Raw genomic sequence first — 72,089 nt, 5'->3', positions numbered from 1 at the left:
GCAAAATACATTTTGCTGCCGCTAGGGTGCGTCTAGATTTCTAGGCTACCTCTTATCTGTTTTAATGTGTGTATGTCTTTAATCCATACTAGGTCTGTCTGTCATGTGACTGATCACATGACAGGAAACAGGAAATAGCCAGCATAAAGGAAGCAGCATGGCAAACAAACAGGGTCGGAGAGACATCCAAAATGGAGGAGAAGTTCAGAACTACTGTTTGCAGCGGCGGTTTGAGGAGAGAGACTGGACTGGTCGGTGGAGGAAAAATGGAGTCAGACGAGAGCGAGGGAAATGAAGAAGATACAAGAGGAGTTGAGAACAGGAAAAGGAAAAAGAACAGTGTTTCAAGTGATGGAAGCCAGACAAGAAGAACTGTTGAGAGATATCAAGTAGGAATGATAGCAGTAACAAGAAGTGACGGGATCTTCAAGGATTCGCATGAGGTTGGAAGATTCGTTGGAAAGAAACTCGGAGATGTTCGGTCCATTAAAATAACAAGGAGTGGGATGGTTATTATTGACTGCGTGTCAAGGCATCAGAGAGAACAAGCTCTAAAGATTAAGGTGTATACAGAGTACAGAACTGTGAAATGCTTCCCACTCGGGACAGAATACAAAAAGAAAGGAGTAGTAAGTGGCGTACCGCTGTCAGTGGAAGACGAGGAGTTTCGGGCCGTTGAAGGAGTTTGTGAGGCCAGAAGACTGACAAGATTCCGTCAAGGAGAAAGGGAAGAAAGTACTTCTGTGTGTCTGACTTTTGTGGGAGATTTGCCAGAGAGGATATATTTAGACTACATATGCTACAGGGTGAGGTCTTATGAAAGAGCTCCATTAAGGTGCTTTTGCTGTCAGGAGTATGGACATGTGGCTGCAGTGTGTAGAGGAGTCAGGAGATGTGGGAGATGTGGGAAAAATACTTGTGTAAGAGGGGAGTGTGAAGAGGAACAAGTAAAATGCATTCACTGTTTGGGAAATCACCATGTGGGGTCAATGCAATGTCCTGAAAAAATCAAACAGGTAAAAGTGAGTAAAATCAGAGCGGAAGAAGGGCTAACATATGCAGAAGCTACTAAGAGAATGGAACGAGTAGTAGTGCAAACAGAACAGGAGACGGGAAAGAAGGGAGATGATCAGAATAACGTTATTGGTGTGGACAAGAAGCGATTTCTAGGATTTATTGCTATGGTGGTCAATTGTGCTGTGGAAATTAAAGGGAAATCAGAGAGGATCAAGATGGTGTTGGATGCGGCGAGAAGATTTTTGGACATTGTGGACATATCAGGAGAAGAACTAGATGATACGCTGAGGAAAGAATTTATACCATCTCAGACCATAGAGTATGACATATAGAACGGGCAGTGAACTTTAGGGTGGTCACTGTAAATATACTGCACTGGGAAAACTATTTAATTCAGTAGGTGGCGGTAATGCAACACTTTGGATGCCAACTGCCATAAAACCCAAAAAGAAGAAGAAAAGAAGAAGAACAAACAGGGTCTCATCCAGCACAGTAGGTGGCGATAATGCTCCTTAGGAGTTAATCGCCATTAAACAAGAAGAAGAAGAAGAAGAAGAAGAAGAAGAAGAAGAAGAAGAAGAAGAAGAAGAAGAAGAAGAAGAAGAAACAGGGTCTCTGTCAAGATGACCAACGCTGAATTGAGGAGTTTTTTTTTAAGGACTTTCCATTCCAGCAAACCCCATCACTTTTTATTGGATTATCACTACAGTTGGATTGTATATACACCGGTGACACTTACACATTGGAACTTACAGCACTCTTAAGGACTGTTTTATGGTATGGGACCAATGGACTCTATGCTTTTAACAGCCTAAGGCTTCTATGTTGTATTGTATTGTTTTAAGTTCCTTGTAGAAATTGTAAATACACTTCATTTATTCACTTTATTTCTGTTGTCGTCTCATCTTTTAAAACACTTCAAAAACTCTCACAGTTTAATCTGACCCCATGTTTTCCATGTAACTAAACCGATTAGGCTGATTGTTACATATGGTGGCCCGTACGGGGACGTTTAAAGATTTTTAATGCTGTGTTGAGAAGAGTGTTTTAAGATCAAGATAGTGCTGCTTCTTTTAATACATCAGCTGCTTTTAATGATGAAGTTTTTACATCATTGTGAGTGTGTACAGCTTCGTGCTGAGGTGGTTGCTCTTAAAAACATTGTTTTAAAATTGGAGAAGGATTTTAAAGACTCTGTTGAAAGTAGTCTTAATCGTGAAGTGGATTTAAAATTGGATAAATGGGAGGAATCTATAAAGGATGCCGTGGGAACACTGGAGAGAGAGGTCATAGAGTGTTTCAAGAGGAGAGACAAGAAAGGGATGAAACAACTGGAGCAAAGGAAGGATCCAGAAGCCACTATCTTCTCTCCCACTGCGACGACCAGCCCGGTTTCTCCCTCGTCAACCCCTTGTTTTCTTCCGGCCAACAATCCCACCGCCTCAACCACTTCACGACCCATCAACAGAACAACAGATGAAGAATTCTGTGCCACAATACCAGCTGGGCCAGACTTGGACCCCATAATCTCCATCCTTCCCTTCTCCAGAGAGCAACTCGCCAGCGCACAGGGTGCTGATGACACTCTCCAGGGACTTACCATCTCTCCCACCACTCAACCAACCGGGTCGAACTGCGGGAACACCAGGGCTTGATGTATCGGCGGATCCAGAAGGGGGACGACAACATGAAGATCCAGCTCATCGTTCCCAAGGTCTTGATCCAGCAGACGTTACAGCACTTCCATCAGAAAGAGAGACATCATGGGCGGCTGAAGACCCTCCTGCTGATCCTGGAAGTTGCCTGGTGTCCCGCAATCCACAGTGACACCTGGAGGTTCATCAAGGACTGCAAGTCATGTGGTGTGGAGACGAAGGAGTGTGCTGTCTTCAATCCTGGCAAGAAACCACCTCACCATCAACTAGGGGTGTAACGATACACGTATTCGTATTGAACCGTTTGGTACGAGGCTTTCAGTTCGGTTTTCGGTTCGCATTTTCAAACCGAACGGTTCGTTGGACCATTTTCCTGCCGACCAAAATTTCGTTATTTCAAATGTAGGTGCGTTGCGCGTGGCAAGCGCGCTCATAATGTAAGAGATGCCGGCGCGACCACAACATTGCCCAGCATCAAATGGCAAACGTAATGCAAGCGGAACGAAACTGCTCGTTATTGTGTGGTTGAAGGACCGTTTATCAGTTTGGACCAGTGCAGCGCGAGCCGATCGTGATCATGCAACACTGTTACTACACAGCGCTAATAAGAGATCCAGTAAAGAAAGCATTTGAATTCGCCACAGAAGTAATAACATCGCTGTGAGATCTAGTGAGAAACATTCACATTTCTCCCTTATTAACGGATCAAACAGCGCTGACATGGAAACCAGGAAGAAACATTGTGCCATGAATGAACTATCCAGTGTCCACAGATCTGCAACATTCACCATGGATTTACTGTAGTAACACTAACTGTCTGCAACCATGGAAGTTTGGCAGGAATAGTAGGCTATAATGCCTTGAAGTAACATTACGTCGGTTTTATTTTGACATTATGAATACAATTGCTGCCCTCAAATGTTAATCTGAACTAAAATAAACCTTTGTTTATAACTACTACAATATTACATTTCATTTTTTTCCAAGGAGCTGTTTTGTTTTATATGCTCCTAAGAAGAGTCAATTATAGCTCCAGAATTGCTCAAGGTAAAAAAATATCATACTTTAAAAAATAATAAAAAAAATAATAAAAAAAATTAAATCAAGGAAATTTCTCTGGCATTTCTTTCTTTTTGCTGTATCGAAAACGTACCGAACCGAACCGAAACGTGACACAAGTGTATCGTATCGAACCGAACCGTGAATTTTGTGAACCGTTACACCCCTACCATCAACATCATCACCGTTCATCATCACCGAAAGAGACCCTTAAGCCGGATAGAAGGAATTGCTGGGGTGAGTGGCATGCCAGGAAAGCGGGGTATTTTAGGACTCTGGGAGGAATGGCGTCACCGACCCAAGGGCATCCAGGCTGGTATTTGTTTCCACCTCTCCCCAGTGTTCCCTTATATTCCTCCGGCAGACTAGTGCCTGTGTGGGAGGGCCTAGTTTTATCTAATTTATTACAAAGACATTTTAGGACACACATTCAAGAGGATACCCACTGTATGGACAATGGCTGACAGTACCTTCAAGCGACTAGTACCTTCCCTGGGGGGCCGTCTCTATCAAGACGACCAACGCTGAATTGAGGAGTTTCTTTTAAAGACTTTCCATTCCAGCAAACCCCATCACTTTTCATTGGATTATCACTACAGTTGGATTGTATACACCGGTGGACACTTACACATTGGGACTTACAGCACGCAAGGACTCTTTTATGGTATGGGACCAATGGACTCTATGCTTTTAACAGCCTAAGGCTTCTATGTTGTATTGTGTTGTTTTAAGTTCCTTGTAGAAATTGTAAATACACTTCATTTATTCACTTTATTTCTGTTGTCGTCTCATCTTTTAAAACACTTCAAAAACTCTCACAGTTTAATCTGACCCCATGTTTTGCTCATGTAACTAAACGGATTAGGCCAGTTGTTACAAGCTGTGTCATCAGCAAGTCGTTTCCCATCTTGCTATTGGCCCTGTTTACACCTGGTATTAAGATACATTTTGGTCAATCGCATCACAAGTGGTTAAATACTAAATACAGGTGTAAATGAGGTTTACAATGTTTTGAGCTTGTCCACTTTCGACCACTTCCAGAGGTAGTCGAAAACACATTAGACCTGATTGCTAACTGAGTGAAAACGCTGGTTGAACGCTTCCAAACTGCCACAAAAGACCATCTACTCTCTGCCCTCAAAGAAATCAAGACAGAAGTGGTTGAAAGTGGACAAAAGAGACGGATTAAAACACCAGGTTTAAATGGGAATGCTCCGCTACTTGATGGGCCAGCGTGACTAAGGCCAGGTTGTTACATCCTGTTCGAAGGCTTTTCAATGCTTGCTACCCACATGCAGTGCTGTCCGAGCTGGTGGAGCACAATTTTGAAATTCAGGATCCAATTTAGCCAGTTGATGCCGTCTCACCTCCAAGGACATTCAATTACAGGACATTGATCTATTAAAGCTGCTCTGAGTTGATCAATGCTTAAAGGGATAGTTCACTTTGAAATACATTTTTGGTATGTTTTAGCTTACCTCAAGGGCATCCAAGATGTAGGTGTCTTTTTTTCCGCAGTAGTTTCAATTTTGATATTTTTAGGTCAAACCGTTCTTGTCTGTCAGTCATATAATGCAGGTCTATGGTCATTATCTCAAAACACAAGCACAGAGTCCAAATTAAAACAATTCCCCGTCATCCAAATTAAACAATTCCCCATCGTAAGTACACATTGATGGCCTAAGACACGAAACGAGCGGTTTGTGTGAGAAAACGAACAGTATTTATATCGTTTTTACCACTTATACACAGCCATGTCCGAGTGATCTGATCTGACGTGTGCGCAGACTGGTGCATAGATATACACACTAGATGTCGCCTTGTCTACATCCTTGAATGCCCTTGAGGTAAGCTAAAACATACCAAAAATTAATTTCAAGTGAACTATCCCTTTAAGCAAGTGGGATATTGAATTAGGGCATCCATAAGATCCACTGGACCTGAGCAGAGAGAGCATGAAGCTGCAATTACTTCCCAAACCAGTAAATGAAAACCCCCTGGTAACCAATGGGATAATAATAGAATATTAGAGGCAGAGAAATGGCAGCGTTGAAGAATAAGGTGTTACAGCTGCTACGGTAACCCCTGTCAACTGAATATAGCTCTGGTTTACCAATGAGCGTTCATATAGTAGTCGTCTAAAGACTACAAGCAATACTACACACAGGTTGATAGAACTCTGATTAACCACTGAGTTCACATAAAATATTCACCTTAGCACTGCTACACTGTAAAAAATTTCTAACCCTCCCAAATAAAAAATTTCAAGTGACCGATAACATCTAAATTTTTCAATTGGCCCAAGTGAAATTCTTGTTGCAATAGTCTGTGAACATTGGGTCAATGAGAAATAATACGTCAGACTAATTGAAAAATTTTGATGTTATCGGTCACTTGAAATTTTTGACTTGGGGATGTAATTTTTTTTTACAGTGTAGTAGTTCACTTTTTATTCTAATGAAAGGCTGGATAACCAATGGGTATCTGATCCGATGAATAAGTTCAATGCACGTAACGACAATTGGATTTAATCCAATATGAATTCCCGAGACCCAGATGTAGCGGGGAGCAGTTGCTCATCAAAAAAGCCCTGCACGCTCGAGTGAGATCTCTTCTCAAGAATGACAAAGTGACCGACCGTGACGTGAGCAGTGTATATAGCTTCCGACAAGTCATTTGTCAGGGTCACGGGTGACAAATCAATAGGGGATTATCGATATGACACACAAGACTTCTGACACTCTCGATATGACACACTTCTTCCACTATGTTCGACAGTCGCTTACTGTCTTTAACAGTGATATAGACGTTCCAAGAAAAAAGAAAGAAAAAAAATGGGGACAATATGGGAACATAAGGGGAACGTTCTGGGTTTACTGGGTGGTTGGCCGTCAGGTAATGTTGGGCTGTTTTTGAGCATCTGGTTTTTGGGTGAATTCCGTACCGTTGGCTCAGTACCCATTGACTGATACTGCATGTCGAATTGGCGGCGGAGCTCGTTGATGAGAGATTAGCGAATCAGCGGACAAGAAAAAAAAAAACAGAACTGACGAAAGCATCCAAATGACGGAGTAAAAAGGGAACAAACTACAGACACTTGTCATTCTTGTCATTTCATCCCATTTGAACACTGGATTATTTTAATAATAACCAAGGGCTGACAATGCCAGTGGCAATTTATCAGACATAAATGAAAATGCTACACAAATCTGTTTGTTATGAGTGAGACTGGTATAAACAATGGTAAAAGCAAGCGCTGTTTGTGTTGTATATCCACAGTAGTGATGCTCTTCAAATTATGACACAAAATTAATTACAAAATAAATGTAACTGTAATCAGTTACTGTACAGTTACTGAGAAAAAAAAGTGTAATTAAAATACAGTTACTTATGAAAATGTTAACGATTACAAAGGGGGTTACATGTAATCTGTAACCTATTACATTTCCATAGTAACCTTCCCAACACTGGAACTACTACACTTGCAGGAAGAAAAGTTAACATCTTATTTCAAATTTCACACGTTTGGGTGTGACTGCATCAATCAAGCTAAACCATTCAACCCTGTTTCCAAACGTATTGTAAGAAAAATTATCACAAACATTTTCTTTACTTTATGTGAATTCTAATTGTATCAATAACCACAAAATAAGATCTGATCTCTTGCTAGTCCCTGAGGAATGACAGCAAAAAAGTTGCTATTAAAATTATTATTATTATTATTATTAGAAGAAGAAAAACTGTTCTTGACCACTGATCTGAATAATAGAGTAGTTAAATATTTTTATATATATTTATCATTAAATCATTACATGTTTTGAATTATCAGTTTATTAATAATTAATACCTGAAAGTTATTTCATATACACATGGGCATAGATTGTGAGATTACTTACAAACTAACCCCTTAAAGAGACAATTTTACTAACACATCTCAGAGTAAACTGTTAAAGTAAAGTGTAAATAGTTATAAACATTACAAATCATATGGCTAAAATGAAATAAGGTTAAGTTGAAATTTGATGTTAGCTATTCATTGTTAAAGGCCTTATTTACACATTTGTTAATGACTGACATTTTTATTGATACGTTTACTCATACGTACAAAATCTAGAAGACATATACTTACACTCTTCGTAAAAAAAATTTTTTTTTAACTGTTTGTCTGTAACCAACAATTTCCCAGTGTAAGCAAAAATATCATGCACCTGTATAGTTTGATTGTGAAATGTCTTCACCAATAATAAAACCAAAGCCATGCCTTTGCAACCACACCTGCACAACATACACACAGACATAAAATATTTTCCATCATACTACAAAATAATTTGTCTTTAATGTCCCTACCTTTATTTTTGTAGCTCTCCCTTTTGTAGAATCCCTGTGACAAAGAAAACCAATTGTGGTTTAAAAGCTTCCTATATCAAATCCAAAGCGTTGGCCCCTCTGTCTCAGAAATCCACAGACCAGGTAAAACCCTCTCTCCTTCAGCAAGCATTTTAAAACTCAGATTGCCCACTGGTACACCTGCCTCCAGATAACGTCATTCAGTGGCTTGCCTAATTTTTTCTCTCCCTCCCCAGTTTCACTCTCGTTTGGATTGCAAAGTGAGGAGAATGAGGAGGCACTTCCAGTCCATCTGAAATCCAGCTGATAGTTCAATTAGCCTGTGTAGATTACGGTTGGTGGATTAGAATGGAAAGAGACTTGTCACAGTCTATTAGTGTAAGTCTGCTGTGGGTCAGATCAGTTATCAAAAGGGCACTGCACAAGCAATAAACCCCTACTCAGGATGCATTAACTGTTGCCACTCTATCTTGTGAAGATGTCTTGCTCTCAGTCAGAAATCAGCTATTCGAATCAAAACTGCTGATCTTAATGCATATGCATCTTAATGCTTATGCTTCAAGTTGTGTAGACAAATACAAATTGTGCCTAGGCATGAAATTTATTAAATTATGAACTATACAATTCTAATTCACTATTTTATGGACATGTGAAAAAAAGCATCAAGTGTCTGTCATATAAGTGAAATTCTTTACTGCACTTGCACACAAGCAAGGATGCACCTCAAGAAGTTGGTTTTGGTAAAACTAAAGAACACAGGCGTTTTGTCTTTAAATCTACTTTATGCAAATCCTCTCAAACACTCAATGAAATTATTAAGCAAAAACATCCAAAGGTTGTTGTTTTCATTTGCATTAAGAGGATTGTATTAAATGCATTCTCTAGAACACAAATTTTTTAAAAAAATCTGACATTCCAGAACTTTCTAAATTAAGGTTCATGTCATTGTTTGAATAGTTAGCTATCTTATATTAAAAGAGAGTTTGGATGAATACCATTAGATTATATATGTTGGTCAAAATATATATATATATATATATATATATATATATATATATATATATATATATATATATATATATATATATATATATATATATATGTATATATATTTACATTTACTTTTAATAATTTAGCAGATACTTTTATCCAAAGCGATTTACAAATGAGGAGAGCAATTGAAGCAATCAAACTAACAATAGGGCAACAATATGCAAGTGTATGACCATTCCCAGTTTAGTCCAACGCAGAACATGTAGCAATTCAAAAATATATATGGTTACACTTTATTTCAATAGTCCACTTTAGACATTCTACTAAGTAACTTTGCAACTACATGTCAACTAACTCTCAATGGAGTATTAGTAGACTATAGTAGACTGTTAGGTTAGGGTTAGGTGTTAGGGTTCGGGTTAGGAGAATAAGTTGACTTGTAGTTGCCAAGTTACTTATAGTCAGTAGAATATCTGTTGGGGGACCATCAAAATGAAGTGTTAGCAGATATCAAGCATGCAGTCGACTAATAATCTAATGAGAGTTAGTTGACATGTAGTTGCAAAGTTACTTATAGTTAGTAGAATGTCTAAAGTAGACTATCAAAATAAAGTGTTACCAAAAATATAGATATAGAATAGAAAGTATTAATGGGTCAAGTGTTGCCGAAAAAGATGCGCCTTCAGCTGTTTCTTGAAAATGGCTACGGACTCAGCAGCTCGGTTTGAGTAAGGCAGGTCATTCCACCAGCAGGGCACAGTTCAGGTGAAGGTCCGTGAAAGTGATTTTGTGCCTCTTTGAGATGGCACCACAAGGCGTTATTCACTTGCAGAACGCAAGCTTCAGGAGGGTGCATAGGTCTGGAGTAATGAGTTTAGGTATAGGGGTGCAGAGCCAGTGGTTGTTCTGAAGGTAAGCATCAGTGCCTTGAATTTTATGTTTGGCAACCAGTGCAATTTTGTGAGGAGAAGTGTGACTTGTGTAAATAAACACAAATAATACAGGTTGTATATAATACATCTTGTCAGATAGCAGATGTGTTTCTCCATGGTGATATACAGTGACAGTTCCCCTAGAGCAACCTGAGGTTAAGGACATACACGCATTTCTGCATTTTTTACATAAAAAAAAAAAAAAAAAAAATCATTTAGTATGATTTTTAAGCTGTTTTATTCACGGGGAACAAACAATGTCTCCACGAGGTCAAAAATGACCATTTTGTACCTGAACCACACACACACACACACACACACACACATATACCACAGGCATATGTACCACAGGCTGCTATTTTATATACAGAAAACTATAATATAAACAGTGGGATGAGTTACAGTTTTTTTTTTTTTAGTTAGACATTCAGAACCAAATTTGTCATATGACTGAAATAATTGTTTAGAAAAAATAAAATATGTGCAGTAATAGTCAACACATTCTACAATATACATCGGGCACCAATACATTAGCAGCAGATAACTCATGTCCTTAAATTGCAAGGTTGAGTCACCATGATTTGGACTGAAAATTTTGGAGATCAGGACAACACCTTGATCTCTTCATGATGTTCTTCAAACCATTCCTGAACACTGTGACTACATACACTTAAGATATTACCCAGACCTTTACATGTGACCTGAGATGATCAAAAATATTCACTTCACCTGAGTGGTCATGATGTTTTGGCTCATGAGTGTAGTAATAATTTAGAGAATTCTAAAATACGTGCTTGTGAACATATTTCACCAGCTCAGTTTTGCTTGAGGTCCACCAGCTATAACAGCACTATACCAGCATAAACCAGCCTAGACCAACATGGAATTTGTGCTGGTTTATGATGGATTTTTTTCAGCAGATTAACTAGCCACATAACACATACATTGATTTGGTGACCTTCATTTTGGTTTCCTCTTCTATATTCCTTAGGAAGAATCGTTCAGGTCAAGCCAATTTTCAAGTTATCAGGTTAACCCAGTGAGTACCTCTAGAGGTTCAAGCAGGTAAGACCGGATTTAGCACATGTTCCTTAAGAGGTTCAGATGAGGGATATCTTAATGTGGAGATTGAGAGCATGGTGCTAAACGAGCGACATGGGGAGAGAGAGACAGGAGAAGATAAAGTGGGATAATTAGGCTAAGTGAGGTTTGACCCGTGACATGGATTCAAGAAAAAGTTTAGTGGAGAATTATTTTCTGTGCTGTAAAACCAGAATAATGACTTTACTGTCTGCATAGTGCATATTGTATATACACCAGTGTAGTGTCATCAGGAGCAGCTCACAATCTCAGAAAAATCTGAGTCTTTGGCCAGAGTGCAGGGTCTGTCTGTGAATGTATTGGCAGGCTGTTAAAGAACATTGTTTGGTGCAGAGTGTTTGATGTTTGGCCTTATAATCTGGCTAAAACTGATAGATCCAATAGATCAGATGGACTAACAAAGCACAGTTAGCTTCTTACTTGGATGTACACGCATGTACGCCTCCTACTGGTAAGCAGATAATGGTACTACTGTATTCTGCACAATCCAAAGGAACTGTCAAATAATTTTATTAAGTTGAATTAAAAAAGTGATGTTATGCGATACATACATTACATCATACAGGGTTTCCAGTGTCCTCAAATTCACTTTTCATCTCATCAATCTTTTGTAAAATCCCCTTAACTAACAAAAACCAGTTCCTAAATGAAATCGACCTCCAGGAAGTGACACAATTTTGGTTTCAAACAACAGCTCAAACATGAGTAAATAAAAGCAATGGATCTAATTAATTTTGTGATGTTTTAGTGGAATTAGTGGAATTTTTAGAATTGGATAAAAACATGACCTTGAAGCCATCATATATTTTCCCCATTTTAGGTTCTGCAATGCTCATTTACTAAGTCTTTTTGTCATTTAATAAGTTAGAGGGGCTCAAAGGGTACTGCATAAGTTACCCTGTTTCTGCAAATTATGTATGTATGTTTGTGAATGTGTGCATGGTAAAGATGGGTTGAAACTGAAAAGAAAGAGACGGCCACACTGCATGAAATGCCAGATTTTCGTCCCTGTTATGTTTTTATATTGACGAGAGGACTCGGAACTGTTGCTCAGATGCCAGTCACTTTTTATTATCCCCTTCAATCTCATTGCACGTGACTAATACGGATGCCCAATGGGCACACAATACATCCACATATATGACATCCCATCTTTATTTTATTATTTTTTTATTTTTTTTCATTTGCATATAACAACATTCAACAGAGTCATAAACATGTAGTCTGTTACAAAACCAATACATTTTTTACTATAACTACAAACTGATAAACTATGTAATCTGAACGTAATACATGCAAAATTCCAAAGACTCAGCACCATGTTTATTGAAACTCAGTCTCTGTATCTCGCAGGCATTCTCACTAATCTTCGAGATCTGGTACGGTATGATTGCCCTTGATCATCATGAGAGTTATCATCAGAGTGAGACATTTCCTTGTCATGAGTATCAGAAAAAAAATTTCCTCCTGCTGACCTTATTTCCATGACAATGCTCTTGTCAAATACTGACTTATCTGTCTCTTTTATTTTCCTTAGATGTTTGTGATTCTTCCTGAACACGTTCCCATCTGGTGTTCTGACCATAAAGGATCTTGGATGCTCATGTTTTCTTTGGACTACAGCAGGTTGCCAAGACTCTCCTTTCTGCATTCTGATCCTCTCTCCAGGTTGCAGATCCGTCAAGAGCTTTATCTGTCTGTCATAATATAATTTTTGCTTTCTCTGTCATTCTTTGAGCTTTCTTTGCACTTCTTTTGAGGCATTGGATTTAAGCAGTGCAGATGACGTTGGCAACTTTGTCCTGAGACGTCACCCCATCAACAGCTGTGCAGGAGACAATATCCTTCTATTGGCGTGCTGCGGTACTCAAGTAGTGCAACATATGGGTCACTGTTGTTACTTTGTGATTTCTTCAACAGATGCTTTACAGTTTGCACAGTCCTGTCAGCTTGACCATTATATTGTGCGTAACTAGGACTGGATGTTATATGCTTGAAGTCCCACTCCTCAGCAAAGATAGTAAACTCAGCACTATATTGAGGTCCATTGTCAGATAGTACAACATCTGGAATAATGGAATAACCTTGCAAAAATGGACTTCATCTCCAGGATCACTGCTCGGCTTGTAGTGTCAGTGAGCTTCCTAATCTCTGGATACTTTGAAATGTAATCCATACACAACAGAAATGCAAACCCTTTATGATAAAAAAAAGTCTGTCCCAATCTTCTCCCATGGTCGTCCAGGTAATGCGTGTGGCAGCAGTGGCTCTCTCTGATGTTGTTTTTGTTCTCGTTGCAAACCACGCATTTGGACACTGTCTCTTCAATATGCTAACATATTTGGCAAATACATAATGTCTCTGCCTCTTGCTTTGCTCTTCACGATTCCGAGGTGAGACTCCACCAGCTGTATTTTGCTAAGCATTTCTTGTCTGAGCTGCTGTGGAACAATGAGCTTATTGGCCTTGAATAATAGACCATCAACATAGTTGATTTCCTCTCTGAACGTCCAGTAAGGTTGAGTTGAATTGACTCTTTCGACCAGCCATCACTGACAGCATTCTTCAATGCTTGCATTTCTGCATCATCTGCTGTGGCTCTCTTGAAAACCTCCAGCTTTTTCTCAGAAATGGGAACTCAAATCACCTCTAGTTCTTCTCCCAAAATATCCTCTTTCTGCTCTGTCAGATAAGGCTCAGAGCATCAACTATATGTAGTTCTTTCCCAGGTTTGTACGTTACATTGAGATTGTACCTCTGCAGAGGTAGAAGCATTCTTTGAAGTCTCATCAGAGCTTGATGTAACGGCTTTCTGAAGATGCTTTCAAATGGTTTGTGGTCACTTTCAATTGTGATTTCTTTCCTGTAAACATACTGGTGGAATTCCTCACAGCCATATGGCGAGCAGCTCTTTCTCTATTTGTGCGTATCTGCGCTGACAGTCACTCAGGGCTCTAGAAACATAGGCCACAGGCCTTCTTTCTTGTAAGATCACCGCTCCAATCCCTTCTGAGCTTGCATCCACCGACAGTGTTAGCGGCTTGCTGACATCATAAAACTAAGGCATTGGACTGTGAGTAATCAACTGTTTGAGTTTTTCAAAACTTCTCTTCTGAAACGTCTCTTTCTCCTGCAATTTTCTCAAAGGTGCACTGACAAGTTGGGGATAAATTTAATGAAGCCCTTGATTAGTGGCATCAAGTGTGCTTGAGACAACACCTGTTTTGCAGATTTGTGCTGTTGTGAGGTATTCTCTTCAGGGGGTGAATAATTTTGAGACTGCAGAAGTCATTAAAAGTTGCATTTTCAGTTTAATTTGGGGAAACCACTTGAAACATTTGTTGTGTTGAGATATTTCAATTACTTAAGTTTGATTTGTTCATTGCAAACAGCTGAAAATCTGTACATTTTGCCAATAAACCTGATTTACAATGCGGGTTGAATAATATTGATTACAACTGTAAAAGCAAAATTTGAGCTAAATTATGACACTATTGATTCTGCTTTAGTATTTTCCTGTTTATCACTGTGAAACTGCTTTGATATGATCTGTATTATATAAAGTGCTATAGAAATAAAAGTGACTTGACTTGATATAAGGCACTTGAAGACCAACAAAAAGCATATTACTTCAAAATACATTGAAATGTCTCAAAAATGTATATAAAATAATCATATGCTTTCCAAAAACACTGGAGGGTCTTATTGTCAGATTCAGCAGTGGCACAGGACTAATTATTTCATGTCTCAGAAAGCAGTAACAAAACGCTGATTTCACGCAGCCGCCATTTTTAAATCGAAAGTGAGGCTCCAGTGGGAAGAACCCCGGAAGTAAAGATAAACAACAATGCCTTGGACTACCAACCTGAAGCTGCTGCCGCGATTTACACTATTGGATGTTAATATCCAATATAGGATATGTATATAGTTCATTCCTGCTTCTTTTTTTTACTTTCTGAATTATATATATAAAAAAAAAAATATTTATTTATAAATGAATTTCACTGTATATAGTCTAAAGTATGAAATGAATGTATGTACAGTTTTAGAATTGACACAACATCATTAAACACAACAATACACCATCGCATTCACGACTCTCCTGTGATTAAAGGCGACACTTCCGGTTTTCTTCCCACCGGAGCCTCGCTAACGATTTCAAAATAACGGCTGCGTGAAATCAGCGTAAGGAGCAGTCAGTAACTTCATATGGGCCTTAAATGGCCTGTTTAATTTTTTCATTATTTATCATCAGTTACAAGTGAAAATGTCATAATTCATGTCATATTGTGCTAAGCAGTGGTGCTAACTGTAACTTTGCGCCACCTGGTGGTGATGTTGCTAATGAGTTTCACATAGCCTACTTAAAAGAATTTCAGCACAATCATTTTGACTTTTTTTCGAAATTTTTGGTCACAACATAATTAGTTTTAATGTCAATTTTGATGACAAACATTATAAAATGTTATAAATAGAAGGGTATGGACTAAAGGCACACCTTAAGAAAAATATGCTTTTCCCTACTCCTATAGCATATGATTGCAGAACATTATTTTATGTTTTACTTAACATTGATGGAGCAACAGATTTTGTGTGAAAATAAATTATAAAAGTGATTTATTTAAAAATCATATAACTGTATGAGGTGGCAATGGGAGCTTTTTACCCCACACATGGAGGTAAATATTTTTAAATATGATGGTTTCATTATAAATATTGTGATATTTACCATCTGAATCTAATCATGTCATGTCAACAAATGGAAAAGTAAGCCAGCGGTTTATTATCATGTTAATTATTGTGCTTTTCGCACCAACAGCAGGGGAGCTGTTTACCCCAAATACCATGCTTTTACATATTCTTATGTAATTGAAAAACTGGTGCTTTAATCTAAAATATAGTCAATAATTTTATTGATTCTCATTTGCTACATAAATCTACAGCATTATAAATAACATAAAATATTAGATCAAATTAGCGCAGAATAACCTTTGCGTTGCTGTCCACGATTGCGTCAGGAATCAGACAAATTTACACAAGCATCAACAAAAGAGGTTGTTAAAGGGTTAGTTCACTCAAAAATTTTAATTAGCCCATAATTTACTTACCCTCAAGCCATCCTAGGTGTATATAACTTTCTTCTTTCAACCAAACACAATCGGAGATATATAAAAAAAATATCCTGGCTCTTCCAAGCTTTATAATGGGGGTGAATGGTACAAAAAAATGTTTAAGCCCAAAACAGCATATCCATACATCATGAAAGTAATCCATACGGCTCCAGGGGGTTAATAAAGGCCTTCTGAAGAGAAGTGATGCATTTTCATAAGAAAAAAAAAATATATATATATTTTAATTATTACTTTATAAACTATAATCACTGGCTTCCGGTAACAGCCGAACGCAAATCGAGTTCATGCAGAAGAGTGACCTCTGACCCGACGCATGACATAGGATGTAGGAGTTACACTACTCCTACATCCTATGTCATGCGTATTTTAATAATTAAAATATATATATATATTTTTTTTTTCTTATGAAAATGCATCACTTCTCTTCAGAAGGCCTTTATTAACCCCCTGGAGCCGTATGGATTATTTCATGATGTATGGATATGCTGTTTTGGGCTTAAACATTTTTTTGTACCATTCACTCCCATTATAAAGCTTGGAAGAGCCAGGATATTTTTTTTATATATCTCCGATTGTGTTTGGTTGAAAGAAGAAAGTTATATACACCTAGGATGGCTTGAGGGTGAGTAAATTATGGGCTAATTAAAATTTTTGAGTGAACTAACCCTTTAACAACCTCTTTTGTTGATGCTTGTGTAAATTTGAGCTTTGGTGAGAAGCTTCTCGCGGTTCAAACGAATAGTGCTGGGCAACAAACTCAAGCTCCTCCAACATTTCTCTTTAAAAATTCAAATTTTAGACTTCTAACCAGTGTTTTGTTTTGCTCTTTCCTCTGCGCTTCCGCGTTCGTCACAGCTACGTCATGCGTTGGGTCAGAGTTCAACTCTGAAAGTGCTGAGCTGAATTTTTGTGCCATCTAGTGGTTTAAAAGAGAATAAAGTCTTATAAAGCCTTTTATCCCAGTGCGCCTTTAGTAGGCTACCCTGATAATGAAAATTGAGTGCATGTTTCCAATGTATGTAGGTAAGGACTACAAAAGCCTGACATTGGGGTGGATATGGTATAAAGTTAGAGGAGAGAGAAAAAAATTACCCCTCAAAAAAGTCAGTAGCCTAAAAAGCTTTCTATTCCTGACTCAGAGTTTATCAGTCTTCATTTTTTTCACTAAAGTTAGCTTCATCCGAGCAGCGCTAGCAAGCAGTAATGAATGTCATGCACTTAGCAGTCTTTAGATGTAGGGGCGTTGCGTTTACATTTTAAAGAGACAAGACAACTAGCCTAAAAACCCAACAGACTTCAATCACATGAATGATTGTAAATAATTGATTCATGGAATTTACATAATCCTAACTGCCTGAATTTAATGAAAACACTCCCCTAATTTAAACTGCCCTCTCTCTCTTCAATATAGCATTTGAAAGTTTGATTAATTCCAATGAAATTGTTTGTTTGTTTGTTTGTTTCATTCAAATAACATTGTTTATTTTCACATTTCATCAAACTTTAATTAATTTCAATTATTGCTTAAGCCTTAATAGCAAAAAGGTGATATCTTTAGTCGTAAATTTAGTCAAGCGTGTCCAAACATTTGTCAGTAGGGTGTATAAACATAACACACAATATGTTTCATTTTATCTAAATATAAAAATTATAATGCATTCTTGACATCATCAATATACATGTAGTTATTATGTAATTGAGCTAGATGGTTGCTACTCCTTCACAAATGTATAAAATTGCCAAATAAATTCATTCCAATTCAGACAGTGTTCCATCACTTCAAGTTGATAATTTGTTATACACCACTAGAGGGCAAGCTTGATCTCAATTCACATCACATCCGGTACCAGCTGATGGAGACGGGAAGTCATATTGGCTGGTCAGTCGTGAGCGTTTATATACTATACTGTCTATGGTCGTGAGTCTGTTGTATTTATTTATTTGAAAGTATTAATATGGCCTAAGTTTATTAAGTTAACGTCATATGTCTATATACCTTTGTAATGTAATTACGATGTGTTCAATTAAAATGTTGACGTTGTGTTGAGGGTTTTGAAGATGTTGTTTTATTGACAGCACATTGATAATCGTACAGTAAGTTATGTTTTCTTTGAAATGTTGTCGTATGTTGTACATAAATGGCTTTATCATTGCAGTGGCGAGCACAGCTATGGCTCGGACTCTGTTTGGCGGTGCTTTATCAGCTGTTATTCCCCTAAATGCCAAGGATATTAGGTAATTATATAAAACAGCATGTTTCAGGAACATAGAAATCTAACTAGTGTATTTCCAAAGTCAACGTACACATGTCACAGAACGTCAATTCGATATTAATTTTTTTCTCGATTGCTAACACACTGATTCAGTTGGCACAATTGACAAACCATTCATTCATTTCTCAAAACAAAGAACCATTTCTCAAAACGTTTAACACATTTCACCTGTTTTCACACACATTTTAATATTCTGAATGATTTGTGCAAAGCTCTAACGTTACACAAAAATGCCCTCATTTTACACAGGTTTAACCATGTTCTCATTCATAAAACACATACTATAATTAACTCAAACATCACAATGTAAACTCACAAATAGGACACATTTATCCACGAGTAGCCTAAACATTATTAATCACCTGTGCTCCTATTTATATTATCCTGAGATTCTGATTAGTGTGCCATCAGTTTGCTACTTAATTTTTAATCATGTATAAATATGTGCTTTTGCATCCTAACACTGGGGCGAGAGAGAGCTGAAAGAATCATCTACAGGGTCTTTATACTACTTACTCATACAGTAAAAGTACAGTACACAGTAACAGTACTTTATATGAGGGAACTTTCACTATTCTTTATTCAGAAAAATGTAGCACATTTACACCATCAAACTCGTGATTGTCAAATTTATTTGTAGCCAATTTGTTTGAAGTAGAGAAAGACCAAGAAACTGCTAGTACTGTAATGAAATTTGACCGAAGGTGCAGAGGATGCTGAAAGTATTTCTTTCTTTCTTTCTTTATTTACTGTACTCTAATTGACAGTATACTGTATTGTTGAATACCGAGTATATATTTACTTCTTTGGTATTTGAACTTTTCTTTTCTTGTGCTTTTCATCAACTGTAAGATAATTTTAAAGTAGTGTAATGAAAATGAACTTTTCCTAAAGCTACTTGTTTTATTTTACTGTATCTGCACTCTTTCATTTACGTTGTATTCTGTATTAGACATTGAGCTGTAAAATAATTCGCAAGAAGAGGTTTTTTTTTTGCAGTAATGTGAATCAATCTCACTAGTGTTCACTGGGCAGGAAGACAGTCTGTGTATTTGTTAGGTTTTGTATGTCATCTGAGGCCAAAGTTTGATTCTGACAAAAGAGAATATGTTTTTGACTTAAACATTTGATTTTGATGCAACAGTTTGAGGATTGCACAAGTTGGTGTGTAGTTCTGAGATTGTGTTTATAGTTGTGAGAAAATGGTAAATTGTTTCATAAACTGTGTTATAGCAATTGAGAAAAACTGTAATACGTCAGTTGCTTATGTGATCATTCATATAAAAAAAAAAAAGTCTGATTATTATCACATTGCGGTTGCGGCCATCTTTTTACAACCACTCGTGGGTTTGCATGTTGTGACTTTAAGCTTGAGTTTACCTAATATGTATAGTAAAGCCCATCATTCTCTTTCCTACTGTCTGCAGTGAACTGAGGCAGATCCCTGATAATCAAGAAGTGTTTGCTCACTCTCAGACAGATCAGAGTATCATCATTGAACTGCTGGAGTACCAAAGCCAAGTGCAGGATGCTGAAGCAGCCAGGTAACATGTACAGGCTTGTTGGATATAAAACACATAGGACCCTGGTGTTATAGCAAACCCAAGGGCCCCTTTCTTAGTAGACTACCTTGGTGCCACAATGTTTTCCACCACAGAAATCTTTTTTTTTATATTTTTTTTATCAAATCAAAATGACTGCAACACTGTTTCTACACTACACGCGTCCTCGAACACATTAAAGTAAACGTTCCAAATTAATTTGTTGTCTGTTGTCGGTAGCTCAAGCGCGTAGATCAAGTGTGTCAGAAACAGAACGTAGTATCCGTACTAACTGATGGTGACTTGGTGGGTTCAATGTGCTTTTGATGTGCCGTTCGCATTCATTCTGGACAGAGTGTGACCTGTCAGTTTACACCAATGCTACTTGAGTACGGTGTATCATTTCCATAGCAACGACTATTTACTTTAGCGTTTCAGTCAGCTTTCTGTAGCGCAGCTGCTGCACTTCCAGGGATAGCCAAACAGACTTAATCACTCTTAAAAACTAGATCTGATCAAGTGGTATTCACCAGATATCGTATAGTCATACAAGCTTGACTCATGCTTTTTTGCTTAAAGGTGAAGACCCAACTCTATGTATGTTTTGTAAGATTCCCCTCTCTGTTAAACATATTTCATTGGACTGTCCTGGGTTTAATACAGGTAGAATGCTCTTTTATGAAGTGATTTCACTTAAGGACTTATTTAGTAAGATTATGCCTGAAAAGGTTTTGGATTTTTTTTAATCAAATGTTAATTTAAAGCTACAATATGTAAGATTTTTGTAATAAAATATCCAAATATCACTTGCACAGTGTGATATATTTCCTGTAGTTGTGTACTTACAATATCCCAAAAGTTCCCAAAGATTTTTAATTTCAGAGAAATTCCAATTTTATATGTATGTTTTTTAATTTTATAATAATGGCTCGTCCCTGTCGCCCTGTCCCACTTGTCGCCTGTCAATGACGTAATATCCGGTTTATCCCTGATTTCCGCTCGTACTGCCATTGTAACCATGGCGACAGACGTGGACAACTGCGTCACGTCTAGCGGCACGCTCGCGCTGTTGTTGTTTCATTCAAACATTATGGACCATGGCAAGCAGACTTTGCGACAAAAGGAGAACTAAAACGAGGATCAGTATCAGCGTGGCATTTTCGAGATGCCGAGAACTCCACGTCCGTGACAAACTTCGACTTGACAGGGCTGGCAGCCATGCAGACGCTCCTGCATGCACTTTATTAGACGGGTGAGCAAATGTACATAAAACAAATCAATGTTATATAGCTCAACATGATGAAATGTTAGAATATGATCAGTATGTTATTCTAATGTTGATCTAGCTTACTGCTAGTCTCATACAGATAAACTAATACATATAATACATTATAACTTTCAACACACTCAAATGCAGTTTAGTGTGATAGTGTAGACCAAGTGAAACAGCGCTGTGTTACCTCACAAGTTTAATTCGTCAAATAAACTGACCTGTGTGTGTAGGAATTCAGCACTTGTGAGTAGTTCGGTAGAATTAAATGTCCTCATTCCTTTATATCCACAGGACTCGCGTGTGGCGCTGATATCTGTCTCATCGCGACCTGCTTCATTCCACAGTCATGTTAAAAACATCAATGTATTTACTCATCCATAAACATTATTATCAGGCATGACGGCAAGTTCCATAATTCCGCTTATGCGTCATCAACCTACGCCTTTGTTATTGTAAGAGGTTAGCGACCCCTAGCAGCGAAAAAAAAATTGATATTGTAGCTTTAAAACGTTTTTTAAAATAAAAAGACTTGTGTTTATGTGCTTGGTTTTATGATATTTATTTGATATTTGTAAATTGTACTTTAATTTTTGCCATGAAAATAGCCTTAGATGCTGACATGGCATTAAATAAAACAATCTAATGTATCTATCCAGGGATAGCAACTAGCATTGAGCGTCTAGCATTCAGTCACAATGGCCTGGTTTCACAGGCAGGGCTTAGATTAAGCCAGGATTAGGCTGTAGTTGAATAAGGACATTTAAATAGCTTTTTTTTAAATGTGCCTTAGAAAAAAAAAACATTTCTGGTGTCCATTTTGAGACAAAACAATAGCCAACCATGACATATTTGAAGTTGATTTCAGTTAATACAGCTTTGTCTGGGACTTGGCTTGACTTGTCTGTGAAACCTGGGTTAAATATCACAATGTGTTTTTTTATATAAAATATGCTTTTGTTTGATGATTGGCTGCCGTTGTGATAATCTACCTAATTAAAGTTTCAATACCAAATTTTTTTTAACACTCATTAATATAATTTATATTCATGGCTTTTCTGCTCCTTGGGAAAACTAATGATATTTCATTCTTATGCCCACCAAGATTGCATTTATTTGATAAAAAAATACAGTAAAACAGGAATATTCAACGAACTGCTTTCTATTTTAATATATTTTAAAATGTTTTTTCTTTTTCTTGGCAAGATAAAGCTCCATTACTCCAGTCTTCAGTGTCACAAGATCTTTCAGATCTCATTCTCATATGCTGATTTTGTGCTCAAGTATTATTAATAGCTAAAATGGTTGGAATGTGTGGATGTTTTTTTATCAGGATTTTATGATGAACAGAAAGATTCAAATAGAAATATGAAATGATAAATAGAAATGTGAATCGTTTGAAGTTATTTAAAATGGCAGTGTCTATAAACTGTCTTTTAAAAGTTTTTATTGCACTTTTGCACATTTACAATCCAAGACGGAGAATTCCTATGTCATAAGGCACACCCCACTTACTTCTAAAAAAGCAAGATTTAAAATGAAATGGACTCATGAATTAAAGATCAGGACACCACAAAAATGCAGTGGTGGAGGAAGTACTGAATCTCAGTACTTAAGTAAAAGTACAAATAACCAGAGACATATTTACTTTAGTAAAAGTAGAAGTACCACAATGATAACCCTACTTAAGTAAAAAGTACCTGATTTTAAATGTACTTTAAGTATTAAAAGTAAAAGTACTTGCATAACAATTTATTCTCTTAATGTCTATATTCTAATAATTAGGGCTGTAACAATATGAATCCGAAATCGCTACACTCAGATCTACGAACCTGTGTCGCGGTGTGAGAAGGCAGAATCGCGACACACCCCTTTTTTGAAGTTAACATTATACAATACAGTACGTAGACCTACACCACAAAACTAGTTGAGGATAAATTATTTAATATTGGGCAATTCCATCGTTATAAACGGGACATTTGCAGTAAAAACTTGAAATATAAATTCTCAGAAAATGCATTTAATACATATTGAAAAATATCAGCATGCGTTTTATATTTAATGGGAAATAACCTAGGCTACACATGCGTTACGGGACACAAAAAATCTTTAACTTTTAGGTAACAAATTTTTATTTGTAATTCTGTGAATTACACTGCGCAAACCAAAAGTAATACCCACCGGATGAAGAAGGGTTGGCCTCCACAGAACATAAAATATTCATTTTATTTTATTTTTCGTGTTCCCATTTATGAGGAAAAAACAATGTTGCAGACGTGACCGCTCTGAAAGCAGCACTAAAAGACTGCTTTAAACCTTTCACTGAGACCTCAAACAGAAAGCACAAAGCCTTTTTTTAAAGTGAATTTCATTTTGTATTAATTGTATCTTAATTTTAATCAATGTTTCATCAACGAATTGCCAGGATTTAATAAATAAGAATTAAATATAGTAGAAAATAGATAATCACGACACGTAGGCGCCGGCGAGTGAACTGAAGCGCGTCTCATAAATGAACCGAAACTCAGCATATAAGGTATCCTACTTGCCTCACAGACCTGATAAATATATCTTTAGACAGCTTTAAATGTGTATTTTTAAACGGAACAATTCAAAACGAAAGAAAACAGACTGCTCTGCTTATGTCATCCGTATGAAATGCGCATTTCTCTCTGGCGCGTTCACTACTGCGAAGATCGCCTATTGTCACCTCATCTTTGCAGCCGACACAGAAAACACTTGTTTATTAATAAACAATTAAAATGTCTCCTTGCTATATTTGACACATTCATTATATTGCCGGTTCTTTGTGACAGCTTTTAGGTGCTTTATTGGCAGCGCCACCAACGCGTCAGCACCGAAAACATGGAGATTTTTTTCAATCCCTGTTTTGGCAGGGGAAAAACTGATCCGAAAATGTAACGAAACGTTGTAGAAATGTAGTGGAGTAGAAAGTATAATAATTGCTGCAAAAAGTAACGAAGTAAAAGTCAAAAGTATGCACTATTGATTCTACTTAAGTAAAGTACAGATACGTGAAAAATGTACTTAAGTAACGAAGTATTTGTACTTCGTTACATTCCACCACTGCTAAAATGGTCAATATTTTGACTTAGAGGAGCATAGGTTTTCCATCTTTCTACTTTGTTTTTTGAATTATTCTCACAAAGGTGGTTTTACATGTCTTCCATTTACATGTGTGAATGTAATATTTTCCCCACCAACATTAGTAAAGTCAAGTCACCTTTATTTATATAGTGCTTTTTACGATACAGATTGTTTCAAAGCAGCATTACAGTGATAACAGGAAAATAAGAGATTGTTTCGTATTTTTACACACAGGAGAACTTCTCGCGAAAAATCTCCACCTAACTCATTATTGAATTATTTCATAATGGAAATAGATATAGATACAAATTATTTCTCTGGTCTGTATTGTGACAGGTATCACTTTGAGGACGTGGCTGCCAGTAATAAAGCAGTAGAGAATGGCTCCTGGGAGGTCAGAGGGCTGGAGCAGCTCTCCCAATCAGAGCTGTCAATGCAGGAATGCAGCTCTGCCTGGCTGCTGTCTGGAGCTCAGCTGGTCTCTAAATTCAATGAGGAGGTACATCTGTGTTCCTTTTTACAATTCCTATTACTAACTTGCATTTCTAGTGGAAATGTTATTGTGTCCCAGACAACACTAAATGACCATAATTATCTTGCCAAAAACAAGTGCTGCATCCCGATTTGCCTACTTATACTATGCCCTAAAAATGGGTACTGTTTTTGTGAAGGAAAAAGTACATACTTTTGAGTGTGTTGCAGAAGAGCTTTGGGACATACTACTTCCAGTAATGTGGGAAGTAGGCGTGCTGAGGGTGACGCAGCATCCCTTGGTGTGGAGCGCCCGAAAAAGTGTATGTGTGGGGGGGATGTTTAAAAATAAAAAAAATTTAAATGTTTTAACAAAAAAAAGACATAAAATTAATGTTATTAATTCGTCTATTCAGTAAAATTAATTTGAAACATTAAAGTAGCCTAAGATACAATAAAAACAAGCGACAATTGTCTCATGACGTCACAGCGCGCACTCGTGAGTGAAAGTCGAGCATTTTACACAGCAACAACAGTCCGAAACGCATTTCTGACATTTTTTGGGAAGCCCAAACAAAATAAAAAGAGATCAAGCCTCGAGCTGGCGGATCAATTATCGGAGGATGAAGCAGACTTGCCGAGGAGGCGGCCTATCAGTAGCAGCCAGGCTGCTGAATAATTAGGCCTATATATATTTTTAATTGGAGATATATTTCTTGTGGCTGATAGGTCTACGAGTTGATTTTTATGTGCTGTCGCCATGCAGCCTGCAGCTGTGTTTGGAGTTTGTGCTTTGACTACAGGCATACATATTACCTGTGTTTATGTGTTTCTTTAATTAATAACCTTGTGACAACACCGATGTTACTGATAACACCGCATATTTTAAAAGAAAAGATATTTGCCAATGATAATCTAGACCTGTAGCACTTATTTTGATTTTTAATATTAGATCTTTCCTTTTCTTGGAACAAAAAGAATGTTTAATGTTAAATTAATATAATTCTTAATGAAAAAAATAACTTGTTACACAGAACTTTTATTAACAAAATGAATAAGACTGATGATATGGTATACCTGTGTTGCAAATAGATGAAAGGTCTTTGGATTTTCCCCTTACTTTAAAAACAAATGTATTTCATTATTATAAATGAAAACACATCAATAATAAAGTAGTACAATGGAAAATTTAAACATCATACTTTTATTAACAAAATGACGGATGATACTCACGTTGTTACAAATAAATAAAAGCTCTTTGGATTGTCCCCTTACTTTAAAACAAATGCTTAGTTATAACTATAAAACAAAGACAAATTCACTTCTATTAAAGGGGTCCTATTATGCTTCTTCAACTTTTGTTAGTGTGTAATGTTGCTGTTTGAGTATAAAAAAGATCTGCAAGGTTACAAAGCTCAAAGTGCTCCCCTGCAAAGAGAGATATTTTAGTTAATAGAATGCACTTTCTAAGAACTACAACGAATGACTAATTTGGACTACAACACGTTTTTTTCCAGGCTTTGTGAAGTCATAATGTTACTTATTTAAATAAAATCCACCCAACATCGTATCTAAAATGTATAAGAAAATTACCAAAAAAACCTACCCCTCTGAAACATCTTGTGAAATCCATGCTTGCAAAGTCTGTGCAGGAAATCCGTTCTGCACGATCCACTTGTTTAACATTCTTAAGCCTCGAAATGGTTTGGAATTAACACCATCCTTAATATTTACACCTGAGCGTGACATTTCCGGAACACGCGGTGTCAATCACAACACAATTGGCCAGCTAACCAATCAGGGGCTTCATCGAAACCAGAACTAATGATGAGTTCAAGTCACCTTTATTTATATAGCACTTTTTACAATACAGATTGTATCAAAGCAGCTTCACAGTCATAACATGAAAATAATACAACAAAGTTTTTTTCTAGTAGAAAATTGCGTCATCGTCCACCTATTACTCAAGGCAGATCAATAATATTGTTGATATTATAATTATAATAATGTTGATATTATAAAAACAATATTATAATATTGTTGGCAGATCTGTAAGGCAGATCAATAATATTGTTGAATATTAAATGTCCCCAACTAACACAGGGCAACAGTGGCAAGGAACCAAAACTCCATCAGGTGACAGAATGGAGAAAAAAACCTTGGAAGAAACCAGGCTCAGTCGGGGGCCAGTTCTCCTCTGGCCAACGAGCGAACAGTGTATGATTATGATTCTGGCAGCATTACAGGTCAGAAGTCAGATTGGATCAGAACATTCAGAATATTATCCAGTTCCATCTGGTCGGAGTCATCACTTCGTATGGAGACGAGTTTGTTGAGGATCAGTGCCGACGGCTGTCGTGTCGGTGAGGCCTTCAAAGGGCCGATGAGGCTGGCACTTCAGGGATGCATTGTGGATGGGTCCAGGCGCAGGTCCACCATCTGATCTGGATACGGCTGACTTCAGTAAACCTCGGAATAAACAGAAAGACTAACATTAGCGTAGATGCCATTCTACTTATGATGTAACGAGTACATCAGGTGTTATAGGAAGTGTCCCCGGTTTCGGCTGACCTAATTTACGCAGCCTAATAATCATTTAACTGATTTGAATTATAGAAATGTATGATGTTCTATATGAATGCCAGGTTCAGAGAGGTGCTGTAATAATGTAAAATATGTGAAAAATAATGTGTTTTTGAACAATCAAGCATGAAACCATATTCTAGTACACCCCAAAAAACAAAATTAAGACTTTGTGAAAGGGCATAATAGGACCCCTTTAAACGAAGAAATGCAACTTTTATTAACAAAGGTTCTCTTGCACTTTTGCCTCTGCCATCGTCCAGTCATCGCACATCACTCTCGTCACATGACTCCTGTGGCTATGCGCTGCTTCTCTTGCTCTGCGCCATGCACCGCCTCAGCCCCCCGCTCAAAATACGTTCCCGCGGCTATGACTACTTCGTCATAATTACAGTACGTCTTTAACGGACCACTCTGTTGCTTAGTCACGTGCATCCTGTCACCGTTCAAACTGCCCTGTCAATCATCTGGTCACAGTTGAAATCTTCCACAATCAATTTAATTTAATTTCCAACCATATCAGAGAGAAATGTAGTAGCACGTTGATCTGCCAGTCGTGGTTCTTTTATGCGGAGAACTCTCCTCATGTGTTTGCAAAATTATGCTTTTAAAAGTTAATGACCAAATGTAGCTTTATAAAAGTTTATAATGCTGTTGCAGATTAAATATAATGTGGATAATGTTATCTTTTCGTCACATTAGATATTGATTATTAATCACTCAAACCCCTCTACCGATAGCCGTTAGAGTGCATGGATCTGCACTTCGGATTCTAACTGGAAAAAGTAGACCAGGTCTACCAGATGCATAGTAGTTCCTGGTATCTTTGGAATACTCATTTCAACATACTACGATTTGGGACACACTAATTGTAATTTTGAATACTAATAGGACAGATCATAGTATGCGAATTGGGACGCAGCTCAGGGTTCTGAGAAACCTTAGTTAGATTTAGACATGACTTAGAATTGCAAAACCTTAGTTAAGCAACTGTATATGACTGCTAATGCTACACTGACTGTAATTTCTTTTATGTTAAGATTTGTGCCTTTTATCAGCTTGAATTAAATGTTTTCACAGGCCAAGAACACTGTGAACATTCACCTGTGCTTGTTCCGCTTGCCACAGTACACTACTGACATCTTAGTGACATTCAATGATCCTGTTTGCATCAAGTGAGTTAATTAAACATACAGGTTAAAGTCACTCCACTCTTAAATTTTCCCCATACACTGGAGGATTACCTATATGTCTTAAATGAAAAATGATTATTAATAATTTATTCACATGGTGTTCATAAATGAAATATAGTCAGGATCTTAATACAAATATCGTGAGGTTTGATTCAAAATCTTCTGTCCCAGTCCCCTCAGCAGCAGTGCCGTTGGAAATGTGGCAGCTACACCATGGACACTACAGGACTTCCAGGGTGTTCTGCAGTCCTTCTGTCTACTTGACCCTGGAGTGTTCGGGTAGATTCTTCATACATATGTTTAATCACAAGAAAGTCTAAATTCCATTACAAAAGACTTTTTTCCAGAAGATTTTAAAATTATGCATTTACAATGACTGAATGAGTTAAAACTTATGAAATATTTTCCTTGTAGTGCAAGGTTTAGCATTTGTCTAATTTATAGATGAGGCTGTGCAAATAAATTGACCATCTTGAATTATTAAAAAGTAAAAATAAATGCAATTCTTTATAAGAAATACAGTGTGTTTCTGAATCATTCTCAAGTTGAGAACCAGCATTTATTACTCAATGCAAATTTATGCTGATTCATTCAGCTGCATTTCTTTGTTGAGTTTTCTTAATATTATCAAAGGTTTGCAGTCATCATTGTCTTTTGTATGCTGATTCAAGCATCTCTATAACTTGACCACAAAACTAATGTTTAACAACTTTACTGGAACTGTGTTGAAACTCAGGTTTTTCCTTAACTCTGAAATTTAAGACACTTCCACATATTCATCAACTTAACTCGGGTTTTTCCTTAACTTTGAAATGTTAGACACTTCCACACATTCATCAACTTTCTTATCATTCGGAAAGAGTGAAAACACTCTTTACACAATGATCCTTTTTTATTAAATTTTTTTTTACCAAAAATGTCAGACCATGTGACATTTATTTTAAAGAAAAATAGCACAATCAAAACCTTTCACAAAAAAAGTTAGGTTTTGAATTATAAACCAATAGGTATAGTGATCAAAATGAAAACAGCATGTATTGTGGCTTAAGTGTAACATCTTCATAAATCCGTTTAAAATGACCATGGGTCCAGTTGATTAACCATAAAAAAAAATATATATAGCATTATTTCCATGCTGATATCACTTTTCATGGTTTGATTATTACAATGACATTCAGACATTTTTAAGTGTGAATTAAATGTGAAAACATGTTTTGTGTATTATCAGTGGTGTATTTCATACTTAAAAGACAAGGACATGTTGCCGTGTTATTGTCATGTATATAGAAAATAGAATAGTCATTCTTTTAAAAGTAATTTATTTTCAAATGATATACTGTCATATGTTACAGACCAATTATGTACCTATATATTTAAAGGCTCTTCAGTAATTTAATGCAGATAATTAGTTACATTAGTTTCTCTAAAGCATCATACACAAGTTCATACACTTTCAGTAGAGCACAATTAAGGCAAATGGTGACCATTATTCTGTGTTCCATTGAATAGTGTCTTATTGTCCTAATATTCTAGGACACTTAAAGGCATCAGCAAACAAGACAAAAAGACTGTTTCTGATGTTATGTTTTAACCATTCAGCTTGAGTGCTACCTCATTCTAACTACTCAAAAGTAAGTCTTTTTCCTTCAAGTCATGATTAATGATTAGCAGCAAGATTATTACAGCTGTCAAGTCAGTCACAAAATGAAAAAACTATTTGTGTTCCAGTCATTCTACCACAATCTCTGTGAGAACTAAACATTTTAGTGATGCACCGAAATGAAAATTCTGGGCCGAAACCGAAAATTTAGGATACAATTGGCCGAAAACCGAAACTGAAGCCGAAAATGGCTTCTTTTAAAAACGTATACTCTATATATATATATATATATATATATTTTTTTTTTTTTTTTTTTAATTGCTTGAATTTAATGGATCTGAAATGAAAAATCACAATATAATAATCAAACTTTAATTAACAGTTACATAACAAAACATAAAATATTTTTAACAATAAATATAAATAATAATACCAAATAATATTATTCTTCAAGTTTTATGTTCCATCAAATAAAATAGTTTTTTTCAATTTTGGAGATTTTTGCAGAACAAATGTTACATATTGTCACTTTTGTGAAAAAAATCCTGTTCGATTTGAGACATAAGTGTTCATTGAATCGTTAGTAAATTGCCTATATTTGGCGTTGATCCGTTTTCAACGCCAAATATAGGCAAATCCACGGCTGTTTTTTTTTTTTCGGCCCGAAACCGATAATGCCATTTTCGGCCGAACATTTTCAGCGGCCGAAATTTCGGTGCACCCCTAAAACATTTACAGTACTTCATGTGATTTATACTACGATAAAACAAAACTGATTCTGATCTAGTGGATCACATTTAACTTTTAGGAAAGTGTAAAAATATATACAATATTTTTAAAAAGAACTAATCATTTAGTCAACACCCTTGGAACGTGTGTCACCCAATCAGAATCAGGATTCAGGAAATGAATTAGCATAATCAAAATGCACACAAAACTTACAGTAACTTTGATTCAACCAGTGAGTGTAGAAATATTATGTTTTCATTAAATCTTTTGCAAAACTTTGCTGGAGTGTGATATATAAAATGATGATCAAATAAATGTTCCATCCTTCTAACAGTAAAAAAAAGTTGCTGCCTTAAATTAAGTCAATTCAACTTAAATTACATTAAACTGACTTAAAAAGATTAGTTGACTCTTGTATAACTTTTTAAAAAATTGCGTAACTTATTTTGATGAGTTAAAGCAATCTAAAAACATATGTTGTCATAACTTATTCATCATATAATTGTTTATAGTGTACATACAGTACACCCTAAAGGAGTTTTATGGTTAATTCCAGTCCTGGCTTCTTGGTGAATGCAGCCTTCCAGCTGTGCTGTTCCACCATATAGTAATGGCTCAAGTTTAGCACATCACTTCGCAGCTCCCATCGTGCATCATTTTTGTTGCATAGCAACATTCTGTTATATCAGAAAGTACTTCTAGTTGAAGGTTGCCAGTTGAAGATTAATGCTTAATAAAATAATGTTTTAATAAAAAATGTTCTTAATATTTTAATATGTAGTAACTGCTTTATAAAAGCAATAAGGCACTTGGGGCCATGCTGTATTGCGAGTATAGTCACTCTGCTGTGCGTTGTGTGACTATATTCAAAATATAGCAAGGGCCTTTCATACCTTAGTGCTTGATTGCTTCTTTAATCAGGGAAACATCAGTTGATATTTTGCTGATGCAGGCAATAGCAAAATGCTAGCTGTAGCTATGGTACAAAGTGCGCAGCTCATTCCAGAAAAGCAGAGAAATTATGGTATGAGGTCCGAGGCGGAAGTAGGAAGCTCCGAGACCTTTATACAAACCGGTCATTCCTTCCTTCTTCAGTGTCTTAGAGAAACAGTCCATGAAACCTCTGTACAATACACCCTGCATGAGAAAAGTACAGAGAGTGAGATAAAGGCCTTCTTTTACCAGTTTTAGCACTTTGTAGGTGAAACTGGATATATGCAAGTGTGTAAATGAAACCAAGGACACAATTTGATAATTACAGTAAAAGTTTGTGGAAAAAAAAGGTATGTATGTTCTTGACAGTTTGCAAGAGATCACCTTGCCAAGATGATCCACAGGCTGGTTGTAGAGTCGAGTGCTGATTACATCAAAAGGAGTCATAGCTAATACAACTACTACACTGCTGATCATACCAGCACTCAGAGCTATTAACCAGCTGCCCTCAGAGAACACCTACAAATACAGAAAGAAAAATAAACTGATTACTAACAAAACAGAGAGTGCTTTCATATTGGGAGTGTTTTCTTCAACAGTTAAGTTTTAATAGGAATAGTTTACTCAAAAATGACAGTTGTCATCAACTATGGATATTGATTGCCCCCCAAACTTGCCTTTCAATGTAAGTAAACATCACAAACTCTTCTGTGAATTGGTGGTGTTAACAGAACTGAACTTGTAGTGTCATTTCGTATATCTTGGGAAGTTTGTAGATTTGTAACACCATTGGAATTGTTTTGCTAATTCTGAGGTCACCCTCAGAAACCCCAACAATACATGTATGTATGCCTATTACAGCAAAATATATCTGCTTCTCATGACTTTTGAGTAGAATTACATTACCATTTAATAATTTGTTGGCCTTTGGCCTTTTTTTAATGTATTTAGATTGTGTTATTGTGCTGCATTAAGCAATGTATTTTGCCATTTCCTAGTTGTTAAACTATTAGGGCTGGTCCGAATACCATTTTTTGAGCTTCGAAGCTTCGGTAGTAATGAACATAGAATATTCAAAGCTTCGGAGAGCTGGACATATTCTTCTCTCTAATAAAGGCAGTATTCTCTATGTGTCTGTCTGTCCATTTGCATTTTGATTATTTCGAGAACCGACGGGAGTGCAGTGTCGCATTTGGTGCAATATAGATAGAGACGCAAGACGCGACACGTTCAGAATTAATAAACTTTTAATAAACTACAGAACATCGCAAGCGGGAAGTGGCGCACCTCACACGGGCAGGGCTTATATGCTACGAGAACGGACACTGCACTAGTGATATTAAACATCTTCCCCATGAACATCACAAAGTAAATACACTCACACGTGTAATGGAACATTTTTATTTCCAATGATCTTCAACATATATTGCAACATAATGTGTCACATGTCTATATTGTGGAATGTGAACAGGATATATGTATGTTTGTACACCTGACATAAGCAAGACACACACAGTAAGACAAATGGATAAGAACCTTTAACTCTTTAGGTATGGAAGATAATTTAGCCAAGGGGGGTTAGAGGGGTCATTCTATTCTAAATGTGATGTGGATGTGGCCATGCTGGGTGAGTGGAAAACTACAGAGAAAAGACCTTGAAGAAGGAGTATAAGAAGGGAATTTCCTGGGCTGGGTGTCAGGTCTTGCTCATGTCACGGGGTAGCTGCTGTGATTTTGTGACTAAGCCTCTTGCAAGAGAATAAATATCTTTTAAAATACAATTTGATTCTTGGCGTCTCTTATGCAGTGATGATGATTGTTTAATGATTATTTTTGCCACAACACACGTAACACACACACACAGGTCTGTTAACTTAAGCAATACTTTTAATAAGGTAGTCTAATATTTTTCTGACTAAAAAATTACTGACACAGTAAAGGGTAGATTTAAATAAAAAAAAAACTATTTAAATAAAGAAAAAAACTAAATTTAAATAAAGAAAAACGTAATTAAGTTAAATTAAAAACGAGATTAATTTAGATTGATAATAACGGGTAAAAAGCGTAATACATTTTGTTTCTATTATTCTATTTTCTACAATGTCAAAGCAACGCAGCTTAACCCAAAATACAAGCTCAGGCATGCACTTCTGTCCACACACACTCCGCTGTTCTGCGCTCTAGCCAGAGAATACTAGCCTGACTACGTCAGACTTCCTACTTCCGCTAATTTCATTTCGCTCTTGTAGTCAGTCTGAGATAGCAGCCTATCTTTCAGTTTTCCACCGGCCTGAAAACAGCCGGGCCAATCAACGAACAGAGGGCGGGCTGAGAGCCGTGACGTAGACGCTGATTGTACCGTGGATGCGTAGATTTACTTCACATAATCTGCAAAAGTCATTCACAGCCATGTTCACTCCGGTATTTCGCTCGATGGTTTAGTTTTTGCATCATACATGCGTTTACAGTGGAAGTTAGATGCGGCTGAGCATGCGCATAACACACGCCATAACCAAACGTTATGTGATTGGCTTACGGGTAACCAATGATTTTAAACTTCAGACAAGCGCCCCCCCGCGAGAGAGAAAACACTTCTCTATTATGCTATGCCAGACTCTGTATACGAAGCAAAGTGAAGTAGCAGAGTCTGGTATTACCAGGCTAAGAGAATACTCCCGTTGCAGGAACACTTTAGTAGGCCAAGAAGAAGCAAATATATTTATTAAGTATAACGAGGTTGGGTTCCTTCAACTGTCCATCCTATTAAAAATGGCTAGGCTATATAAGATAATTGTAAAAAAGAGTATTGTATTTTGTCAGATTTTATAGTGTTGAACATATTCAAGCGCGAATGAGAACCGTTTCGAGGGGGATGCCAGGTGTGCAAAAAAAAACTACACAAAAACGAATATTCGAATGTCAAATTTTCTAATCGAATACCAACCCACCAAACGAATATTAGAATATTCGGGTCCAGCCCTATAAACTATAGGCTGGGATTGCCAGTTTCATTTTTCATTTCCTACGCTTTATAAATGACTCCAAACTGAAACACAAAACAACCTTTTGTTCACCAATCTGGACAACATGACTAGTAGTAACATTAAGTAACTGTCAAATAACTTCCATAATGGGCTTAAACTATATCCATGGCAAAGCCTAAAGCCCTAAATACAAGGTGTTTGCTTTAAACATGTCTTTCAGGACACAACTGTCTTTCCTTTGTTGACATATTTCCTTTTGAGACAAGAAGGTATGGCAGGACAAGTTAGTCATCAAATTTTGGCTATGTTTATGCCAAGGGTGGCATAAACTGTCCTGCCCTACAAAGAAACATTATGATTGAGTTGGACCGCTAAGACTTTACACAGTCAGTGTTTGGGGAACTGACAACCATATTTAAAAGGGGCCAGTTGCATAACAGCCATTATGTCAAGACTGTGTCTTAAGAACTAGTATGACCAACAAGCAGTTAGTTAGGGGAAATCAGTCTTACGGTATCAAATTAGACCAATCTATGTTTTTATGTAACTTACTTTTGATGACTAACTTGTAAGACTAGTCTTGGCGGTTTATGCAACCGGATCCTGGTATTACTCTTTACAGTTTAAAGGAGACACTTCAATACTGTTTGTAAAAACAGAGGTCTAGCCCCTCTTCTATTCTCACTGTAAATAACTCCCAGTTGAAGTGAAATATGCTTACCTGTAGGTCAGTGATAAGCTCTTTAGAGGCAGAGAAAGTAGAGAGCTGAGCAGCTGACCCCACACTGACCCTTGGGACTGCTGCGCTTGCTCCCCTCCACAAACCCAGAATTCCGTACTGTTTGTGGATGGCCAATAATGCATGCATCATTCCCTGACAGAAAGAATAGCAAAGATATACAATAAAAGATATTGACAAACAGGAAATGTTTGTGGTTTTAGATTCAAGCTGGTTCCTATTACCATTGATGCAAACAAAACTACCTTTGAGTATTAGTACATTACCACAAATGCAATGGGATTTAACATTACAAAAAATCTCTACAATCCAAGGATCGGTCGAAGTTCTAGTTCTAGATCAAAGTTCTCACATGACATAAAAAATAAATAAAAAGATGTTATCATAGATGGTACTGTGAGGTCACCATTAACTTACCCTGTGCTTATACTGGTGTCCAACTGCAATAGAGGAAGTGGATTGACTTTGCAGATGTGTCTTTACCTGAAAGAAATACAAATAGAGAGTAGGTAACCTGCTGGTAAACTAAAGACACTTGGTGCTCTTTGTCCATTTTGGAGGACCGTCTACTTTCAGTGTTTGGAAACCAAAAGCATGGAAAACATTGATTCCTCATTACATTTATAAATGATTTATTTATAACGTATTGATAATATAAATGTATTATCATTGTTGCGTGTTATAATAATCATATTTTAATTCTTAATTTATGTAATCATATATTGCAAATATTTAGTTAATTCATTATCCTAATAGGCTGTTTCTCATCTAATCAGAATACAGGCTCGAAACTATCCGTTTCGTTCGCTCCACTGATGCTGTCTGTCTCTTTGCGCTAAGTTATGTAGTTGTCTAGTTTTAACTCTTTCAGTAGGCTACTGCTGCGCGCGTGCACCCACTGCCACCCAGTGATTCCAGTCTCTTATGTTCATGATATTCAGAGTAATCACAGAATATGTCGCCACTAAACACGTGCTTAATCCGTCGTTTACCAGACAGAAACGCAGACAGTGATCGTTACTCACCAGGTAAATAGGACTGCCCATTACAGCGCCCACCACACCGGCGATAGCCCCGGACACTGTGCTCTTTGCAGCGCTGACCCTTCCGTCCGTGTGAATGTAGCCCAAGGACTCAATGATGGCGAAGGACCCCAGCCGGACCCCATTCATAAAAAACTGATAAACCAACCCGGGGACCAAACCTTTCTGAAGACCAGCCAGTCCGTCTATTTTGCCTATCGTGTAAAAGGCGTGAAATACATTCCTATAATACACCTGATAGGTTCCTCGGGTTTTTAGCTCTCCTTGCAATTGCATTCGAGTTTTGACAACCTCCAGCGGGTTTGTAAAAAAACAAGCGCCACACGCAGCGACGCCGCCGAGAACGAAATCCATGTTTCAATCGCGTAATGGCCGGAAACCGGTGATGGACAGGCTGTTTAGTTTGACTTTCAACAAGAAACAGGCCTACTTTTTTTTTTAGCCGAATAGAAGAACATATAATAATAAAGTAGCCTACTTGTTAGGATAACTGACAAATAAAATAATTTTACAGTGCCATTTTTAAGAAGCAGAAGAAGTATCTTCTATAACCCTCCTCCCAGTCATGCGATGCGCGTGGACATTTTGCTGAGTATGAATGTCAGATTGCATTCGCCAGGGTTCGTCTATCATCCGAACACGGCCTTTTAACCAATCAAAACAAAGACATTGGCCCCATCCTTTGTTACATGTCCTGTGATTGGACGGTTTGTAAATTACATCAAGTGACACCTTCAGGCGGTTGATGCGCACTCCAACTGTGTCATCTCACAAAGCCCCCCCCCTCTGTAAAGAATATTCGGTAACACTTTATTTAATGTTCTTGTTACATATACTTACTAAAGTAATAACAGCAAATTATGCATAATTAAAAGCAACTAACCCTAAACCAAAATCTAACCCTACAGTAAGTACGTGAATTAATATTACTCAGTACTGTACAATGTAATTTGTGTAATTACATTGTACAGGGAAACATTAAAATAATGTGTAAATGTTCAAATGTTCATTATTAATGTTTAATACATATGAAATAGTAGACTAATGTTGATGTAAAGAGAACAAAGTAGTGTAAAAACTATAAAACTAGTATACATATTTTTCCATAAAAAGTACAGTGCATAATAACAGTAACATCTACTAATGTTACCAACTTATCAATTAAAATGTACAAAATAAAAGGTAAAGTAGGACAAAGCCACATTAATAATATAATGATCCATATTACTTCAATTACTTGAAACCCTTTCAAGCTGTCCTTTTGTTCCTCTGCCCTTCTCATCTTTCTAAGTCTTTTCAACATTTTTGCCAGTTTAGTCTCAGAATAAAAGCTCCTCTGTGTACTAAAAATGGCTCAAACCCACCATGATACTGTCCATTTGAGATACAGAATTGCTGCTTTACATAAAGGAACAAAAATGTGCCTCTGTCTTTTGTATCTCAAAGGACTTGGTACAACTGATGTGTAATGTAGTTGCAGGATGACAGATCCTTCCCTGATGGACTGATTAAGATCTTATAAATGAAAACTGGCTAACTAAAACCAAAATGATTTATTTCAGCTTCATCATGCTAGATGGCTATATACACTCCTTTCATAGAACATTTGATTGTGTTAACCAGAAGAGAAGAAAAGCAAAACAATCCTAAATATCAATTATTTCTTGACACACACATACACAGAGAGAGCGAGAGAGATAATATTTTATTCTCTTTACAGCAACATTAGTGTACTATTTCATATTCGTATATCTATTATGCAAACAAAGGTACAATTCTTTTAGCTTATTCCAGCACATCCCCATATCTTGTGACTTTGGGATCTTCTACAGGTGTTGCAGGAGTTTGTGGTTCTTCCTCTAAGTGAATAATAAAGAAACAATGGTCAGATTCCTCCATCATGAAGTCCAAAAGTAGCCACACAATTTACATTACAAATGTACAGTCAGCCAGTCATTATCATAAAATAAAATAAACACTGAAAGACCCTGATAAGGCGGTGATTTTTAAGAACAATTATGTGACTAAATATGACATTCTCGATGCTCCTATAGTTTTGAATGTCTATCACTTCAACTCGCTGGCCCCGCTCCGCTTCTGATTTTGTTGATTTATAGACCTCCTAGAAATAATCTATTTTTTTGCTCTGATCTGACTGAACTTCTCACACTCGCTTTCGCCCGGCATGATAGAATCATGATGCTAGGTGACTTTAATATACATGTTGATTCTGATTGCACTGCTGCAAAAGACTTTTTGTCTGTTTTGGATTATTTTGAAGTATCTCAGCATATTGATTTTCCAACACATTCTCACTCTCATACTCTTGATCTGCTCTGTAGTATTTGTATTGACAATGTGCATGTTCAGGGTCATAATCTGGGCATCTCTGATCATAAACTAATTGTCTTTGACTTCTCACTTCCCCTTGTAAAACCAAAAACTAAAACTACCATATCTTACCGGAACCTGAGATCTATAACTGTTGACAATTTCTCTGCTGCTATTGCTGTGTCTTCTCTTCCTTCCGCACTCAATCTCCTGAGTCCTGATGAGATAGTTTCAACCTATGATAAATCTATTGGTAATGTCCTGGATGATCTTGCTCATTTTACCTGCAACCTGCTTTAGTGCAACCATACCTTCCTGCCCGGACTCTTAGATCTAGCAACGAAAATTTGCTTGTCGTCCCCAGGTTTAAACTATCTACTGTGGGTAGATCTACTGAGGGCTTTTAGTGTTGTAGGCCCTAAGCTATGGAATAAACTGCCCCCTAATCTTTGTGCCATCGACAACCTCCAGATCTTCAAATCAAAACTTAAAACTCATATATTTACCATGCTCAATAAATAATCTTCAATTCTATTTCTCTGTCTACCACTCTCTCACCTTTATTTTATTTTACATACTTTGCCGAAATGTATATGTTGCTAAAAAGGCTTATATGTTTGTTATCTTTGACTCATTATTTGTAGTGTGTGCTTGTTTCCATCTGCTTTTCTGTTTGTTTGCTTGATATAGCCTAATAAGCTGATTGCTTGTTTCTTTTGTCTGTCCACTATTTGTACTATTTTGTGAAGCGACCTTGGGTTCTTGAAAGGCGCTATAAAAAATAAACATATTATTATTATTATTATTAAGAAGCAGAAGGATTGTGGGATTGTTTCATCCTGAAAAGTTAATTTTGTGATGACAGGCTGACTTATCTTACATGGGTAGTAGTCTTAAATAAAAAGGTTCCGCAAGGGGGAGAAAAAATATTTTTGTTATTTTCCGCAAAAATAACCTTTTGCCTTATAACTTAGTTTTTAAAAGAACCATTCTTTTTTTATTGTTAAAAACATTTTAATAATCTTAAGAACCTTTTTCCACTGTGTGAATTTTTTGCGCAGTGGAAAAGTTCCATGGATGTGGAACGTTCTTCATGAAACCATTTATGCCAATAAGGAACTTTTATTTTTTAAGATTGTACTAAATTAAGTAGACATGAAATACTGTTCTTAAAAAAAAAAAAAAAATCAACAAATTATTTGGATAAATAGAAATGGATCATCATAAAAGAATAAGAAAAGAAAATGAATCCAGAACCAGTAAAAAAAAAAAAAAAAAAAATTTATATACAACTATTTATCTGTAATTAAATTTTCAACTCTTTATATAGCTTACATATATAGCCACAATATGTCTTCCTTTGTCTCTTGTCGATTAAAAGTAACGTTTGCTTCTGTATTAAAGGTCCTCCAGTTTTCAGACACAAGATGGCGCCAAATAGCTATTGTAACATGCATGGTTGGCATAAAAAGAGAGAGATGGCAGATACAAACAACAAAATGCTTACTAGGAGAGTTTCTGTCAGGAACACTTCCTGTCTCAAGATATAACCACAAGTCTGAGCACTTCATGGTTTCCCAGCGAGTCACTGTATAGCTGAATACTGAGGAGGAAGCTGTAAAGACCAAAGGAAAAAAAATAGCTAACATCACACAAATTATTTTCTTTATAACATTTTTAATTAAACCTACATCCTGTTTATGAAAAAAAAAAAAAAAAAAAAAAAAAAAAAATTATTGCATGATGCATCAAAAAATGCATCAGACTTACCAATAGATAATAGAAGGTTCCACTGAAGGGGATATGGGATTCTTGTCTGAAGTACTCGCTGTGCAAAAAATAAACCTGCTGTGCCTGGTTGAGGATAGTTACATTTTCACCCAAAGCCAAAGGATAAAAAAAAACAAAAACAAAAAACACAATTAGTAAAATAAAATTAAGTAAATAAAATAAGATATAGATTTTTTTCACAGCTCCAGGACATAGCCTAATGGGGTTGTCACAGCAGGTATGTTTTATAAAAGTAACTTTGTCTTAAATGTTTCTCTTGAAAATAAAAACAGTATAGTATGATACACTGTTGAGATTTTTCTGAATCTCTAGAGAAGACGTAAGATTACAAGGGTGTTTTTTTTCTAAGTAAAAATCTGATACACAATGAAACTGATGTAAAGAAAGAGAAAATCTAAATTTGATCTCACTGCTGTGTAAACGGAAAAGATACTGAAAAGAGATATCATCTCATTTGTCATTTACTTTCACAAACACTAAATTGTTCAGACATAACCACTTCTTAATGTGAGTATGACACTAACCCAGTATGAAGCTTGCTGTGCCTTTCATAAAGGCGTAAGACTGACAGGCGGCGTACTGCTGCAAACCCTGAGGACAGTGAAATATAATCACCATGGAATTATTAAGATGGAAGCATACACTGTAGGGAAGACTGGGGCTAGTTGTCACAGTGGATATTCATCAATTTAGTCTAAAGCCCAGTAGCATACATTTGTTTTATCTGTTAGTAGTCTTAAATGACAGTTTCAGGCATCTTATTTAAACAATCTTAAATGAGCTTCGTTTTAGACTAAGCCAGGGGCCCTTTCTGTGTGGAGTTTGCATGTTCTGCCTGTTTACATGGATTTCCCCCACAATCCAAAAACATGCAGTAGTTGTGAATTCAGAGAGAGAGAGAGAGAGAGAGAGAGAGAGAGAGAGAGAGAGAGAGAGAGAGAGAGAGAGAGACTGAGACTGGCGAATTGAACAATGAATGACACAGATAAATCAAATATATAATGAAGGTTAAGAGGTTGAAATGTGAAAGCAGAACAATGTGGGGGTTTTTTTCTTCAAAAACGTCAACAAAATAGTTGGAACAAGAAGTGTGTTTTGTATGTTTACTATATACAGCAGGAAAGCTATTAAATAAATTTTAAATATAGCCAACAACCTGTTTGTGGGCATCATAGAATAAAAATGTTTTCTTCTCAAATTTCTAAATTGTCAAACTGCTGGTTACCATTTTGTTAATTGAACTGTAAAATATTTCCTGATCAATAATGTCTTTCTTTTCATATGCGTCTAACGTTATACATAAAGTAATGGATGAGAGATATTCACGTGAGTAAAAAGTGTGACAGCTAGCCCCGCACTAGGCTACTCTATGAATGGTGAAAATATCATAATCAGCCTGCAGACTATAGGTTATTCCCATAGACTGTAAGGTTATTCCATTAAAGCAGACTGTTATTCAACTCAAATATAGTGTTACAATATAAAACACACGCACCGGGTGCTTTGCAGCAACCGCATCATCAACTTTAGTGAGACCCAGGTTGACCATCCCGCTACAATTATGGACTGTAACCTCCAAATTGGTGTGACCATTGAGGGTTTATTCAACTTCACTTGTTGTTGTTGTGTAATTTCCGCATGTGCAGCGAAGAAATGTTAAAGGAGTAGGCTAACAGATACAGATTCTCTCACAGTGACCTCTTATGGACTGGAGACGTTAATGCATTAGACTTATCAACACGAACATTGATAAAGGGACCAATAAAATAATCAAAAACATTTGTTTTATTTATTATTAAGGAAACATATGAACTGTCAGAGGTACTCCATTTGTTTATGTGAGTTTGGTTTGTGATGGTACTTGGTATCGTCTTCCTCTTTGCTGACTTTGGACCTTCAAAACAGTTTTAATCCTGAAAAATAAAAAAATAAAAACATTAATATAGGCTACACTCAAAAAAATAACTCTTTGAATGAACATAAAAAAAATCATGGAAAGGATTTCCACATGATTAACTTGCTTTATTTCAGCATTATGCAGTTCATTTATTCCAATTTAATGTACTTACGTTGGGTCAACTTAATTTATTAAGGTTGATTCAACTTATTTACTATGGTTGGGCACAGCTTAATTTAATAGTGTCAGCCCAACTAATGTGCAATGTTTTGGACCAACTAATTTACTTAATTAAATATAGATGAATCCAACTTATTTAATATTTCATAGAGGTGGGCAGATCGATCCTTGAGTATCGATATATCGATACTGACGTGGTATCGAAAAGGATCGATCCTCACATAAAAATATCGATCCAAATGTGTGTTTTTTTTTTTACCAGTAATTTTTATTAATTTAGCACGCAATTCAGTGCGTAAAATAAGCTTCTAAGTGGAAAAATAAGCGAATGTTAGCGGATAATTGTGTAGGCTAGAACTTTTTCTCCTAGTCATCTGGATACAAGACGAAACCAATCAATCACAGAGCGTTCGATGCTGGTGCTTCGCTGAGCTCACAGGACCAGTGCGTTTGGGAAACAAAGCCTTGCTTAGATGACAGAGAAACAATCGGGTATTTTTTTTTAATAAACAAAGCAAAAGTGTATATAACGGTTCAAAATGTTGACGTCAGTAAGATTTTTTTAATGAAATTAATATTTTTATTCAACAAGGATCAATGCATTCAATTGATCAAAAGTGACAGTCAAGGGTTTTTCACTGTTAAAAAAAAACTACTTCATAAATGCTGTTCTTTCAACTTTGTTCATCAAATAATTCTGCATCATGGTTTCCACAAAAAATATGAAACTGTTTTCAACATTGATAATAATAAGAAATGTTTCCTGAGCTGTAAATCAGCATATTAAAATGAATTATCATCATGACTGGAGTAATGATGGCGAAAATTCAGCTTTGATCACTTGAATAAATTACAGTTTAGTATGACATAGAAAACAGATAGCCTATGTTAAATTGTAATATTACAGTTTTTACTGTATTTTTGATCAAATAAATGCAGAAGAGAATAAAAAATCTTACAGACCCCAAACTTTTAAACAGTAGGCTAGTGTACAATAGTACTTTTACTATAATTAGGGTGGTTTTGTAAAAGTCACTGACTAATAATTACAGGCGAGTTGAGAGCACAAATCACAAAATATTTAGTAGTCATGAAAACGTATTCAGATTTAGCATATTAATGATGCATTCACCTCATAAATCATGACACACTGCTCTAGCACAGGAAAGTGCATAAGTTCAAGTGCATGCTTTTAAAACGAAAAAGTATTGGTATCGGTATCGGCGATACTGGCCCTGTATTTACTTGGTATCAGATCATACCGAAATTTGGAGTATCGCCCACCTCTGATATTTTATTCATTTTAGTGACACATAATGAAATTGATAGACTATAATTACCTATCAGCAGGGTTGGGGAGTAACGGAATACATGTAACGGCGTTATGTAATCAGAATACAAAAATCCAGTAACTGTAATCCGTTACAGTTACGTCAAAAAACATAGTAATCAGATTATAGTTACATTTTGAAAAAAGGGGGAATACTTTCAGGATTACAATGGTTTCATTTAAAACTAAATAAGTATTTTGGCATAATAACACTATATTAAGCGCTGCTTGATTGTACAGTAGTTCCTGGTTCTGTTGCCAGTAATGACTCACGTGTGCCACCCGCTGGTGCGTGTGCAAATAACAGCTGACTACAATCTCCTCAGACGCAGATTGAATCACTGCTGCTAGTAGAAACGATGCTGCCTGCGGGTAAAATCGCTTTTAATTCATGGAAATTCCGCTGCTATTTTGTAGAAATTAGGAGAGTAGTTTTTTTAGTACCCAAAATGTCCTTTCAAATCTTTTCTCACGTAACGGGATGTTCGCTGTCTAGGTAACGTAGGGGAACTCCCACTGCCAACGCCCCACGTCCAGTCAGGCAAATTAAGAAAGATCACGGCTTTAGTCAACATGTAGGCCTATTTTAAAATAAACTAATATGTAGATTGTGTAAAAAATGTAAATGTTGAGTTTTTATTTTTTTGTTAAAAATTAGTTACAAATAAAACAATATAATCTGTAATACCATACATTAGCCACTAGATGTCTGTATAGCCCTTTACATAAATACATTTCAGGCATGTGTGTATATTTTGCAAATATTGTACACTGGACCAAATTCTTTAAAAAAAAAAATATATATATATTTCTTCTTGCTTGACTTTATTTATATATGTGACCTTGAAGTAATCCCAAAGTAATCAGTTACATTACTTTCATATTATAGTACTTGGATTACGTTACTGAATACTTTTTTTATGAAGTAATTTGTAACTGTAACGGAATACATTTTTAAAGTAACCCTCCCAAGCCTGCCTATCAGCTAGTAGAACACATATTGGCATCTTCAATGCTAAGATTTATATGTTCCTTCAACCAAAGCATTTGAAAGTCTCTGAATCAGTCCACAGCCAAACAAAATGCTCCACTCTTCTCCACAATGGTAACCCACTGTAATTTAAATGGTTCTAATAATTCCAATGTAATTGAACATTAAACACAATTACACACAATCAAGTCTTCCCCTTTTCTCATTAAAACATAAAATAACACTTAATTTTAACATTTATTCTCTCTTAATTCAACCATATGCAAAGCATGCTGGGAACTAACAAGCACCGCCAAGTTTCAGTTAATGCAACACAAATCATTCAAGTAATCCAACACAAACGGATTAAGTAAACTTACATTTTACATATAAGCAGATTGAACACAATCAAATTAAGTTAGGGCAAAATGGCAGTTGGCGTCGCACTATATACTGCCACCATCTGGATGTAAGAATGTTTTACTTAACATAAATGGTTTGTGTTTAGACAACGCGTTAGGATTTTGTACTGTTAAGTTGAGACATAATTACGTGGACCTTAATAGAAAAAAACATTTCTAGTCAACAAACACAATTATTATAAGTAAACTAAATATAAATATATTATGTAAAGTGCACAACCTTCCTCGTTCATTTTTTTGAGTGTACTATGTAATCAATGTATTTCATTTATTTTATTTTATTTTACAAAATATTCAAAAACACGTTTGAATCTATAAGGATATTCAGCTGAACAATTGGTGAGCAAACAAAACAATAACTAAAGCTCTCATGACAGTAATGTACTGTATTAATAATTCAGATCTAACTAGATCTCATTAGATTCTTAGCGGATTATAATTGTCCATAGGATTGGTTTCATATTATTTTAGAAATTCTCTCAGAAATCCTGTACACAACCTTATGGAATGTTTGACTAAACAATTCATACCTGTCCCTTTGTGATCTGTTTTGATGTTGTTTTGTCCATTCCAGATTAGACCAACTAAACGAAACGGGCTGAAGCAGTCTCACATCCTCTGCTGGATTAAAAAGGAAATTATTAAAATGAAGTGATGATTTAGTGGTTATATCTTAAGTCTGACAAAAAGTGTCAAGAAGACAAAGTCACAGATTTGTTTGCTGATGCATGGAAATTTCTCTGTGTCAACTTCTCTGTCTGAGCTCCACCGCGTCAGTCTGGCTGTAGAATTTTTAGGCTGTCATCACTTTTGAATGAAGCTTATTTGCTTTTATTCTCTATTTTTTATTTGCTTTCACAATCACATATGAAACTGTACCTGGGCTGATCTTGGCCCTAAAGTGTGTGAAGTCCTCTGGAATGGATGACAATGTCTGCTTCCGGAATATGTACTCAGAATGTTCTCCGTTAGGAACCGTGAGACGGTCAGTAGAGCTCACAGGAAACACAACAGCTGGACCCTGTCTCTCACTCTTTAACAGAGTATTTAAACCAAACAAACCATTTTTGTATTAACATTACATCAAAGCAAGAAAGGTTACTATCTATAACAATACCTTAGATGTGTGATTGGAAGATTGTATTGCCTTTGGATTATGTATCTGAACTGATGATTGCCTTTCAAACACAACCAAGAAAAGGAAATACAGGGAAACAATTATTAAACCATTTCAATGTTTACACAATCAGCCATGAGAATAGCAACTGATACATCATCAAAAACAATTACAATAGATGCTTCTCAACCTTTGTCTGTCTTTTCTATGGTTAATGGCTCTGTGCTGGACCAAAGTAGGGTGGACTTTAGACTTTAGTGTAGCTGGTGAATTTGTGCCATTCTTTTTGACCTCACTTATCACTTGGATACTTGGAGAAGAAGAGGAGTATTTTGAGGCAGTCTGATGGGTAGGAGAAAGCATATACCTGAAGAAAATGGCACAGAAAAAAAACACTTAGAATTGCAATTACAATAAAAGAATACAACAAATGTCAACATTTTTACACAATTTGTTACACTAATATTCCATTCATTGTAGAAAAATAATTGGTGCAGAAGAAATAAATGCATACAGGTTTGGCACAACATGAGGATGAGTAAATTATGACAGGATTTTCATTTTTAATGTTGACTGCATTCATCAAGCTAAATTATGCAACCCAATCATCCAGTTTATAGGTTTACCTAAAATAGGTTTGACAAGAACTACAAGCCCACATTTGATCCCAAGCTACTCTGTACTAACAATTTAGACAACACATATTCTGACATAATTTGGCAGGGGGGAAAAGGCATCTAAACATGATCAAAACTTTGCTGAAAAACCTACACAATCTACTGCATGCCTTCTGTTGTCTGATTGATAGTTTACATTTTTGTAGTAAGTAAAAGGCCTTTAAGTATAATTCTGAAAATGTCCACCTAATGTTGTAGTTCACATGTCTTTTTGCTGTAAAATCTTTAGTGACTATTCATAAAATAAACAACTTTTATATTGTTAGTAATATTTAAAGATGTATACTTAGCCTACTGGATTGAAGCAATTTAGTTTTACTTGGTTATCCATACATCTCATGTTAAAAAATATATCAAATTTGATCCATCAGGCTTTTAAGGAATGTTTATTTGTACATCACTCAATCATCATTCTTTTGCATTGCATTATTTGTTTTGCCCCACACAGAAAATTATATATTTTTACTTTGGGCCGCTGACTAAAATTGTGTTTTTTGCTCCTCAAGTATGAACTCCATGTGATTCTCCTATATGAGCCACAAAAGCCTGATGTATCAAATATAACCTTTTATTTTTTTTATTTGAAATGTTGTGTTCACTAAACTGTTCCTTTTCAAAAAAAAATTTTGACTATTATTTCATACATCAAGCTTTACAGGGTTAACTTAGTTTTTTGCAAACCTCATATAAAATAAATGCAAAATAAAGCAGATTATAATTATATTTAATTTGACCTCTTAAGATGGAGAAACACTATTTAAGCACTTTTAAATCCCTCTTTTCAATGATACTTGGTTAAAAAAAGTTATTATTTTTTTAAGAATTTCAATTCCTGTTTTGTATATTTTTGGAAAGAGCTCTTTATTTCCCTCCAATATTATAAATAGGATGATTAATAAGAAAATCATTTTTTAATATTTTAATTATTTATTAAGATTTAAATAGGAAAATAATTAAATGATTATAGATGAAATAATGAATTCGTTTTTTGACAATAATATGATTAATGTTACGCTCTTAGATGTTAGAAAAACATCCCTATTATCTCTAGCCTTGGCTACCGTATATAGACCGCCAGGGCCTTACGCTGATTTCCTAAAAGAGTTTGCAGATTTTCTCTCAGACCTATTAGTCAATGTTGATAAAGCATTAATTGTTGGAGATTTTAACATACACGTAGATAATCCAAATGATGCGTTAGGAGCTGCGTTTACAGATTTATTAAATTCATTTGGGGTCAAGCAAAACGTCACCGGACCAACACATCGTCTTAATCATACACTCGATTTAATTATATCACATGGAACCGATCCAACCGATATAGATATCATTCCACAAAGTGATGAAGTCACTGATCACTACATGGTAACTTGCATATTACGTACTGCTGTAATATGTCATGCGGCGTCGCGTTATCAACCAGGCAGAACAATCCTCCCATCCACCATAGATAATTTCTCAAATTACTTATCTAATCTGTCTCAGCTGCTGCCTGAACCCAAACAAACAGATGAACTAGAAGAACTAACTAGCACTATGAGCACCATTCTCTCTAGAACATTGGATGTGGTTGCACCTATTAAATTAAAAAAGGTCAGAGAGAAAAATAAAGCACCATGGTATAACAATACTACGCATGTTTTAAAGAGAGAAACCCGTATTTTAGAGCGTAAATGGAAACAAACTAATTTAGAGGTCTTTAGAATCGCATGGAAAGACAGTATGTCACGTTATAAAAAGGCCCTAAAAGCGGCCAGGACTGAGCACCTCCGCAAACTAATAGAAAACAACCAAAACAATCCAAGGTTTTTATTTAACACCGTGGCTAGACTAACAAATAAACAGACGTCACCCGAACAAAATATCCCGTTACAGTTCAGTAGTAATGATTTCATGAACTTCTTCACTGAGAAAATAGAAAGCATCAGAACCACAATTGTAAACGTTCAATCTTCAATCGCGCCTTATAATTCAGCTTCAATTATCACCCCGCAAGAACAATTACAGTGCTTTACAACTATAGAACAAAAAGAGTTAAATAAACTTATCACTTCATCTAAAACAACAACATGTTTATTAGATCCTATACCAACTAAACTACTGAAAGAAGTGTTACCTGTAGTGGAAGAGCCTCTCCTCAATATTATTAACTCGTCTTTATCTTTAGGTCATGTTCCAAGAACATTTAAACTGGCAGTTATAAAACCTCTCATTAAGAAACCACAATTAGATCATAATAATCTAGCAAATTATAGACCCATTTCAAATCTTCCATTTATGTCTAAAATATTAGAAAAAGTGGTGTCCGCTCAACTGGGCTCTTTCTTGCAACAAAATGATATCGATGAAAAGTTTCAGTCTGGATTCAGACCGCATCATAGCACTGAAACTGCGCTCGTTAAAATCACAAATGATTTACTTTTAGCTTCTGACCAAGGCTGTATCTCAATACTAGTTTTACTTGATCTTAGTGCTGCGTTCGATACTATAGATCACACATTACTCTTAGATCGACTACAAAATGATACTGGTGTTCAAGGACAAGCATTAAGCTGGTTCAAATCATACCTATCTGACCGCTACCATTTTGTCTATTTAAATGGAGAAAAATCTATCATAACTCGAGTAAACTATGGAGTGCCGCAGGGATCTGTATTAGGCCCTCTGTTATTTTCAATATATATGATGCCACTTGGAAATATTATAAGGAAACATGGAATTAGTTTCCATTGTTATGCTGATGACACTCAAATATATATTTCATCACGGCCGGATGAAAACGCTAAATTTTCCAAATTGACAGAGTGTGTTAAAGATATAAAAGATTGGATGACGCGTAATTTTCTTTTATTAAATCCAGACAAGACAGAGGTAATACTTATCGGTTCAAAAAACCGCCCACAAAACCTCGCACAATACAACTTTAACATCATAGGATGTCCTGTTACTTTATCCTCTACAGTAAAAGACCTGGGTGTTATACTCGATTGCAACCTGTCTTTTGAAAATCATATTTCATATGTTACAAAAACAGCCTTTTTCCACCTTAGAAACATTGCTAAGCTACGTAATATGCTATCAGTTTCTGATGCAGAAAAGTTAGTTCATGCATTCATGACCTCGAGACTGGATTACTGTAATGCTTTATTAGCAGGTTGTCCTGCATCCTCAATAAACAAGCTACAGTTAGTCCAAAATGCCGCCGCTAGAGTTCTTACGAGATCAAGAAAATATGATCATATAACACCGATTTTATCATCACTGCATTGGTTACCTATAAAGTTCCGTATTAATTACAAGGTATTGCTACTGACTTATAAAGCCCTAAACGGCTTAGCTCCAGTCTATTTAACGGATCTTCTATCGCCCTATAATCCATCGCGCTCTTTAAGATCACTAAATTCAAGGCTTTTGGTCCTACCTAGGATATCCAGAACCACCAAAGGAGGGAGAGCATTTTCACATTTGGCTCCAAAACTCTGGAATAGTCTTCCTGATACTGTTCGTTGCTCAGACTCGCTCTCCCAGTTTAAAACTAGATTAAAGTCGCATCTCTTCAGCCAGGCATTCATATAATCCTACAGTTCAAACTACAATCCGGCCTCTAGCTCATAAACGGCAGAGGAGAACTGGCCCCCGACTGAGCCTGGGTTCTCCCAAGGTTTTTTTTCTCCATTAGGTCACCTGATGGAGTTTTAGGACACCATTAGGTCACTTGATGGAGTTTTTCGGTTCCTTGCCACTGTTGCCTTTGGCTTGCTCAGTTGGGGATATTATGGGGATATTTAATTTAATTTTATCAATCAATAAATTCCTCTTGAAACAAACTTTGTTGTATTATTTTAATTTAATACTGTGAAGCTGCTTTGATACAATCTGTATTGTGAAAAGCGCTATACAAATAAACTTGACTTGACTTGAATTAATCTATTAACATAATTTTATTTTGAATATGTAGAGCATTCTTTTTCAAAGCAATCATTTTACATACATTTTTGCATAAAATCTTTCAGGGAAAACGTCTCGGTTACATATGTAACCCTCGTTCCCTGAGTAGGGAACGGAGACGTTATGTCAATGACTGACGAAATTGGGGGTTTCGCTTAGAAGCCTATCACCTTCGAGTTCTACAAAACGAGCCAATGGCATGGGAAATGCCATGGGTCTGTGGAATTTACATGGCGCAACTCCGCCCCACCGCGTGGGTATAAAGGAGGAGCGCCGGCAATCTCGGATTATGTTTCCTTGCTGAGGAGCCGAGACTGAACTCCAGGGCGTTTCAGCGGTACAACGAGTGTTACATACGTAACCAAGACGTTCCCTTTCGTACGGTCACTACGAGTTACGTCAGTGACATCAGTGTCGGAGGAACTCAGGGTCTTGGAAGGAAGAACTCATCTGAGTGAAGAGCGCACACATCCAGTCCGTGGAGTGGAATGGCGCAGCAAGCGATGACACAGAGCGGGTCCTAATACCGGCCACTGGGGGCAAGTACATGGGAGGACACTGGCTCCACTCAGAGAATATAGAATCTTGCGAATGTGTTGGGTGTCGCCCAGCCTGTGCTTCTACAGATGTCTGTCAGCGAGGCGCCATGCGCTAGAGCCCAAGAAGACACACTCCAGGTGGAGTGTGCCTTTACACCAAGGGGGCATGATGGGGCCTTGCGTCTGGTAAGTCAAGACAATGGTGTCCACTATCCAGTGAGACAAACTTTGCTTGGAGGGAGCCTTTCCCTTCAGCTTCCCACTATAACAGACAAAGAGCTGGTCTGAGGTCCTGAAACACTGCGTTCTGTCTGCACGGAGGGTGCGTACTGGACAGAGCAGTGCCAAGGCAGGTTCACCACCTGAACTCTGAAAGGAGTGGTGGGAACCTTGGGCACGTATTCAGGCCAGGGTCTCAGGATCACGTGAGAGTTAGCTGGCCCGAATTCCTGGCACGCTTCGTCAACCGCAAATGCCTGCAGGTCCCCTACTCTCTTGATGGAGGCCAAAGCGGTCAGGAGCGCTGTCTTCATGGATAGGAACTTAAACTTAACCTGCAATGGGTCAAAGGGAGCTCTCGCAGGGCAGATAGCACCACTGCGAGGTCCCAAGAGGGTACAAGAGGAGAGCGAGGATGATTTAGTCTCCTCGCTCCTCTAAAGAACCTGATGACCAGGTTATGCTTCCCCAAAGACTTACCTTCAACTGCATCATGATGGTACGGCGATAGTGGCAACGTACACTTTGAGGGTGGAGGGAGACAGCCTTCGCTCCAACCCATGTTGCAGGAAGGAAGCAGGGCCTGTGCAAGATCAGTGCATCCTTGCCGAGTGTGCCCTCGTTCAGGGAATAAAACAGGCTGCAATGCGAAGAGTCGTGGGAGGCAAACAGATCTACCTGTGCGTCGCCGAACTGTTCCCAACTCAGCTGAACCGACTGGGGATGGAGTCTCCATTCTCCAGGAAGTGGCTGAAACCGTGAGAGCTCGTCCGCTGCATGGTTCAGGTCTCCCGGGATATGAATGGCTCGAAGCGATCTCAGATGCTTCTGACTCCATAGGAGGAGATGGCGGGCGAGTTGCCACATACGGCGGGAGCACTGACCACCTTGTCGGTAGATGTACGCTACTGTCGCGGTATTGTCTGAGCGGACTAGTACGTGTTGGTTCTTGAGCAACGCACGGAAAGGTGCAGAGCCAAACATACCGCCAGCAACTCGAGGCAATTGACATGCCAAAGGCGCTGGGGTCCTGTCCAGGAGCCCACGGCAGCATGTCCATTGCACATGGCACCCCAGCCCGTGGTGGAGGCATCTGTTGACACAACATGCCTGGAAACTCGGGCACTCCGGCCCTTAGAAAGCTGAGGTTCGTCCACGGGGTGAAGGTCTGATGGCAGGCCGGAGTAACTGGTACTCGGAGCGTGCCTGGTTGCCATGCCCACCTCGGGACTCGATCGCGAAGCCAGTACTGAAGCAGTCTCATATGAAGTAGTCCGAGCGGCGTAGCTACCGCTGCAAATGCCATATGCCCCAGGAGCCTCTGAAAAAACTTCAGTGGAACCGCACTCTTGCCCTCGAACTGTCTCAGGCAAGTCAGCAGTGACTGCACACGCGCGCGCGCTCGTAAGCTGCGCGCACATGGCGACTGAGTTGATTTCCATACTGAGAAAAGAGATCCTCTGCACAGGGGAGAGTTTGCTCTTTTCCCAATTGACCCGAAGGCCCAGACGGGCGAGGTGCCGGAGCACCAGGTCCCTGTGTTCGCAAACCTGGTCTCGAGAGTGAGCTAGGAACAGCCAGTCGTCGAGAAGTTCAGGATGCAAACCCCATGTTGCCGAATTGGCAATCTCGATCGCACCATTCACCATTAGGGTGGCGACCTCCGCATGCATGGCAGGGGCATTGCCACCGATCATGGTATAGCGGACTGGAGGAGGAGACCGTGCGAACTGAATCGCATAGCCGAGCCTGATGGTTCTCGCGACCCAGCGGGGTCATGGGAACCACAGATGTGCCTTCGATGGGGCAGAGAGGCGGAATGACTGGCCCAGATGTGGGAGGTGTAGCGTCCCAGTGTGGGGCACGGTCATAAGCCGCATCCTGACAGAGTAGGCCAGGGAAGGACCAGCGTTCCACGGGGGCCTGCTCTGACAGGGGTCTAAAGACAGAGGAGGACAAGAGTGTCGAGGCAGAGCGTCGCACACTGCCATCCACGGCCTCTTGGGGCTCGAAGGAAGGGGCATCAGTTCTTAGGAAACAAAAGATTCTCCCCCGGCCCTCCAACAGGGGAAGGAGTGGTCCTGCTAACAGCTCCTGAAAAGAACTGAGCCCTAACTCCAAGCTGCTCGTCTCAAGAGTGCTGCTTAGCCTGGCATTTGGCCGGCTTAGGGCCAGAGGCGGGTGGTGCCGCCCTCCTGCAACCTCCTACTGCTCGGGGTTGGTGAAGGCTGCGGAGCAGGAGGGGGAGGAGCCGCAGGGAGGCAGCCTCGGCGGGAAGCAGACTAAGGAAACTGCACGGACGGATGACCGTCGGTGTAGAAGGGCCTCAGTCTGCTTCTGGGTGGTGGAAAACTGTTGGACGCAGTCCTCAATCACACCGCTGAAGAGCGCAGCCTGGGACATGGGGGAGCTGAAAAAACGAGTTCTCAGACTCAACCTGGTTGAGCCCTAATGGCGTTCCTGGACCACACATGTGGACATCACCTGGCCCAGGGATCACGTGGTGACCTATGATCTACCAGCCCGGACATGAGAGGCATAGCGTCCCTTGGTGGGGGCGTGGTCAAGTTACGTTCTGTCAGAGTAGGCCAGGGAAGGACGAGCGTTCCGCGGCGGCACTGCATCGGAGGCGAAGGCAGCCCACAGCTCTGCATGCCTGTGCCAAGCTCTGGATCTGACTCGGCTAACGCTGGCACTGAAGAAAATTCTTGGCTCCGAAGCGAAAACATTGCGAGATTGCCAGCGCTCCTCTTTTATACCCACGCGGTGGGGCGGAGTTGCGCCATGAAATTCCACAGACCCATGGTATTTCCCATGCCATTGGCTCGTTTTGTAGAACTCGAAGGTGATAGGCTTCTAAGCGAAACCCCCAATTTCGTCAGTCACTGGCGTAACTCGTAGTGACCGTACGAAAGGGAACATTAAATCTAACATAACTTTCTTTCACAGCCATAATAATAAAGCATTCAAAAGAAGGAAAATAGCCCTTAGCTATTAGCCCTTTTGTGATGTTATGGTTTCCATCATAATTCACCTGCTTGAGTGCAGGTAATCATCCCGTGCCGTCTTCTTTGTGACTGGACTACTGTGGCAGCGCCCCCTGGAGGTGACGGCTGTCACAGTACAGGTGTATGCTGTGTTGGCAGACAGGTGGCGAGCAGCGTATGCCCTCTCTGTACCCACGTACACCACACACCCATTCATATTTAGTTCGTATTTGAAGAGTCTCCCCAAAGGAGCAACTGGAAATCCCCAGTTTATCTGCAGTTCGTGCCGTCCCAGGACAACTACAGTCAGAGCAGAAGGAGCATGATCTTGATCGTCTGCTGTTCTCACCTCAGTTATTGCTCTAGGACTCTCTGTGTCCCCTGGACTGAGTGAACTCACACTTAGTATATAGGAGGTAGCGGAAGATAAACCGCTCACTGTAGCCCTGTTAGATAAAAAACAATTACACTGCAGTAACATTGCAAGACTATAGTGATTTTGTAATTACAGCAAAATAAACAAAACCAACATGCAGCACACACGTTTTTTGAACATCACTGAATCTCTTCATTTTGTTATAAAACAAACAATGCAACTTAAAGGTGAAGTCTGTGACTTTTATGTAAAAAAAAAAAAAAAAAAAAAAAAAAAACATGCAAAAAATGCCTTGCCAACTAATTTTAATTCCATAAAGTTTTTATGAGTAAAACAAACATCAACAAGAAAAATGGGTGAAACAGGGTATTATCCTTTGTGAATTGATTTGTAACACATTTGAATTGACACACTTCACCTTTAACATGTTATAATGAAAGACTGGTCTGACCCACCCCAGAAGAGTGGTGGTCTTCAGCAGTGTGTCATTACAGTAGATCTGGTATGATTTGGGTTTGACTCTTCCCTCTGGCTCTATCCAGCAAAGGCATACATCTGTAGCTGTAGAGCCAATCACACAGAGCTCTCGTGGAGGTTTAATTCTAATGTCCAGCTGCTCAGGATCAATAACAACAGGTTCACTGAAAGGACTAATGTCACCATCAGGTGTAGACAGGCTGAGCTGTAGGGAGAGGGGCTTCATAGATTGGTTGGGAGAACCAGGTAAGGTCACCTGACATAACAGGCCATGGTACAGCATTACATCTCTGTCAAAGAGACTGGAAACCAAAAGAAAAAATAATGGACATTAAAATAGGTGGATGCAAAATAATTAAAGATGCACTGTGCAGGATTTTCAGTTACTGGTTGTAAACACAACATTCAAACTGGGCAGAACACCGCCAGAACCTTAAGCCCTCTCCCCTGATATATCGGTTGCACAAGCAGCCCAACCGCACAAGAAACTACCTGCAGGAAGATGAGTGATGAGCTATTTTGCATATTGTGTTATCATGCATAAACAGCCTTTTTTGTGTACTGTATATAAAAGAACAGTTACGCTAATAGTTAGATGACTGGCTGTAATTTGTGAGCAAGTTTAGCCATCTTTAGTCTAGCTCGCTAATAATTATGTCATCATAAAACATAATTACAATGCCTCATAATAATCTGACTGGAGTTACAGATGGCAGTCAATAAGGCAATAGCAACACTAGCTAATTGTTTTAGCGTCGAGACATGACAACTTAGCAGAGCTTGCAGAGCTTCAGATACAGACAATAAAGTCTCGGTTGCAGCCCAGAAACGGCCCGAGCAGAGGAATTCAGGAAAACAAGAAATTACAGGCACAGGACCAAATTATTATTATTATTATTATTTTGGATAATCTTGCATAGTGAACCTTTAAGTAATCTAAGCAGTGAATTCAAATAGAATCAATAAAGTTAACCTAAAGGGGGCCCATCATCATTTTTTTTTAAATAGTCTTCCCCCAGAGCTCCACTTATGCTATTCAAGGTGTTTTGTGTCAACAACAATTATAACATAGTTTGCGGTGCCTCATCCTTAAAGCTACACTGTGTAATTTTCTAAGTTGATTCTTAGCAAAAAATACTTTGTTCTTTCAAAATGATATGTGCTCATTAATGTGTAATTACTTCTACCAACTAATCAAGTATTCTCGTAAGCGTAGAATCTGCCATTTAGAATACATACGAGCGAGTCGCTCGAATGGCGGCAGCCATGTTGCGCCTCCATCTTGAAAATACATTAGCCAAAGAGGGACATACCTGGAAATTCAAGCTTCGCCTTTCGCGTTTTGACACTCAGTGACACCGTGACAAATGCGAGGGGGAGATTACTCGCGACTGCCGGCAGATTTGAAATAATACGGCCACCGTAGGAGTTAAAAAGCCCTCAGAATGGGAGGGGCTAGAAAGTAATACTCAGTTGGTAGTCATAAACAATTTCACCGCTAGATGGGAGAAAATCCTACACAGTGTAGCTTTAAACAGTCACCTTCATTTATATAGCGCTTTTAACAATACAGATTGTTTCAAAGCAGCTTTACAGTGATAATAGGACATTTAAGTAACAGAGATTGTTTTGGCTTTACAGCAGCTCTAGAATAAAGTTATTGTCCAGCTAAAGTTAATATTGATTGATTCACTTCTGTTGCAAAGATCATTAGTTATTAACTTAGGGGCCACTTACACAACACCGTTCTAACAGAAAACCTTTAATGCGCTCCGGCCTGCTCATCCGCACAACACCAGAGCCTGGTGGCCCGAGAACGCAAACCTTGAAATAGGTTCCAATGTGCAAGCGTTGAACATTTTTGAATAACTTTATCATCTCTGCATTAACTTCAAAAACGCGAATCTGTGAAAACGCTGACGGTGTGCACGTGTATTAGTGTTTAGTCTTAGGTATGCGCGTTTGAAAATACGTGTGCGCAGGCGTGTAGTCTTTCTTTACAAATTGACCTCACCAAATTACTTGTCTGGCCTTAAAAATTCATAATACAGAATTTTTTGTCGCCGGAATCAACCGGAATCATTTTGACAACGTTTTATCTGTACAGAGGTAAAGGGAAGTGAAGGAGGCCTTCACAGGGTTGAGACTAGTTGACACTTTCAGGACTGCGTTGTCATCGTGTTCAGGCGCATGTCCTTCAGCAGATCCGGATACGGCTTGGATCCAGCGGACTGCGGTAATACTCGGGATAAACAGAGAGACTAAGATTAGCGTAGACGCCATTCTTCTTATGATGTAACGAGTACATCAGGATTTATGGGAAGTGTGTCACATGCCTGTCCTGTCTTGTGCTGCACATGGGTGTTTTGTTATTTTGGGCCATGTGCTCGTGTTATTGTCTGATCCCTCCCCCTTGTTATCTGATTATTGTTTGAGTTCATCCACCTGTTCCCTCCTGATTAGTTTCCCTTTATTAGTTCCCTCTTGTTTGCAGTCTGTGTTCGGTACGTTGTCTTTTGTTTCCTTTTCCCCGAATCTTCCAGAGTGTTCATAGTCTGTTATTGTTTTTGTATTTACTTAGTTCTGTTTTCCCCCTCGTGGGTTTTGTTTTGTGTTTTTATTAATAAATACTTATTTCGCCAGCTTTCGAGTCCTCACACCTTTTGTTTGTAGTCTGCCGTGACTAGTGATGGCAAAATGAGGCTTCCTGAACCACTGATACCTCGCAGCCCATGAGATGGTGCTCGATGCAGAGCCAAATGGGAGGAGCTAGAGCTCCAGCTCCTCCCCTCGCTGGAGCTCCAGCTCCACCTTGCTAAATTTAGTGAGCGGGGATTCGCTGCAGCGTCAAATGGGAGGAGCTAGAGCTCTAGCTCACCGTTGCTGGATCTAGTGCGAGTTCAACGGTGATGGAAGGACAAGTTTCTTTTGATGCGCAATATGCTGGCATACATCATATTGTATTTTTCTCTAATATTTGTCGTGATTATGATTAAATATGTATCGTTTCTGTGACAAACGCGTAAACACCTAATAAGAACATTGCTCACACTGTGTGTGTCTGTGTTTCTAAAAACTGTTGAAACTTTTTATCTATGTATTATTTTATCTTTATAACGGTTTCGTTGTTTTCCTCACTTTTAAAGCTGCTTTGGACAAAAGCGTCTGCTATTATTATGTAAATTACTAGACTTAAAAGGCAATGTGAAAGCTTAGATAGTGCACCCCTATTTATTTTTTGTCCACCGCATTTACGTGTGTGTTATTTGTGAATTAATCTAAATCATCTGATTTCTGTTGAGTTGTTCAGTGTTATGATACTGTACACATCCTATTAATACATAATGAAAATGCTTTGTTATTTTTTTTTAGACACATTTATTATCATTAGCCTACTTTTGCCGGTGCTTGATGCTTGAACTGCACCCAGGATTGATTAACGTGCGATATTAGTCATTACTTAAATGAATGACTAACGTTAAAAATATTTAGTCTATCGTAGATGGCCTAGATTTAATGACATAAGGCCTATTTAAGTAGCCTAGTATCCAGCTCTTTACATTAGATAGACGAGTTAGCATTTTAATAACCTAATAACAAAATAAAGTTTAAATTAAGGTGCTATAACCATAGGCTATGCTATTTCTATATAGCATTAGGCCTTATTCCACAAAGGACTGTTTATAAGGTGATAATCCGTTATACATGTAATAGGCTGAAGATTTTTGTATCTTCTGTTATAAAGACGAAGATTGACATTTAATGAAAAAATTAAAATAAATAAATAAGAACATATTGTAAAAAATGAACAACTCAGGTTATGTTCTGTTAGATGTGTTTTTGTTTGTTTATATCTAGGCAATGAAGATAGCCTATTAACAAATATACATTTTAATATATTATATAAAAAACATTATAGGACTATATAAAATATATTTAAAAATAGGGCCTCACTGATTAATTTTGCCTGGGGTTTATTTATATGTGGAAATAAATCTGATATTGGATGTGCATTTTGGACCTGCCGTGTGCAGACAGATCGTACAAATTCTGGCAATGTCGTAGGCTACGTCGTTAACGTGATAGGCCGTTTCTTTAAGCTTTTTCCTTCTCCATATCTTCCCAAGAAACTGTGGCATATCGCTAAAATGCAAACGCATATCAAGCTGATCTTTTCTCTCTCTTTTGCTATTTATCTTGGCCTCACTGTAGAAGTAACCATGGCAACTGATAGAGTTACCACCTAAAATGGCGGCGCCTTCCCGGAATGCAACGCTGCGGGAAAAGATCGTGACGTAACTCTTTGATAGCGAGAAAGTTATCCTGCGCATGCGCGGCCCCGCCCACTAAATCCAGCAAGGGGAGGAGCTGGAGCTCTAGCTCCTCCCATTTGGCCCTGCATCGAGTACCACTTGCAGCCCATTGCTTCAGCCAAAGGTTCATTACTCGAAGCTTCATTCAGCATTGCTCACTAGTGACACCTAGCTACTGTGCAAAGAAATAGCAGACAAATTCATTCATTCTGAACCAGTAACCATATTTTTATACAAAATATATTTCAAGTGTGTTGGGGTAACACTAGGGTGACCAAACGTCCTGTTTTCCCAGGACATGTCCTGTTTTCACGTCCTGTCCTGTCCTGGCCGTCCTGTCTGTTTTTTAAAAAGTGATGAAAATGTCCTGGTTTTCATTATTTTTCATTGGGCCATTAAGAGTGTTCTTTAAATACAAGCTTGCCTTAGCACACAAAACAAATGAAACCGGCTTCGTCCCGTCTTGTTATAATCAGCGCGTTCTTCAATCCGCAGCGGCAAGCAGAGAGCACGTCAGAATAGAGGCCTAGCTCTGTGTGTGTGTGTGTTTGTGTGTGTGTGTGTGTGTGTGTGTGTGTGTGTGTGTCTGTTCATCGCAGCCTCATTGTCATTGGTCTGTCACTGCTTGTCCATGTCAGAATATTTGAAATGACCAATCAAATCAAAGTAGGCGGACTTTACGTTCACAGAATTTTAGCAACGTGACGCTTTACGCTTTCAGTTTACGGTCAAGTGCGAGGTAAGATGTAAGTAGCTAACAGCGTAAAAAAAAAAGAAAGAAAAAGCCCAAATGTAAATTCAAAGATGATTTACAGAGAAAATTCCCGTGTTTTCGTTTCGGTCGGGATCCGTGTAAAGCAGAATGCATGAACTGCAAAGCTGGCACGTACGTGTCAGTGTCAAATAAAGGTGCTAGCCAGAGCCATAGAGAGAGAGAGTTGCGACACTCCCATAGACCTCCGTTGTAAATAATGGCGGCGCTTTTAACCGCCTACTTCCGGGATATGAAGATCGGAATAGTTCCAAACACTGTCATTTGGGCGTTGGACACCATTCACTTACATTGCTGCGCGTCGAGTTGTTCCAGAGTTAAGTTGCCGAAATATCGACCTCTTTTGAATTGTCAACTGTCTATATTGTATCAGAGGCCCTTTGCGATGCTTATACTGGTCTTCATTTGTACATGCACAGCGTAATTATTTATATTTTATGTTGGTTGTTTCAACCAATTTTCAAGCACTGCCTGCTAGCTAACGTTAGTTAGCTAGCGCGACTTCGTCAGCTAAGAGTTCGGTAATGAATCGCTTCCACCTTTATAGCAACTTTTATTTAATTTAATTTTTTGGGATATACTAACTTTTCATTATGTTATTATTGTCTTGAGTGAAGCGGCTTGTGAGAACAATGCTGGACCTTTAGGATTGTTATGGCCATCACCAGTCCTGTCAGTTTCATGGATCACCTGCCCCTGGTTTTTGTTTTTCTTGTTCACACACACAAGCACACATTTTTGTTGTCTGTCAGTGTTTAATAAAAAATATTTTATTTGAAAACATTCATTTGTATCAGCCATGCTTAAATTCGTTTTTAATCTGTTATAGTTTTGATAATGTGTATGGCCTTAATCTTAAAATAATATTCTTAGTCTTAACATGATCATGTTTCACGTTGTGGTCCTGGGGGTGGCCACTTTCATCAGAAGAAGTGAGCTAGCTTCTAAGCGAATTCTGAACGGACCGCCACGGCAGACCTCTTTGCGTGATCACGAAGGTAGGCTAATGGCTGAATCAAAATTTATAAGCAAAATCACGGGAATCAATAGCCTAATACAGCCCAGTTGTGCTAAAATAAATATCATGAGACGTCCATCATCAGATGAATGATGATAAGTTAGAGCCGCTAAAGCCAGTGCTACCCATGCGAACATGAACACTAAGCTTTTCCCTCCAAAAATATAGCTTAAAACTTATCTCAAAATGCAAAACTGACATTAACAAAATGCAATAATGCAATAACAGCTGAAAAAGTACTTGGGTGTGTGTTTTATTTTATATTTACCGTTCAATAATGCAATCGCTGCTGTCTGTCCCATAGAAGAACATGACAGCCAGCGTACGTTTTGGAACTATTGGGGCTTACATGATTCATGAACCACGTGACAGCCATAGCGGCGACATCAAAGAGTGTCGCAACTCTCTCTCTCTATGGCTCTGGTGCTAGCGACCTAAAAGCAGTGGCGTCATGCCCATTCAAAGTGCCCCCTCAGATTTTTCCTCCCTGATAATTTTTTTGTCACAACTTTATTCCTATTATGCTCCATAATATACCAGAGCCTATAACGACTCAAATGTATTCTTCTGGATGTGTAATAAATCGGTCAGCACTCAGCAATGCATCAGCCCGCCCCTTTTTCCTAATATGGTGTATATCAATATCAAATACACGCGCGTAGCGCTCTAGAATCTTTGCTGTGTATGTTCAAGCAACTCACTCGTCTCGCACGTTGAGCTGGCAATGTTTTACAGATGGTCTTGAAGTGGTAAGTGGGCAAAGCAACAAATCGGCATTGAATTAGTTATCGGATGATATTAAAAGGTAGTGGGATTATTTGTGGTTTACCTGGAAATTTTAACTTGATCAAAAAGTTATGGATTTGATATTGGCTGCGAATTCAGAGCATTAACTTGTGTCAGTGTAACGTTATCGATAGCTAGCCTAGTCTAACCGTAAACTAGTTGGCTAACGTTACTGTCATACAAAGCCGTAACGTTATCTGATCGGTTTTGATTACTTTTTTACATTTCTGTCAAATATTAACCATTTTTAAATAAACGGGGTAGTGTTAACCTTATTCAGCACTGAAATCTGTCAAACTTCTTTCAAAGTCCTTCATCACATATTAATATTAAAATAACTTAATTTCAGAGCACCACAAAGTCAGACCTCAGCACCTTTATGTACCTTTAATGTAAGATCGTTCTTAGGTCACATACCAATTATCATAACATAAAAACTGCAATGGTAGGCTACTGTTTTTAAAATCATGTGTAGTAGGCCTAAGTGTACAGTAAGTGTGTGTGTAAACATGCTTTAATGAAGTAGACTTCAAAAGCTTTTGAATTTGAGCTTACAGTTCTTTCATCAACCTGTCTTTTACATAAACTTACAAAATAGATACTTTAACTTAGTCCTCAGATAGAGGAGGGTTGCTGCTAGCTCCGTTAAGGTATTTCTGTCCCTCCCAAACTGCATTGAAATGGTATGTTTAGCAGCCAGAATTAAAAAAAATTCAGGGGGAGAAACCCCCTGACCCCTCCTAACATGATCCATATCACCCGTCAGAAAACAATTGCAACGTCTCAGATTGTGCCCCCCCCCCCAGAATTTTGCCTTGCATGACGCCCCTGCCTAAAAGCGCACATAAAGAAAGTATAGGCTAAGAGAACATCAGGAGGATTGAAATTGTTTTTTTACTGAAATAGTATAGTAGATTTTTTTACATTTATTTTAGTAGTAGATTTTTAACCTGCTATGGCCATGAAAAGAAATAGTGTCATGTAAAAGGTGTTAAAAGCTAAACTTTTTTTATATATATATAGTATTCTATTGTTGCGTGCCAAACATTGAATGGAAAGGATGTATTACTTTATGTATTAAAGTATAACATAGTTGCAAGGTTGTGAATGCATTTGTATTTTTTGATGCATTCTCCCCCAAACCACGCCCCCACCCCTTAACCACGCCTCCCCAAAAATCATGCCCCGCCCATCAACCACGCCCCCGTCCTGTTTTCTGAAAACTAAAATATGGTCACCCTAGGTAACACACTTATTTAAAAAATGGCAGTGCCAGCTGGTATAAATGAGGATACTGATGCTTCTGTTGAGCCCAGACAGGGGAGGATCTCCTCTTTCTTGCTGGCTCCATTACCAGGAAAAAGGAAGAGTCACAAAAAGCAAACAAATCCAAAAGGACAATCCAAATAAAAAAATCCAGAGCAATCCAAATAATCTTATCTAATTAATATAACAAGACTATAATATAGCTAAGCCTACTATAATTAATAATAACAATATACTATAACTATTCTATTCTAACCTGATAATGTAATAATATACAGCCCTAACACATATATGACACAATAACGACAATGACAATGATAGTTATATCAACTCTCTGACTCTGTGACACTACTACAACTGCTTCTACTACTGCTGACAACACCCACAAGGTGGCGCGAGTTTCGAACCGCCTTTTATCCGGAAGCGACACTCAGACCAAACCGATGACGTATCCACACAAACCGAGGCCTCGTTTGTCATCAGTCACGTGATATTCACGTTAACAACACAAGCCTCGAATCGCGGCTTCATCTGGCACGCCCATTTTTTCTCGACACAAGCTCCGACGCCTCGATTCAAATGTCACATCACTAGCCGTGACAAAGTGTTCCCGGTTCCGGCTGAACTAATCTATGCAGCCTAACATTGAATTATAGAAGTTGATAATGTGTATGCTAGGTCAAAGAGATGTCTTTAGTCTAGATTTAAACTGACAGAGTGTGTCTGCTTCCCGGACAATGTAAGGAAGACTGTTCCTGGCTGGAATTATCAACTGGCTGGAATTTTGAGATCGCAATAGACATGAAGGACTATAATGCGTTTAAAGCTCGCTCAAGTACTGGGGAGCTAAACCTTTGTAAGTAATCAGCAATATTTTAAAATGTATACAATGTTTAATAGGGAGTCAATGAAGTGTTGACAGAATGGGGCTAATATGGTCATACTTCCTGGTTCTGGTACGAACTCTAGCTTCTGCGTTTTGTACCAGCTGTAGTTTGTTTATTATGCGTGCAGGGCAACCACCCATAAGAGCATTACAATAATGTAGCCTTGATGTCATGAACGCATGAACTGACTATTCCGCATTTGTCATTGAAAGCATATGTTGTAATTTAGATATATTTTTAAGATGGAAGAATGCAGTTTTACAGATACTAAAAACGTGACTTTAAATTAAAGATTGGTATCAAAGAGCACACCCAGGCCGTACACAAGTTGACTTACGCCAAAAGAGTAACACTTGACAATGTATGACGTAGGAAGAAGGAGTAGCATAAGCTTTGAAGCCTCTCATGGTTCAAACAAACAGGACTGGGCAACAAACTCAAGCTCCTCCGACATTTCTCTTTAAAAATTCTCGTTTTAGACTTCTAATTCGTGACTGGTGTTTTGTTTTGCTGTTCCCTCTGCGCTTCCGCATTCATCATTACGTTGTGTGTCAGGTCAAGTGTTAAGGCCAATTTATACTTCTGCGTCGGGTGCGCGTAGAAGGTACGGCGTAGCATACGCATTGACGTGTACCATACGTCGTACCTTTCGCCGTACCCTGACGCGCACCTCCTCAAAAATGTAACTACGCGTCGCGGCGACGCGGACCGCAAGATCTGTGATTGGTCGGCTGGATAGCATCGCGTTTCCTCCTACCCATTTCCGGAATGATCTTCTGCACTCTGCACCGCCCGCCCGCCATTTTTAAATTCCGAAGATCAGTGAAGAGCCATGGAAATAGACCAAGTGACAGAGAGATTGCTTGAAGAAGTGCGGAAATACAGCCATCTGTATGACTCCTTCAGTCGCCATTGCTCGTAGAAACCTAAACTCAAAACAGCCGCGATAATGTAAACACAGTGGAACATTAAAACCCACCCGCGCCAACTAGCGTTTCGGCGGTGTAACTGCAGAGCAACACAGACATTCGCAGAAGTATAAATGCTCACGACGGCGTCGCCTACGTGCGTAGCCTACGACGTACACTACGGCGTACACTCGACGCAGAAGTATAAATTGGCCTTTACTCTTTCGCCGTAAAACGATGCGTACGGCTGTCTGCCGGAAGCTAGTTATTTTAGTCGATAAAGTTTTAAATATGGATATTTTTCTTACACGAATGCATCGCTTCCTTTCTGAAGGCCTTTATTAACCCCCAGAGCTATGTGGAGCACTTTTATCATGGATGGATGCACTTTGATGGACTTCAAAAAATATAGAGCCATTCACTGCCATTATAAACCTTGGAAGAGCCAGGACATTTTTTTATATAACTCCGATTGTATTCGTCTGAAAGAACGCAAAGAACCCATTTTTGGGTGAACTATCTCTTTAAGCCCTGTGTTTCTTTCAGTTCTTTGTCAGTTCTATGTCGTGTTATGTTGGTTGTTCTGTTCATGGTCCTGTTATTCCTGAGTGTTTTGTGTAGAGTTAAGTTTGTTCTTGAAAATTAAAGATAAAGCTGCTGCTCTCTTCCAACGTGTGACACAAGAAAGGGTCAATAGTGTAATTACAGATGTAATTACATGCAGGTATTTTTTTAAATAAAAGTACAATGTAAAAACATGTATGTACACAAAAAGTGCATTGTATCAAATACATTGTAGTTAAAAACAGTTTCATCCACTTGCATTATAACTCTGTTTGTGTTCTACAGAAGAAACAATGTCATATACATCAGGGACGGCAAGAGGGTGAGTAAATGATGAGAGTATTAAACCAAAAACTTTGGAACAATGGAAACAGAAGTATAAAAATGCTAACTCATTTTGGGGTTTTAGGACTCATTCCTGCAGCACTCCATGGTCTTTTAAGCAAGTAGTTAAGAGGGTTTTAGGACTCATTCCTGCAGCACTCCATGGTCTTTTAAGGAGGGAGTTAAGTGGAGTTGTGCAGCATGATTTATAAAATTAAAAAAAAACATTTCTTATATGACATAAATGGAAAATATCTAGTCAAGGTAACATCTTGCTGTGGAAGCTTAACCTGTATGTGACCTCCAGGCCGCTCTCAGGCTCACACCTCTCCCATGATACAGTGCAGCTTGTTGATGAGAGGTTTGTAACCTTCACTGGAGGTGGTTTGGATAAATGCTCCAGTCTCCTGAGACACATGTTGACCTCCTCTTGAAGTTCTGGCCCAGTGGATGGTGACACAGAGAGCAACTATAAAAAAAAAAAAAAAAGGTTTCTTCATAAATGTATCATATACACAATATACCAACACAGCACAGCTGTATTATGAACACAATGATCATGATACCTTTAGCTGCTCAAGCAGAGGATAATGCATCCTGACAGGAACCACTCCACTCGGCCGGGACACCAGCACTCGCACTGTCCTGTTAGACAGAAATAGGGGGAGTCTTAAAAAGTGAAAATTACGACTTTAGAGGGATAGTTCACCCCAATTAAGGCTGCTAAAACAATGCTATTCTAGGATGTTAAGAGTGAGTTGTTTACCACCAGACAACCACCTAAACCAGAAGCAAATATATTAGCCATCTCTTAACCTCAGAAAATATATTAAAATAACCAAACTCTACTCAAAATTAAAATGCTAAAAAAAACATAAAATCAAGATGTAAACTGCAACCAAATAAAATAACTACTGTTCTTTTTGAACAGCATTGCAGTTATTGAGATTTCTGGAATCACAAAATGAATCATGGTTAATTAATTTAATATATCAATACTCAATACATTAACATTTACATTGACAATGTAAATTTGAGTCAAAACTCCTGTCATATTAAATAATCATGTGCTAAAAAATAATAGTAGTGGCGGAATGTGTGTGTATATTGGCTTAAAATATCTGTTGCTTATGGCAGAGAACAACTACCATTAATAAGTGTTACATGCTATGTTATTATCTTTATCTCTACTTTTTGAAATAATTTCCTTAGATAGTCATTACATTCAACACTAACTAACGTTAATCAAAAAACCTACATAGCAGCAAACCAGATACTGTCTGGTTCTGGGCTCTGCAACAGCTGTAAAAGGCCATCCAGCAAAGCAGGGATAGAAGTGCTGTCCATCAGCAGAGCATGGCCGTCTTCATCATTTGCTAAGCAGCTCAGAGCAAAGCATGCCGTTTGGCCCATCTCCACTCCTGGCCCGCTCGACAGCAGAGCCTGCAGTCGGCTAACCTTGTAGCAAATGATAAAATTATGCTCATAATTGATGTTTAATTGATTGAGATTTTAACATGATCCAATTGCCAAGCATTAAGACCTATGGAGAGAATTTGTAAGCTTGTACCAACTGATGCTCTTTGGCCTCTCTCAGAATAAGGATCTTGGCCTGTCTGCTCCCACATAGATGGCCAACAGCAAATGCTGCATTCATGGCTGTGTCTGCAATAATAAAAATGTTGATGTTATTGACTAATTTCATATTTTACTGAGAAATTTCAAAATTCAAAAGAAATGAATATGAGGCTTTATTTAGAAATGTATGGCTGTTAATAGATTAAAGTAAATAATGATTATTAATCATAATCGATTTGGTATAATTCATACGATTAATGAAAACTTTTTTGAATTCTGAAGATGCAATTACAGCATAATGTGCTCATAACTGTATGCTTTTCTTTTTGTTCCGTTGGCTAACTGATTTTAAGGTTCTTTTACACAAATAAAATAATCATAAAACAGGAGGAAAAAAATCTCATAGACTTACAAAGAATGAGGGAGCCATATCTAAAAAAGAATATAATAGACCCTGTAGAGTAAGTAACCACCTAGAACTTGCAACAACCACCTAACAATAGCTAAGGATCCACCCAGAACCACCCACAACAATTTGGGGGAACTGAGGAAATACATTTTCGTTAGAAAATGTAAATATCATTAATGATGCTGTTGTTGGTGTTATGTTAACACAATCAGTTTTTTCTACACTGACCTTTGTGGCTACATGATAAACATTGTGCCAAACGTCTGAAGGTCTTGAAGGCAGATGAATGGGATAAAACCTTTTCACAGGTTTCTTCACACAGGGACAGTCGTGCAAGAACAAGTGCTGCAGAGTTAACTGTATTCTCTCTCTCATTCTCCAGGAGAAGAGATAAGCTCTCAAGGACCTCATTGAACACACATTGGTTCTGAAGGAACCACATCCGACCTGATGCAGTTTCAACCTAAAACATAAAGAACACAAAGAGCTTTAGGACACAACAGTATGTCTTGTGGTGTGACAAGTAAAGGCTAAAACAACAAATATTGTCTCTATCTTCTAATGTATAATGTGAAGTCTAGCTGTCATGTCCAGCTACCCAAAATGGGAGCCATTACAGAGGAAGTAAATAAACATTTAATATGCTGCAGCATGCATTCTAATGTTAAACAGACATACTAATGAGGCTATGGCTCCAGCAGCATTCATCACAACATCAGATTCATCTTCAGTCAGCATCTGAGCAAGGTCACATATGAGATTGTTGTCCTCTTCAGTCCCCTTCTGAAGTTTCAGCACCATGAATTCATTCTCCAGCAGGACCCCAAAGATACAAGCTGCAGTACTGCTCAGCCTGCAGAAATAATCAAAAACTGCACAGAATTGGTCCATCGACTCAACCCTTTTAAAGAAAACACTGCAGGATCTTTCAACAATTGTGCTGACAAATGTTTGCTGTCCACTAACGGTGCGTGTCCACTGGCACGGTGCGAGCGGAGCGAGCGTTTACAATTCATTCCTATGGAAGTCGAGCTTCACGCTCGCGCAGTGCATTTTGGGATTGACAGCGGACCGGAGAAAGCGTTGAGAGCGACAGAGAGCGTCAAAAAGTTGGGCAGTTCTCGACTTTATGCAAATATCAAGCGAAAAATGCGGGCGGCAGCCAATTGCTGTGAGGTTCAGGATGTGACATCTGTTTTGAGAGTTTAAAAATATGCAAATTGTGCCGGAGTTTATGCTGGATTTAGTGCGTAAATCATTTTGTTTACAAATTAGAGGCTTTGCAGTTGTTATATATGTTAAAGATTTTAATTTGGATGTGTTCATTGTGATTATATTGGCTGGGTTTATAAAAGTTTATAAAACTGAAAGGATATCTTTGCTTGGTGCATTTGGAAACAAAGCTTGTCTATTTCTAAATGTAACCGTGTTCAACACTTCGTTCAACAAAAAACTTCGATTAAACACACTCGCAACAGACACACCCCAAAGCGGAGACGTTACAGCCTTGCCAGCGGCACTGAGCGGAGTTTTGCCGCTGTAGTGGACACGCACCGTAACTCATTTTGATACTTTTGTGAATAACAACAAAAATATTATGTTTTTATAATAATGCGTATAATATGATTAATATAATATAATATAATCAGTATTGGGGAAAGTTATTTTTAAAAGTAATGAGTAACAATATTGCGTTACTCCCTAAAAACGTAACTAATTGCGTTAGTTACTTTTTATGGAGAGCAATGCGTTACGTCACTTTTGAAGATGAAGTTCAACACTCTCACTTCAGCAATAATATTTTAAAAAAGAAACAAATGTGATGTTTACCTAAAGTAATTTTTGCGTATTAGAATGGCTGAATTTGATCATCAAATGTCAGCAACAAAGACATTGGTTAATAAAATGAAATTAAATACTTAAAGTATATTTGTGTTATTTAACACATTTAATTATTGCAGGTTAGCAAAAATTCTGAGTTTGCATTTCACAGTTTTTATTAATTTTAATGAATACTAAATCTGTTTTTGTGCAAGTGAGATGAGTAAATGCATGCTCACATACAGTAGCATTCATCTGATGCTATGTTCATTTTTAAGTTTATTTAGTGGAATTGCATTGGCATGGTTCAAATCATACTTATCTGACCACAGTAAATGAAGAGGTGTCATATCGATCACAAGTTCAGTATGGAGTACTACTAAGTTCAGTACTAGGACCGTTGCTTTTCACCCTGTACATGCTACCCAAGTGTGCCGCACAAGTCCTGAAAAGTTAAGCCAAAACATTTTGATCGCCCCCCAAGTGGCTGGTCCCAGTATAGGTCATAAACCCCAACCTCTCCATGTAATCTAATGAGACATAAAAGACAAACTAAACAATGAAATTACACTTTAAAGGGATATTCCACTTTAAAATGAAAATTCTGTCATCATATACTCACCCTCATGTTGTTTCAATCCTTTATGAATTTCTTTCTTCTGCTGAACAGAAAGGAAGATATATAGAAGAATATCAGTAACCAGACAGTTTCTGGTCTCATTGACTTAGTACATATTTTTTTCCTACTATGGAAGTCAATGGGACCAGAAACTGTCTGGTTACTGATATTCTTCTAAATATCTTCCTTTCTGTTCAGCAGAAGAAAGAAATTCATAAAGGATTGAAACAACATGAGGGTGAGTATATGATGACAGAATTTTCATTTTAAAGTGGAGTATCCCTTTAATTTAGGTAGTTTTAGGTAGTCATTTTAGGTAGTTTTATCACGTTAGTTCAAGTGTTCGTTTTTTTTTAAATACGTTTGGTTTTAGTTCGTCATTTGATGCTATAAAAACGGGAGAGTGACGTCATGATTGACAGCTTCTCTAAGCCAAGTAGTCACTAAGGCATCAACGGACTTTTATCGGGATAACTTTAATTTCTACATTTACATAACTGTTTATTTCACACCGACATAATGAGTTGTTCTGCCGTAAACTCTACTAACCAATTCTGCAGGAGTGTGGGCGGGTCCTTGTTACCGCGACTCCACTTCACACTCACTACTGCGTCCGTTGTCATTTAAATGAATGGCAAGAACACATAAAACGTTTTCTGTTTTCAGTTGAAAACGGTGTCGTGTTAATGGCCCCTAAAATAACTAACTAATGATTTACAACAGAAAAGAATCAATGCTAAACTTATTTAAACTGGACAATTACTTTATTTTAGAGCTGCTGTACAGCCAAAGCAATCTTCAGTGCATTAATTTCCTGTAATCGCTGTAAAGCTGATTTGAAACAATCTGTGTATTTAAAT

At 37.9% G+C, this 72,089-nt stretch overlaps 5 protein-coding genes across 7 annotated transcripts in view; 1 reads left to right on the top strand and 4 right to left on the bottom strand.

Moving 5' to 3' along the window:
* The window catches only part of grk1b (G protein-coupled receptor kinase 1 b), a 47,702-nt gene extending 38,728 nt beyond the window's left edge, over positions 1-8,974 (bottom strand). The window contains exon 1 of the mRNA XM_082171455.1: positions 8,079-8,974. The gene's annotated coding sequence lies outside the window, so the exon portion shown is untranslated. The remainder of the gene's footprint in view (positions 1-8,078) is intronic.
* A 9,069-nt stretch (positions 8,975-18,043) lies between these two features.
* rangrf (RAN guanine nucleotide release factor) lies at positions 18,044-29,192 on the top strand. 3 transcript variants are annotated; one of them, XM_082171536.1, is made up of 6 exons: positions 18,044-18,115; positions 18,393-18,471; positions 19,937-20,053; positions 24,765-24,927; positions 28,563-28,678; positions 28,847-28,933. In XM_082171536.1, exons 2-5 carry the CDS (start codon positions 18,407-18,409, stop codon positions 28,659-28,661), a joined length of 444 nt encoding a protein of 147 aa, XP_082027662.1. In that variant the 5' UTR covers positions 18,044-18,115; positions 18,393-18,406; the 3' UTR covers positions 28,662-28,678; positions 28,847-28,933. The 3 variants fall into 3 exon arrangements, with proteins under 3 accessions (XP_082027662.1, XP_082027660.1, XP_082027661.1); XM_082171534.1 differs by having other exon boundaries at positions 18,046-18,115; positions 28,563-28,657; positions 28,847-29,192; XM_082171535.1 differs by lacking the exon at positions 18,044-18,115 and adding an exon at positions 18,119-18,154 and having other exon boundaries at positions 28,563-28,657; positions 28,847-29,192.
* Positions 29,193-29,977: 785 nt separating this feature from the next.
* On the bottom strand, positions 29,978-38,256 carry slc25a35 (solute carrier family 25 member 35). The gene is made up of 5 exons (XM_082171507.1): positions 36,686-38,256; positions 36,078-36,143; positions 35,643-35,795; positions 32,322-32,456; positions 29,978-32,141 (listed from the first exon to the last, which is right to left on the bottom strand). The coding sequence occupies exons 1-5, from the start codon at positions 37,055-37,057 to the stop codon at positions 31,971-31,973; spliced, it is 897 nt and encodes a 298-aa protein (XP_082027633.1). The 5' UTR covers positions 37,058-38,256; the 3' UTR covers positions 29,978-31,970.
* A 133-nt stretch (positions 38,257-38,389) lies between these two features.
* Positions 38,390-42,556, bottom strand: tmem141 (transmembrane protein 141). The gene is made up of 5 exons (XM_082171541.1): positions 42,321-42,556; positions 41,350-41,416; positions 40,805-40,888; positions 40,542-40,649; positions 38,390-38,562 (listed from the first exon to the last, which is right to left on the bottom strand). Exons 1-5 carry the CDS (start codon positions 42,372-42,374, stop codon positions 38,489-38,491), a joined length of 387 nt encoding a protein of 128 aa, XP_082027667.1. The 5' UTR covers positions 42,375-42,556; the 3' UTR covers positions 38,390-38,488.
* A 45-nt stretch (positions 42,557-42,601) lies between these two features.
* On the bottom strand, positions 42,602-70,221 carry LOC309499899 (uncharacterized protein). The gene is made up of 14 exons (XM_082171422.1): positions 69,468-70,221; positions 69,018-69,252; positions 68,373-68,467; positions 68,061-68,260; positions 67,369-67,447; positions 67,093-67,271; positions 55,943-56,266; positions 55,159-55,557; positions 46,932-47,108; positions 46,742-46,802; positions 46,504-46,657; positions 46,335-46,406; positions 46,155-46,245; positions 42,602-42,738 (listed from the first exon to the last, which is right to left on the bottom strand). Exons 1-14 carry the CDS (start codon positions 69,678-69,680, stop codon positions 42,660-42,662), a joined length of 2,358 nt encoding a protein of 785 aa, XP_082027548.1. The 5' UTR covers positions 69,681-70,221; the 3' UTR covers positions 42,602-42,659.
* Positions 70,222-72,089: the final 1,868 nt, after the last annotated feature.

Source organism: Leuciscus leuciscus (genome assembly GCF_965113295.1).
Source record: "Leuciscus leuciscus genome assembly, chromosome: 5".
Lineage (NCBI taxonomy): Eukaryota > Metazoa > Chordata > Actinopteri > Cypriniformes > Leuciscidae > Leuciscus > Leuciscus leuciscus.
This window is presented reverse-complemented; position numbering and strand designations above follow the sequence as displayed.

Excerpts from the sequence above, each read along its gene's own strand:
- LOC309499899 (XM_082171422.1), bottom strand. The coding sequence starts at position 69,680 with ATGGACCAATTCTGTGCAGTTTTTGATTATTTCTGCAGGCTGAGCAGT. Across the intron at positions 68,261-68,372 it reads AGGCCAAAGAGCATCAGTTG|GTTAGCCGACTGCAGGCTCT; the intron begins GTACAAGCTTAC and ends ATTTGCTACAAG. Across the intron at positions 55,558-55,942 it reads AAGACCACCACTCTTCTGGG|GGCTACAGTGAGCGGTTTAT; the intron begins GTGGGTCAGACC and ends TTTATCTAACAG.
- rangrf (XM_082171534.1), top strand. The coding sequence starts at position 18,407 with ATGGCTCGGACTCTGTTTGGCGGTGCTTTATCAGCTGTTATTCCCCTA. Across the intron at positions 24,928-28,562 it reads TCTCTAAATTCAATGAGGAG|GCCAAGAACACTGTGAACAT; the intron begins GTACATCTGTGT and ends ATGTTTTCACAG. Across the intron at positions 28,658-28,846 it reads AATGATCCTGTTTGCATCAA|TCCCCTCAGCAGCAGTGCCG; the intron begins GTGAGTTAATTA and ends CTTCTGTCCCAG.
- slc25a35 (XM_082171507.1), bottom strand. The coding sequence starts at position 37,057 with ATGGATTTCGTTCTCGGCGGCGTCGCTGCGTGTGGCGCTTGTTTTTTT. Across the intron at positions 36,144-36,685 it reads TGGGCAGTCCTATTTACCTG|GTAAAGACACATCTGCAAAG; the intron begins GTGAGTAACGAT and ends TATTTCTTTCAG. Across the intron at positions 32,142-32,321 it reads CTGTGGATCATCTTGGCAAG|GGTGTATTGTACAGAGGTTT; the intron begins GTGATCTCTTGC and ends TTTCTCATGCAG.
- tmem141 (XM_082171541.1), bottom strand. The coding sequence starts at position 42,374 with ATGGTCAACCTGGGTCTCACTAAAGTTGATGATGCGGTTGCTGCAAAG. Across the intron at positions 41,417-42,320 it reads CGGTTGCTGCAAAGCACCCG|GGTTTGCAGCAGTACGCCGC; the intron begins GTGCGTGTGTTT and ends CACTGTCCTCAG. Across the intron at positions 40,650-40,804 it reads GAACCTTCTATTATCTATTG|CTTCCTCCTCAGTATTCAGC; the intron begins GTAAGTCTGATG and ends TGGTCTTTACAG.